Raw genomic sequence first — 64,102 nt, 5'->3', positions numbered from 1 at the left:
TCACTGGTGTTTCACTTCTCTTGACCCTAATTTCCTCCATTTGAGCCTGTTTTGAAGATGAAACGAAATACAATGGCTATTTGTTGAGTGAAGGATGCGTGTGGAATTGTGGAATGAACGTGGACCGAGTGTTGTGTGCAATTAGGCCAGATGAAATTGCAAAGCACTGAAAGAGGCTTTTTCTTCCCACTCCACTTAGCAGCAATTCTTTCTTGCCCCATCTGGCTCTAGGCTGCCAAACTGACAAAAGTCTTCAGATATGGTTGAAGCCGCCTAGCCCATTTCTGTTTGCCTGGTCCAGACATTACCTAGGTTAATTGAACAAGATAAAATGTAATCAACTTCTGGCATTGATGTGCTCAAGATCCCTAAATGCGTTTATGTCTCCAGACTCCTCCCCTGAGCTATCTCAACACCTCTTTCTCGGAGGTCCAGCAGGCATCTCAAAGTCAACGTGTCTGCAGCTGAGCCAACCCCACTTCCACACACACAACCCTCCTCCCTCTCATCCTTGCCTCCATCAGCTGTGGACAATTCCATCCTTCCATTCCCCAGGCCAGAACTTGGAGTCATCTGTGAATGCCCCCCCCCTGCCCCCTACTCAATAAGGCAGCCAGGAGATCCTGTTGGCTCTAAATGTAAACTAGTTCTAGACATTGACATCTGCCACTCCACCTCCACTGCTACCACCCTGGTCCAGCATCTGCACAGGGTTATTGAAAAGTTCTGCTAACCCATCTCCCTTGTTCCAACCTTGCCCTCTGATCCACCCTATCAATTTACAGGTGAGGGAGATTCTTTTAAAATCAGCCAGGCACAGTGGCTCATCCCTGTAATCCCAGCACTTCGTGACGTTGGATGGATCATTTTAGGCCAGGAGTTCAAAACCAGTCTGGCCACATGGTGAAACCTCATCTCTGCTAAAAATGCAAAAATTAGCTGGGCGTGGTGGTACATGCCTATAGTACCAGCTACTCAGGAGACTGAGGCATGAGAGTCGCTTGAACCCAGGAAGTGGAGGTTGCAGTGAGCCAAGATCATGCCACTGCATTCCAGCCTGCGTGACAAAATGACACTCTGTCTCAAAAAATAAAATATATCAAAACATGGCACTTTTTTGCTCAAAACCCTCCATTGGCTCACCATTTCCCTCTAAGTAAAGGCCTATGTCCTTACAAGTCCTTACAAAGGCTTGATCTAACATTCTACTTGCTCAGGTATTCCTGACCTCATTCACCTTTTACCCTTTCCCTCCACACTGAACCCTTGCTGTTCCTAGGACAAGCTGAGCACACTCAGCCCCAGAGCCCCCTGCATTAGCTGTTCCCTCTGCTTGGATCGCTGTTTCCCCAGATATCTGAATGGTCCCTCCCTCACCTTCTTCAAGGGTTCGCTCAAAGGTTTGCCACCTGGCCAGGCGCAATGGCTCATGCCTATAATCCCAGCATTTTGGGAGGCAGGGAGAATCAGGAGGTCAGGAGTTCAAGACCAGCCTGGCCAATATGGTGAAACCCCATCTCTACTAAAAATACAAAAAATTAGCTGGGCATAGTGGTGGGCGCGTGTAATCCCAGCTACTCCGAGGCTAAGGCAGGAGAATTGCTTGAACCTGGGAGGCAGAGGTTGCAGTGAGCCAAGATGGTGCCACTGCCCTCCATATTGGGCAACAGAGTGAGACTCCATCTCAAAAAACACACAAATGTCCTCCACTCAGTAAGGCCTGCTCTGAGCACCCTAGTAAATTACCAAACCCTTCACACGCACTCCATATTTCCCCTTTACCATGCCCTACTTTCCCTGTCACTTAGTTTCTATATTATATACTTTGACTATTTCCCTGTTTGTCTTCTTCTAGTAGAACATAAAATTTGGGCTTTTCTGTTTTGTTTTGTTTTTGAGACAGAGTCTCACTCTGTCACACAGGCTGGAGTGCAGGGGCACTATCTCAGCTCACTGCAACCCCATCTCTCAGGCTCAAGTGATCCTCACACCTCAGCCTCCTGATTACCTGAGATTATAGGTATGTGCCACCATACGCAGCTGGTCTGTGTATTTTTTTGTAGAGATGGGGTTTCCCTATGCTGCCCAGGCTGGTCTCGAACTCCCAGGCTCAAAGCGATCACCTGTCTCGATGGCTCAAAGTGCTGAGATTACGGGTGTGCGCCACCGCGCCTGGCCAATAAATTCTGAGGACAAAGATTTCCATCCTTTTGGGGTTTGTTGTTGTTTCAGACAGGGTCTCACTCTGTTGCCCAGGCTAGAATGCAGTGGTGCAATTTTGGCTTACTGCAGCCTCAACCTCCCAGGTTCAAGCAATTCTCCAGCCTGTGCCTCCCAAATATCCTTTTTGTTTTGGTGTAGTCCCAGTGCTTAGTACAGGGTCTGGCATAGAGAACAGGCCCCCAAAAAGTAGGTACAACATGACCAGAGATTCCGTGATAGCAAAATCCTACAGAACAATTCCTCCCCAGCCCCAGGTAGGACATGCCTCCGGCTGTCTTAACAAGAGCAAGCCTTGTCAATTGCACTGTAATTACTTGTTTATGACTTCCCAGCTCTCCCTCCCTAACACTAACCCCTTCAGGACAAATCCTTGTCCCAATTACCCACCATATCTGCATTGTATAGTACAGAACACTTACAGACCAGAGGCAATCTGACTTACACTTCCCCTCCAGGGTTTTCAATTCAGGGCCCTGGTTGGTTTCTGCTTCTTAAGGGCACTCCTGGGTCTCTACTTACAGAGGCCTCAGGCAGATGGTGGGTATTTTTAGGCTTGGTTGCCAGAAAGGGGCTCAAAGACAGAACGTCACCTGGTCTGAGTGACATGGCAGGTCAGCAGGTGGTATTGGGGGCCCTAGTTGGTGCTCCCGGTGGGAGGGAAAAAGGCTTCTCAAGACCTTTACTCAGGCTTTCCAAAATGAAGATAAACACCTATCTTGCTATCTTCCTTCCCACCCTTCCTCCATGCAACTACCTATCCTTTCTCGTTTTTTAGAGATGAAGTCTCACTCTGTCGCCCAGGCTGGAGTGCAGTGGCACAATCTCGGCTCACTGCAACCTCTGCCTCCAAGGTTCAAGCAATTCTCCTGCCTCAGCCTCCCAAGTAACTGAGGCTACAGGCACACCCCGCCATGCCTGCTCCCGGCTCTTTCTTTTCTTTAAGAGACAGGGTTTAGCCGGGCGCGGTGGCTCATGCCTGTAATCCCAGCACTTAGGGAGGCCGAGATGGGTAGATCACGAGGTCAAGAGATCGAGACCATCCTGGTCAACATGGTGAAACCCCCCGTCTCTACTAAAAATACAAAAATTAGCTGCGCATGGTGGCACACCCCTGTAGTCCCAGCTACTCAGAAGGCTGAGGCAGGAGAATTGCTTGAACCCAGGAGGCGGAGGTTACGGTGAGCCGAGATCGTGCCATTGCACTCCAGCCTGGGTAAGAAGAGCGAAACTCTGTCTCAAAAAAAAAAAAAAAAAAAAAAAAAAAGAGAGAGAGAGAGAGACAGGGTTTAGTTGGGCGCGGTGGCTCACGCCTGTAATCCCAGCACTTTGGGAGGCCGAGGCGGGTGGATCACGAGGTCGAGAGATCGAGACCATCCTGGTCAACATGGTGAAACCCCGTCTCTACTAAAAATACAAAAAATCAGCTGGGCATGGTGGCTCGTGCCTGTAATCCCAGCTACTCAGGAGGCTGAGGCAGGAGAATTGCCTGAACCCAGGAGGCGGAGGTTGCGGTGAGCCGAGATCGCGCCATTGCACTCCAGCCTGGGTAACAAGAGCGAAACTCTGTCTCAAAAAAAAAAAAAAAAAAGAAAGAAAGAAAAGAAAAAAGAAACCCCGTCTCTACAAAAAATACAAATATATATACACATATATATTTGCTAAGTGTGGTGGCGCATACCTGTAACCCCAGCTACTCAGGAGGCTGAGGCAGGAGAATCCGGGAGGTGGAGGTTGCAGTGAGCCAAGATTGTGCCACTGCGCTCCAGCCTGGGCAACAGAGTGAGACTTCATTTAAAAAAAAAAAAAAAGAAAGAAAAGAAAGAAAAGGGGAATTTATGGGCTCACTTAGGAAGTTCAAAGCAGAGCTGGATTTGAGGCCTCACACATTGTCACTGGGACGCTATTTCTCTCCATCTCTTGCCCTGTGTGTGTGTGTGTTGGCCCCATTCCCAGGTGGCCTTTTCACCCCAGTGGCAGAGAGAGAACCTCTTTCCCAAAAATTCCAAGATATGTCCCACAGTCACCTCTGATTGTCCCAGCTTGGGTCAGGGTCCCAGCCTGGGTCAGGGTCGCATCTCTGAGCCAATCATTGTAGCCAGGAACTGCAGGGTAGCACTGGCTAGGCCTGGATCACACAACCTCACCTTGGAACCAGTGGGTGGAGTCAGCCCCCTCACAACCAAATGTACTGAAAAGGAGGGGTGAGTCCCTAAAGAAAAACGGGGTTCCATGACTAGAAAAACTGGGACAGAGTGCTGGGGGGAGAAAACAAACCTCAGATGTTCTGCATCCCCAAGAGTTTAAGTGACTCTCCAAGGGTCATCCAGAAGAAAAATCAAGGATAGGGCTGAGTTGTGACCTCACCCAGAGCAGAGATGGCGGGATCTAGGACAGAGCCATCAGCATAAGGTGGCTCTTTGGAGGCCTTTAGCCTGTGCAGTGGTCAACTGCCTGGTCAAACCCCAGTTCTACCACTGACAGGCTGTGAGATTCTGGGCAAGTCTTGTAAGCCTTGATAAGCCCCAGTTTCTTCATCTGTAAAATGGGGATTTGAACAGGACCATCCTGCCAGAGCTGATGTGGGCATCAAACAAAATAATACAAGGCAGGCTGGTAGTACAGGGCCTGGCACGTCCTAAACACTCAGTCAGTTTCCTCTCATAGCTAAATAATCAGCAGACTAAGAAGGTCCTTTTTGAAATGGCTGTTTGTTTTGTATTTACCTATTTATTTAATTGTTTTGAGATGGAGTCTTGCTCTGTTGCCCAGGCTGGAGTGCAATGGTCACTACAACCTTCACGTCCTGTGTTCCAGTGATTCTCCTGCCTCAGCCTCCTGAGTAGCTGGGATTACAGGCACCCACCACCATGCCCAGCTAATTTTTGTATTTTTCCTTTTTTTTTTTTTTTTTTTTTTTTTGAGACTGAGTCTTGCCCTGTCGTCCAGGCTAGAATGCAGTGGCATGATCTCAGCTCACTGTAACCTCTGTCTCCCAGATTCAAGCTACTCTGCCTCAGCCTCCTGAGTAGCTGGGATTACAGGCACGTACCACCATGCCCAGCTAATTTTTTTTTTTTTTTTTTAGACAGAGTCTCGCTCTGTCACCTAGGCTGGAGTGCAGTGGCATGATCTCAGATCACTGCAACCTCTGCCTCCTGGGTTCAAGAGATTCTCCTGCCTCGGCCTCCCAAGTAGCTGGAACTACAGGCAGCCGCCACCACACCTGGCTAATTTTTGTATTTTTAGAAGAGATCGGGTTTCACCATATTGGCCAGGCTGGTCTTGAACTCCTAACCTTGTGATTCACCCACCTTGGCCTCCCAAAGTGTTGGTATTACAGGCATGAGCCACTGCACCCAGCCTAATTTCTGTATTTTTAGTAGATGGGGTTTCAGCATGTTGGCCAGGCTGGTCTCAAACTCTTGACCTCATAATCTGCCCAAACCTCAGCCTCCCAAAATGCTGGGATTACAGGTTTGAGCCACCTCGCCCAGCTGAAATTGCTGTTTAGAAGTGAAAATGTAAACAGTCTCTATAAGCCAGTTTTGTTGTTGTTGTTGTTGATTTTGGGGGGTTTTTATTTTTTTTTTTGAAACGGGGTCTCTCCTCTCTCCCCTCTCCCCTCTCCCCTCCTCTCTCTCTCTCTCCCTCTCTCTCTCTCTCTCTCTCTCTCTCTCTCCCTCTCTCTCGCCCAGGCTGGAGTTCAGTGGCATCATGGCTCACTAAAACCTTGAATGAACTCTTGGACTCAAATAATCCTCCTGCCTTGACCTCCTGAGTAGCTGAGACTGCAAGTACACACCACCAGGCCCAACTAATTTTTTTATTTTCTTTTGTAGAAACAGGCTCTTGCTCTGTTGACTAGGCTGGTTTCAAACTCCTGGCCTCAAGTGATCCTCCTGCTTTGGCCTCTCAAAGTGCTAAGATAAGAGGCATGTGCCACACTGTACCTGGCCTGGCCAGTGGGGCCTTTTTTTTTTTTCTTTAAACGGAGTCTTCGTTGCCAGGCTGGAGTGCAGTAGAGCGATCTCGGCTCACTGCAACCTCTGCCTCCCGGGGTCAAGCAATTCTCCTGCCTCAACCACCTGAGTAGCTGGGATTACAGGCACCTGCAACCATGCTCAGCTAATTTTTCTATTTTTAGTAGAGACGGGGTTTCATCATGTTGGCCATGCTGGTCTGGATCTTTTGACCTCATGATCTGTCCGCCTTGGCCTCCCAAAGTGCTGAGATTACAGGCGTGAGCCACCACACCTAGCCAGTGGGCCAGTTTTCAAGCAAATCTGCCCCTCACACTGTCGCCAATGATTCTATTTCCAGCAGCCAGGTTGTGTCTAGTATCACAGCTTGGATACTACTGTCCTCATCACCTAAAACACACACTTTCTCACGGCCGTCTCTATCCCATTCATTTTCCTAGTTAGTTCCTACCCCTCCTTCAGGTCCCTGATAAAATTTTAATTACCCCTGCCATTAAGTGGGAAAAAAATATGACACACAGAATAATACATATTGGATACCTCATTAATGCAATTTTTTTAAAAGATGGAGTCTCACTGTGTTGCCCAGGCTGGAGTGCACTGGTGTAATCTCAGCTCACTGTAACCTCTGCCTCTCGGGTTCAAGCGATTCTCACACTTCAGAGGCTCCCAGGTAGCTGGGATTACAGGTGCCCACCACCATGCCTTGTTAATTTGTTGTTGTTGTTGTTGTTTTAGTAAAGACAGTTTTGCCATGTTGGCCAAGCTGGTCTCGAACTCCTGACTTCAAGTGATCTGCCTGCCCCAGCCTCCCAAAGTGTTGGGATTACAGGTGTGAGCCACTGTGCCTGGCCAGGTCCTGCGTTTTCTCAGGAAAGTTGCAACCAGAGGGAGGAAGAGGGAAGAGGAGGAAGCAAGAGGCCTGGTGTTCCAGCGTCAGAGCTGCAGTGGCGGAGCTGACTCATCAGGTCTGAGGCCTGCCCTTGGTAAACTGGGATGGGATGACTTCAAAATTAATTATACTATGTGCTTTCAAGATGCCGGGATGAAAGGCCTTGGGAGGCATAATTACTTGAGAAGTCATTCTTCAGGGGCCCTGGAGGAGCCTAGGTGACTATCTGTAGGCATCCTTTGCCCTAGGAGGACCTTCTTTCTTTTTTTCTTTTTCTTTTTTTTTTTTTTTTGAGAGAGTCGCTCTGTCGCCCATGCTGGAATGCAGTGGTGCAGTCTCAGCTCACTGCAACCTCTGCCTCAAAGTGATTGAACCTTCCCCGTTCAAGTGATTCTTGAACCTCCGCCATTCAAGTGATCCTCCTATCTCAGCCTTCCAAGTAGCTGGGATTACAGACGCATGCCACCAAGCTAATTTTTATATTTTTAGTAGAGATGGGAGTTTCACCATGTTGGCCAGGCTGGTCTCAAACTCCTGACCTTAGGTGATCTGCCTGCCTTCCAAAGTGCTAGGATCATAGGTGTGAGCCACCGCACCCGGCCAGGAGGGCCTTCTTTTATTTTTTATGAGATGGAGTCTCCTTCTGTCACTAGGCTGGAGTGCAGTGGCGCAATCTTGGCTCACCACAACCTCTGCCCCCTGGGTTCAAGTGATTCTCCTGCCTCAGCCTCCTGAGTAGCTGGGACTACAAGTGTGCACCACCATGCCCAGCTAATTTTCTGTATTTTTAGTAGAGACGGGGTTTCACCATGTTGACCAGGATGGTCTCGATCTCTTGACCTCGTGATCCACCCGCCTCGGCCTCCCAAAGTGCTGGGATTACAGGCGTGAGCCACTGCACCTGGCAGGAGGGCCTTCTTAAAGGGGCAGTGCTCCTGCCACAACCTCAGGGCTGAGTCCTCTGCTCATCCCATCAGCCTCTCCTGCGTGGGCAGCCTTGGTGAAGTCAAGCTCTCGATTTGCACCTTGCTGAATCTCGACAGGCTACGGAACACAGTTTCACACAGGCCACTTGAAAGGATAGAGAGCCGCTGTTGGTGCCCGAGGATAGGGTGAAAGAAGAGGAGGCCAGAGGGAGAAGGAGAAAAAGGTGGCTTCATGGCAACGTTCATCCTGTACTGGGTGTTCCTCCCTGACCCACATGCAGGCGGGAAAGGGGCAGAAGGCTGCTCTGAGCACAAGTTGTGGCTGTTCAGTAATTGGGCAGAGTGAGGTCAGAGCTTGGAACGTGTGGATTTCTCCAATGACCGGTTGTGTCCCTGTGGGCGCCTGTGCTGTCGGCTCTGGGAAAGAGGCCATGAGGGACTGACCATTCTTAGCTATAACTATTTCCACAACTGTTTCCGAAATAAAGCAGAGATGAGAGGAGGGAGGAGAGGAAGGGAGAGAGAGAATATTCCACTTTGCTATAAGACTTTGCACTGCTCGCTGAGCACAGTGGCTCATGCCTGTAATTCAAACACTTTGGGAGGCTGAGGCTGAGGCTGGAGGATTGCTTGAGCCCAGGAGTTTGAGACCAGCCTGGGCAACTTAGAGAGACCCCTGTCTTTACCGGAAAAAAAAAAAAAATTATCCAGGCATGGTGGTGCGTGCCTGTGGTCCTAGCTACTTGGGAGGCTGAGGTAGGAGGATTACTGGAGCCTGGGAGGTGGAGGCTATAGTGAGCCGTAATCATGTCACTGCACTCCAGCCTGGGCAGCAGAGCAAGACCCTGTCTCAAATAAAAAATAAAATAAAAATGCCGGGCATGGTGGTTCATATCCCAGCACGTTGGGATGCCAAGGCAGGCGAATCACCTGAGGTCGGGAGTTTGAGACGATCCTGACCAACACAGAGAAACCCCATCTCTACTAAAAATACAAAAAATTAGCCAGGTGTGGTGGCGCATGCCTATAATTCCAGCTACTTAGGAGGCTGAGGCAGGAGAATCGCTTGAACCTGGGAAGCAGAGGTTGCAGTGAGCTGAGATTGCACCATTGCTCTCCAGCCTGGGCAACAAAAGCAAAACTCCGTCTCAAAAATAAAAATAAATAGGCCGGGCGCGGTGGCTCATGCCTGTAATCCCAGCACTTCGGGAGGCCGAGGCGGGTGGATCACAAGGTCAAGAGATCGAGACCATCCTGGTCAACAAGGTGAAACCCCGTCTCTACTCAAAATACAAAAAATTAGCTGGGCATGGTGGCGCGTGCCTGTAATCCCAGCTACTCAGGAGGCTGAGGCAGGAGAATTACCTGAACCCGGGAGGCGGAGGTTGCGGTGAGCCGAGATCGCGCCATTGCACTCCAGCCTGGGTAACAAGAGTGAAACTCCGTCTCAAAAATAAAATAAAATAAAAAATAATAAATAAATAAATAAATAAATAAATAAACAAATAAATAAATAGAACACTGCACTAAAGGGGCTCCCACTGGAGCTGCTTCAGGGGCCTGCCTGATTCATTCTCCCTTAGGAAACCCTGGGTGGGAGCACCAAGGGCAGGAAGTGGGCAGGCAGTGAATGGGGAGGGAGCAGGCCAGTGACTTGAGGAGCTTGTATTTTTGAAGGGGATAAGAAACAAGAGCAGAAGTGACCAGACCACGTGCAGAGGAGGCCCAGCCCCTTCTTTTGTCCCAGGTCAGTCTCCCTGGTCCCTCCCTCTTTCCTCTTCAGGATCTTTGGCTGTCTAGTCTTGGACACTCCCTGCTCAAGGGTTCTGTGGCCTCCAAAACACTTGCAGGCCTCGCTGACCTCACAACAATCTCCTCCCACCAACCAAGCCCATCAGAGTGTCCCAGCCCGGGCCTTCCTCTTCCTGTCTCTTGAGCCTCAAGCTCCCTTCTCACGCCCCACATAACCTGTGATGGAAGTTACAGGAGTGGATGCCTGTGTGTGTATTGGGGAGTGCGTGTGGAAGGGAAGGTGCATGAGGGGACATGCTGGCATATTGACAGACACCTACATCCAGGCAGTGACAACATCTGGAGTAGAAAACACCGGGAGTAGACAGACAGACACTCAAGGCCAGGTGCGGTGGCTCACACCTGTAACCCCAGTACTTTGAGAGGCTGAGGCAGGCAGATCATGAGGTCAGGAGTTTGAGACCAGCCTGGCCAACACAGTCAAACCCTAAAAATACAAAAATACAAAAATTAGCCGGGCATAGTGGCGCACGCCTGTAGTCCCAGCTACTGGGAGGCTGAGGCAGGAGAATCAGAGGCTGCAGTGAGCTGAGACTGCTGACAGAGCAAGAGAGCTGAGGCAGAGTGAGACTCCATCTCAAATAAAAAAAAAAGGGAAAAAGAAAAAGGTATGCTCAAGATATGTGCATTTTTTCTGCACATAAATTACAATTCAACTTTTTTTTTTGAGACAGAGTCTTACTCTTGTTGCCCAGGCTGGAGTGCAATGGATCTTGGCTCACAGCAAACTCCACCTCCCGGGTTCAAGTGATTACCCTGCCTCAGCCTCCCGAGTAGCTGGGATCACAGGCACCCACCACCATACCTAGCTAATTTAGCTGGGTGTAGTGTGGCATGCCTGTAATCCCAGCTACTTGGGAGGCTGAGGCAGAATTGCTCGAACCCAGGAGGCGGAGGTTGTAGTGAGCCAAGATCGCACCTTGGCACTCCAGCCTGGGTGATAGGGCGAGGCTCCGTCTCAAAACATTTTTTAAAAAAGTAACTATAGGCCGGGCGCAGTAGCTCGTGCCTGTAATCCCAGCACTCTGGGAGGCCGAGGCGGGTGGATCACGAGGTCAAGAGATCGAGACCATCCTGGTCAACATGGTGAAACCCCCTCTCTACTAAAAATACAAAAAAATTAGCTGGGCATGGTGGTGCGTGCCTGTAATCCCAGCTACTCAGGAGGCTGAGGCAGAATTGCCTGAACCCAGGAGGCAGAGGTTGCAGTGAGCCGAGATCGCGCCATTGCACTCCAGCCTGGGTAACAAGAGTGAAACTCCGTCTCAAAAAAAAAAAAAAAAAAGCAACTATACATTTCACTGTAAAAGACATATAAAGATCAACTCCTTATTACTTTCTCTCAGGGCCCCTAGTTGGTAACTTCCACTTGGTGTCTGATGTCAGGCTGTCTAGCCCAGAAGGTCCTAAGGTCCAGGAAGAGGGGGACTCTCTTCATTCAACCAAGTAGGGGTGAACAAAATGGCTCTTCGCAGGCTGACCAACTGTCCAGAGTCCTCCCGGCTACCGCCCAGGCATTCCTGGACCCACTGGCATTTCCTGGCTTTGGGTAACACACCTGATACCTGAGGCCTGTAAAGGGGACCCAGCTTTACTTGGACCTCACACAGCAGGAAACCCATCACCAGGCCGTGAGCCTGCGCGTCATTGGGTCTTGACGGCCAGGACTGGAAGGGGCCTTGATCTACATCCAGGATTTCAAAACGCCCAAGGGGAACCTCCCAGGGCCCTCTACTGGCTTCCCAGGCTGCTGCTTCTTCCCTTTCACTTATCAGCCAGAGTTTCGCTCTTGCTTATGGGTTGAAACTATGGCAATAATGGCTCTTAGGTTAACAAAAAGAAGTAAACGGTGTTGGATAAATGTAGACTGACAGATTTTGTTGTTGTTGTTGAGACAGAGTCTCACTCTGTCACCCAGGCTGGAGTGCAATGGCACGATTTCGGCTCACTGCAACCTCCACCTCCTGGGTTAAAGCAATTCTCCTGCTTTGGCCTCACGAGTAGCTGGGACTACAGGCATGTGCCACCACGGTCGGCTAATTTGTTGTATTTTTAGTAGAGATGGGGTTTCATCATGTTGGCCAGGATGGTCTCTATTTCCTGACCTCATGATCAGCCCACCTCAGCCTCCGAAAGTGCTGGGATTACAGGCAGGAGCCACCGCACCTGGCCAACAGATTCTTTACCAAGCTGGTAAGACCAAGGCAGGCAAGGCTGAGTGCTGCCCTTTTATCAAGGCTTGACTGAAAGCCCTCACCCAGGGTCATTATCGCAGCTCACCCTAGCACCCTCCCTCATGGAGCCCTGCAGTCAGCGGTGGAGAGGGCCAGAGCACCCCCCAGCCCCCACAGCAAGATGGCCTGGGCTCAAGTCCTGCCTCTGCCCCCAGAGCTGTGACTGTGGGCAAGCTATTTTACCCCAGGACCAGTTTCTTGTCCGAAGGCAGGGCAATTAACAAGACCCTAACTCAGAATTCTTGTGTGGATAAAATCATGTGTTAAGAGTCTTTAGGACCTTGCTTCTCAAGGTCGGGGTGGGGGTCCCAGGCCATCCACACATCTGGAGTGTGCGGGGAGATGCTGAGGCCTATCCCAGCCCTCTTTATAAAACCCCCACGTGGCTCCTGTATGCACTCGTTTTCGAAGCCCCCTGGACATCCCACCACTGCCCAAATGTGAGATGCAAGTGGCCCTGGCCACAGTGGCCTCCAGGGCAAGGGCTTTTCCTCACTGACTCCCACTGATCCCAGCAAGGCCACTTCCAGGTATGCTGGGAGAAAGCTCAAGGGCACAGAGGTGGACCAGGGGCTGCCTGTGTCACTTTATCTTTTCTACTTTATTACTTCAAATTAACAACCACAATAAAGCTCAAAAAAGTCCAATATTTACACAGGAAAAAAGTACAAAATTCCCCCCAAAGTTCTTCAGTATTTTTTTTTTCAGTTTTTTAAATTACAAAGTAATAAAAAGCTTTGCTCTTTAATTAAAAAAAAAAAAAAAGGAAAAAGGGGAAACAGAGGTAAATAAATTAGGAAAACACACGGAGAAAACAAACAAAAATAAAATAACAAAAAGAGGTGTTAACTAGGAAGGATGGTTAATCCGAAACCCAGCCCTGACCCCAGGTTCCTGCTCAGAACAGTGGAATCCAGGGAGAGGGGGGACCCCAGGTGACTGTCAGGATCAGGGAAGTCATTTGTTAACTCAGAGCCAGATGCCTTCTTGAAGTAGTCTCCACGGATTCTGCCCTAAAACCAGGAATGGAAGATGGAGCTGCCACCAGCTGATGATGGGCTGGGGGGCATCAGCAGCAGCAAGGACCCTCCGAGCTCTGAGGGATGTGGGTCACCACCCACCCCCATGTCCTTGTTAGTAGACACGGGAGAACAGGAATTCAGCCTGGCAGATGGGGTGGGCCGGGGCACCTGCTGTCCTGGGAAACACAGGTCAATACATCCACACACGCGTACAAGGGACGCCGGCCCCCACCACCTCCCCACCCACTCCAAGGAGAGGCAGAGGAGGAGCCTGGAGGCCAGAGAGACACTGGAAAAGCTCAGCACGGGAAGTTGGCTACTGTCATCTCAGAGTGGGTGTCGCTGTGCATATCTCCTGGATTCTGAGGCTAGGGAAACTTGATGGGTTTCGACTGACCACATCACTCCGATGATGCTCAAGGGCCAGCTTCGGCTCTGGGACCTGCCACTTCCGGGACATGGACCGTTCCTCTCCCGGCAGGTGGTGGGTGGGGGCAGAAATGGCAGGCCGGTCGGGGCTGTGGCGTCTGACTCCTACAGCCTGGAGCTGTCGGGGGAGCATCTGGCAGCCTGAAGATTGGGGGCAGCAGGCACCACAAGGGGTCAAGAATCCTCAGTGCTGAGGGCATCCCATCTTCTTGCCATTGGCAAAGAAATCAGAGAAACAGAATCCATTGTCGGTTTTGTGCTGGGTTTTTTTGTTGTTGTTCTTTTGAGTGGTTTATTTTTTCCATCTTTTTTTGTTTATTAAAAGAAAATACAGTGAAGACACTAGAATGGGGAAGGGAGAAGACAGGTGAGGTGCGCGGCTGCCACTGGCGTTGTTCGTTTTTTGTGTTTTTTTTTTAAGACGGAGTCTCTCTCTGTCGCCAGGCTGGAGTGCAGTGGCACGATCTCAGCTCACTACAACCTCTGCCTCCGGGTTCAAGCGATTCTCCTGCCTCAGCCTCCCAAGTAGCTGGGATTACAGGCGCTTACCACCACGCCTGGCTAATTTTTGTATTTTTAGCAGACACGGGGTTTCACCATGTTGGCCAGGCTGGTGATCCGACCAACTCGGCCTCCCAAAGTGCTGGGATTACAGGCGCAGGTCACTGCACCCAGCTCCCCAAGGCTCCTGTTTTCTTGGCCCTCGGTCTATCTCCCTCTGGGCCCCAGAGCCTGGCTCAAGGCCCAGCATGCTAAGAGATCCATCTTTATGTGACAGAAAGGAATTATCTCCCTCCTCTGCCCTCCTGGTGAGCATCTCCCACCCCACTCTCAGATATCTGCCCATGGATGGCCTAGTTCCTGGGCCTGAGATCTGAGGAAGGCCAGCCCTGTTCATGCCTCCACTCCCTCTGTGGATGAATTTCTACAACACAGACCACACTCAGATGGTCCCAGTGGGAAGCCGAGTCCCCTGATGAGTCGGGCTACTGCCTACACACCTTCCCCAAAGAGCTCAGATTATACCCTCAACAAGCCCAAAGAACCCCTACCACCTCCCCTTCCCAAGCAGAGTGGAGAGTTTCCATACCCTGCCTCAAGGCCTCATGCAGTCAGGGAAGGACCAGGAGGCCCGCACTGGCCAGAGGGCCTCTCCCAGGCCCGCAGGGGCCTCTAACGGCCTCCTACGCTTCCTCCACAGTCCTGCTGTGAGTCTTGTGCAGGAATTAACCTGTGTAACAGCCCAGAGGCTGAGACTGGGCTAAAGCCCTGGGAGAGGTCAGCGTGTGTGCCCATGGCCCCCCGTCTGCTGGGAACCAACCTTCCAGAATACTTTACAGCAAAAGGAGACAGAGGGCTGGCCCAGAGGCAGAAAAAGAGTTTTTCCAGCAGAAATGAATCCATGTGGGGTCAGGCCTAAGCAGAGAGACCCTTGGTCCCAAGTCAGGCAGGCTCTGAGGTTTTAAACTCCTTGAGGTCCCCTAGTTCTGAGGCGCCTGGTACCATCTGCCACTGCCACCCACCCCCTCCACAACACACTGGTCTTTCCGGGGCCCTGAGAGCTTCTAGGGCCGGCTGGGCGGGTTCCATCTACAGCATCAAGGACTTACCTAAGCAAACACTGGTCCACTGGGGGCTCTCCTCACTTCCCGAGATGGTCAAATGGCACACTTGTCTTTTGAGGGCGGGGGAGGGAGGGAGAAGAACAAGCTTCAAGTCAAGTCCCTCCGCTGTTGACAATGGACACCTGGCAAATCTCTCCCCACTATGGAGCTCTACCCGCACCCCCACACAGCCCCTCAAGCCAAGGGAAGCGATGTGTGATTCCAATGACTCTAAGATGCCCCAATGACTCTAGGAACATTGTCCAGGGAGCTAAGTCTGCCACCTAAATAGAAGGCCAAGGAGGGTTCTCTCGCAGAACTCCCTCCTTGCTCACAGGCAGAGGTTTCTGAGATGTCCACCCGGCCTCCCTCTCCTGCTGTGCCATGCAGGGCTGCTGGGCCCAGAGCACCCCCTCCACAGGCAGGAGGACAAGGGCAGGGTTCCCACCCGCCCCTGCCAGGTCACCTTCCCTGGGCAGTAAGCAGATTCTCCCTTTCCCAAGTGTTCCCATCCAAACACGGCCACAAAGTGGATGGGACCCCACTGCTCTCATATCCCATGCTCTGGCCAGTGCTCACAGAGGCTCCTGCGGTGGGGGGGTCCCTGATGCCAGGGAGCAGGAGTACCTCATCTCTGAGCCCCTGCTGCCCACCCAGGCTGGGCCCCTGACAGCGAGGGCCTGAGCCCAGCTGTGCCACTGCCAGGGAATGTTACTGTTCTGAGCCTTGAATGACTGTGTTCAAGAGGGCTCATTAGACCTCAGAGGATTAAATGAGGTCAAGTCCCAGCTCAACAGACAGGTTCACTCCAAGGCAAGCAGCGTCAGTGGAGAGGGCAGAACACAACCGAGGCCTGACCTCACCCTGGGGGGGGGGTGCTTTCTAGCTCAGCGTGAGGCCCAGGGGGACTGGCAGGGGGCAGCTCACCTGTGAGGCTGGGATCCGGGAGACCTCTTGCCGCCCAGTGAGGTCTGAGGAGGAGACGTTGGCGGGCGCGCCCCTGTGCAGCCTCATACTCACCTTCCTCTCCCGGTCCACCCGCGAGATCGCTCTGGGAGAAGTATTGCCTAAAGGGAGAGGCGTGGGAAGCCACGCTCAGAGTGGGCACACCCAGCACCCCCTGCCCACCCTAAGACCAGCCCGCTGCCTGAGGGCCCTGCTCACCAGCTGGCTGGATGCGGGAGGCTGGTGTGGAAGCCACAGGCTCGGCAGCACTGCGGAGCCGGTTGGCAGTGGCCCCCGTGGGTGGGCCAGGGGGCAGGGCCCGGGTCGCGGACCCCCGTAGCTGCCCCATCCTCTCCTCGCGCTCGTGCTCTCGCCGCTCCCGGTCCACGTCCTCGGGGTTCCGGGCTGCACCCTGCAGGGAAGCAAAAACGGACACTGGTCAGCCCCAGTGGCCAGGGTGCTCTGGGCCCAGCAGCCCTGCAGGGCACAGCAGGGGAGGGAGGCCGCATGGGCATCTCAGAAACCCTCTGCTCCAGCCTCGCCCCCAAGCGCAGGAAGCCATGATCACATAGCAGGGACAAGAAGCCACACAACCACCTGGAGGAAGGAGGCAGTAGTCTGGGGGCAGAGGGAGGTCAGTCTGCCCTGCTCTCCTGGGATGGAGCCAGAGCCAGGACAACCAATGCCCCTAGGATGATCAAGAGCACCCCTTGGCCCTCCCCGCCTGGGCTGGGCCTGCCCTATCCCCCTCTGTGTACTGAGAGCTCTGAACTATTCAGTGTTTACCACACCGAGCAGGGAAGCTGGTGAGAGGCCTCTAGCAGACTGGCTAGCGGTGTCCAGAGGGGAAAAAGAACAGGTCCAGAGTTACAAGACTAGTGGAAGGCTGGGCCAGGACTCAAATCAGCCCTCCCAGTGCCCAGCCAGGGGCTCTTTTCATCAGGGAGCCGTCTTTCCCCTGCCAGGACCTGGCAATGGCTTCTGGTAGGTACAGTGGAGGCCGCAGCCAGAAGACCCAGGGGACCCACCGAATCACTGCCTGCTTTGGGACGGGGGCTCAAGAGGAGCTGGAGAAGAAAATGGAGTCACATGCCCCACGGAGAAAGAAGAGGCCCAGCAGGCAAGGCTGGAGCAGAAGAGGTACCCCGAGCCCTCAGGGGCCCTGCTCTCCAGCTACTGCTGCCCCCTGCGCAGGAGGAAGTGAGAAAGGCCCAGAGAGGAGCAGGTGTGGGAGCAGCGCCCATCTGCATTACCTAGTTCATCCCGGGGCCGTCCGCAGGGAAGGGCAGGGGGCTGGCAGGAGGGGGGCCGCATCTGTGGAGGAGAGAGCTGTGGGCTGAGTTGGGGGCCTGCTCATGGGCCACAGGGTGTGGTTCCTGCCACCCACATCTCTCCCAGGAGACTGGCCAAGAAGTGGGGGTGGGGGTGGGCCCTGTCTTTAAGGAATTCCAGGAAGTGGTGGCTAGGACTAGAATGATCCCTGAACCTTAGTGAGGTACCACGGCCCAGAAACCCCTCATGACCTGCCTGGAGTCACACAGCTCAGCGAAGAGCTAGGATCTGAACCCAGGCCTCTGCCACCTAGTCCCACTCTGCTCTCAGCACCCCAAGAAGTCACCGTTCAGAGCCTTGCCTCAGAACACTCTAGAGACACATCTTCTCATCCTCCCACCTAGAAGCCTCTCAAGACAGGCCGGGGACCACCAGGGCTCCAACTCCTGACCTCTGGTCCTCACCCTGGGCTGCCACTCAGTTGCAGGCTGGCCAACAGTGACTCAGCCAGAGCCACAGCAAAGCCTGGGGAGGAACATGAGCCACGGTACCTCTGTGTTGAACCTCCTGCGGGCAGGGTCACACCAACCCCGCGAGGCCGGTCAATCTCATTCCCTAGTTTGGGACACAGAGGCTGAGTGACTCGCTCCAAGGCGTGCAGCCCTGCAGCCACCAGCCAAGCGGAGGGCTAGAGGTCCTGCCCTTCGTGAGCCCAGTAGACTCAGGCCATTGCCAGCCCAGAGGCAGGAAGCGGGTGACTCTCCAAGGTCCCATCCAACCCACAGGATACAAGAAATGCACAGCAGGGAGCTCTCTTGGCCTTTATTGCCCATAGAAAACACAAAAGGTCAGCAAGCATCCACCTGTCATCACATGGACCTCTGTCTTTGGCTGTAATTCCTTCCTGGACGGCTGGTTGGCCCTCGGAACACTGTGGCTGTATGTGCTGAGTGGCTTCAAGGCTCCAGGGACCCAAAGATCCCAGCACCCCAATGCTGAACACAGGGGTCCTGTCTACTGTCGGGGGTGTGGGAGGGGCCTGGCCTCAGGGTGAACGTTCCGACTGCATGTTTTCCAGGTGCTTCTGCCAGGGGGCTGCTGGAAGTGCTTCAGCTCACCACAGTGGCCGTGGCAATGAGTCAGATAGGCAAAGGATAAGGCCAGGGGCACCTCTGCCCAGCTTCTAACTCCAGAGCCTGCCTCAAGAGGGACTCCAGGAAGGCAGTGAGAGCAGCAGCATTGGGTGGAGAGGTGCTCCTGGCCTGGCTAGAGAAGAGATCTTGCTGGCTGGACAGTCTTGCGAGAATCCATAAGGGAGACACCCAGAGCAGTGATGGGAGCGGAACATTCTGGATGAAGAAAATGGTCCAGTCTGCCTTGCGGGATGTGGTGGCCACTACATCTGGCTCCTGAGAACTTCAAATGTGTCGGAGGTGATTGAGGAACGACATTTTCAGTCTTTTTTTTTTTTTTTTTTTTTTTTTTGGTAACAGAGTCTTGCTGTGTTGCCCAGGCTGGAGTACAGTGGCACAATCTCAGCTCACTGCGACCTCTCATCCTGGGTTCAAGTGATTCTCCTGCCTCAGCCTCCTGTGTAGCTGGAATTACAGGTGCACACCACCACACCCGGCTGATTTTTATATTTTTAGTAGAAATGGGTTTCACCACATTGGCCAGGCTGGTCTAAACTCCTGACCTCCAGTGATCCACCGTCCTCTTCCTCCCAGAGTGCTGGGATTACAGCATGAGCCACCATTCCTGGCTGACATTTCCAGTCTTGATTAATTTTAGTTCATTAAAAATGTGTCGCATGTAGCCAGTGGCTACCACGTTGGACAGTGTCAGTCTAAGAGAATACAAATCCATTCTTGGAGTCGTGCTGAGCTGGAGGGCCAAGCCCATCGTAAAACCAGACTTGGGAGTGACTATCTCGATGAGAAGGTGCCCAATGCCCAATGCCCTGTGGTGGAAAGCAATGGTCCCAGGTGCCCCAGGGCCCTGAGCCTCATTTGAAGCCAGAAGGTCTAGGGTAAAATCAGAGAAGGCACCACCTGGCCCTATCCCATTCCCACCCATTGAAAAAGGTAACAGAGGCCTCTCTCCCTGAGGTCCCTGGCCTGCAAGACCCCCATTCTCTGCCTGACCTCTCACTTCCCAGTGAACGAGACATCACTGTCTTGAAACCAGAGAGAAGAGAAGCCCAGACCAGTGTGCCGAACTTGGCTTCCAGGAGAACAAGGCCTTGGTCCTAACCATGTGGCAAGGTGGCCGAGGGCCCTGCCATGAAATAGGCTCACCAGGATGGAGCAAGAGGTGGTGTTTAATGAGTTCAGGTTCAATACAGAGGCTGCCGGCGGGGTCTGGCTGTGAGTCTGTCCTGGGACCCATTCCCATCACGCCCCTCTTGGGCAGTGGCTGCCATCTTTCCTTGAGGCTGTCCTGGCCCTCGGGCGGCTGGCTCCTTCCCAAGGATCCCATGGCAGGGCCTTCTCCACCATCCCCTCTACCCAAGAAACACTTCCTCAGGCCTGGCCCCGATGGGCTCAGGCACACCTGACGACATCAGAAATGGGGCCCTGGAGTCCAGACCACAGGCCAGTAGTTTTGGGGGAGCAGCTCGTCCACCTCCTCCATGGGCCTATCTGGGGGGCTCTGGGTGCCCAGGGGCGCCGGGCACCTGGAAGGGACAAAGAGAGCACAGCTGAGGCTCAGCCTCTTGCGCTCCCTGGTCAAGTGGTAAATCTTGGAAAAGCCAGGCCTCAGAGGATCCTTACCAGTACGTGGGTGGGTATGTGGGCCCGGCACAGGGACAGGGGTGGGGACAGAATGTTCCCTTCGCTGTCACGGGGCTGTCACAGGGCTGAGCCTGGCTCAAGGAAGCCCCCTTTTCCAGAAGAGATGTGAAACAAGATACACAATTTCACGGATTCCAGAGCTCTGGGCACAGCCAGCCAATGCTGCTCCCCAGCCCACCCCCAGGACTCTTAAAGGAGGGAAACAGAACAACTGCCGAGCCAGACCCAGGGTCCCATGACCAAGAAAAAAGAAAGCAGCATGACTGGGTCCAGGCTGGCCGGAGGGGCCTCAGTGCAGGTAGCCGCCTGGGACGTGCAGAACAGGAGCAGCAGGATAGTGTAGACAGCGATCAGGGCGGCAGGGGACACCGCCAGCAGCACCCATATCTCACCTCGGGCACCCAGGAGGGACCCAAGGCCATGCCAGGTCCTCCTTGTTCCGACGGGAGGCAGCGCCCTGCCTGGGCCCTGCTGCCTATGGCGGCACGAGCCATCAGCACGGATGAGGCAGGAGGGCTCCGGGACCCCAGTGACATCAACCACACTGTCCAGCTCATACCTCCTGTCTGTCGGGAGCCCCGCCCGCCACCAGCTCACTCTGGCCCTATGAGTCAAGGCCTTCCCCGTCCAGTCCCCCAAGCCCGCCTTGGTCTCCAGGTGACTCACGAATTTCAGCATGTTCCAGTCGAAGACGTAGTCATAGGAGAAGCCCTGCCGGTGGAAGAGGTTGCGGAAGAGCTGACGTAGGTAAGAGTAGTCGGGCTTGTCGTCAAACCGCAGGGAGCGGCAGAAGTTGAGGTATGTTGAAAATTCGGCTGGTGGGGGTTGCAGGGGACAGAGAGGGCCACCATGAGGGCCACACTCCCAGAGCACCTGCAGCCAGCATTGTCCTAGCCACCCACTGTTACTACAGATACTTTCAATCTGACAGGGGGAACAAAAAGGAGGCAACAGAACCCCAGCCTTCCCTACCACGATGAAAGCCTGGCCTGCCTGGGACAGAGCCTCTGCCACTTTCCGAGCAAGGGAAGACCTGCCAACAGCGGCCAGGAGCCTCTGCCATGCAGCCGGCTCCAGGAGCCATGCCCACAGCTCTTTGGCTGCCCTCACCAAGCACCCTGGGACCTGAAGATCAATTGTTGCCATGAACTTTAGAGGACTGCAGGAGCCTGATGGGACCTTCCCACATGACCTAAGCAAGAGGAGGAAAACTTCCATCTCCTTCTCAAAAAAAACTGGGGAGAGGGCCGCTGGGAGATGAGGCAGGAACATGGCCTGGGGAGCAACAGGTGTAACACCCAGGCCAGGGAAACCAGGCCTTCCAGCTGTGCCAAGGAGTGGCAGAGAGCCAGGGGTTACTGCTTGGGTGCCAAGGGCTGGGGCAACCTAGTACCGGTTTTGTTTTTTTTTTTTTTTTAAGATGGAGTCTTGCTCTGTTGCTCAGCTCACTGCAACCTCCGCCTTACAGGTTCAAGCGATTCGCCTGCCTCAGCCTCCCCAGTAGCTGGGACTACGGGTACCTGCTACCATGCCCAGCTAATTCTTGTATTTTTAGTAGAAACGAGGATTCACCATACTGGTAAGGCTGTTTCAAACTACTGACCTCAGGCGATCCATACGCCTCGGCCTCCCAAAGTGCCGGGATTACAGGCTTGAGCCAGGATGCCAGGCCCCAGTGTGAGCTTTGTATGGCCTCACCTTCCCTTAGACAGCGCCCCAGTGGCCCCCAGGCGTGTCCCCTCCCATTGGGCTACTCACAAGGATAGCCTTTGCAGAGGACCTCGATGGGTGTCGACATCTTCTTCTCGCTGATCCGCTCGTACTTCTGGCGCTTGGTGGCTGCTTTGAGTCCCTGCCAGGGCAGGGAGCCCAAGTTGAAGTACATGAGCACGTAGCCCAGGCTCTCTAGATCATCTCGACGGCTTTGCTCTGTACAGGGAATCAAAGACCAGGTGAGGGACAGGGGTCCACTCAGGCCCCTAGCTCATCCTCTGGGTCGTGCTCCTCACCATGCACCAAGCACCCTCCCATGTTGCTCACTGCACTCATTTAAGACAGGCACTGCTATTATTCCCCTCCTACAGAGAAGCAGCCTAAGGCAGGACCTTCTCAACTTAATTTGGCCCTAGTTTTTCCAGCTCAGGCACTTACTCATTCAATGCCTGTGAGTGGGCACCTACTGGCCCCTTGCCTGGTCCACCCCGTGGAGAGGTCACAAGCTTCAGCATCAGCCAGGGCTGGAGTCAAACCCAGCTTTGGCATCCGCTAAGCTGCACGACCTTAAGCAACTCGTGTTTAAACCTCTGAGCCTGTGCTTCCCAGCCTGCACCAATAGGAAGTGTCCTCACCCACTCAACAGGGCAGAGAAGGAAGCGGGGCCAGGGTGTGCACCCATCGCACACGGCTTGGCTTACCAAGGGAAGGCCCGACTGCAAGGACAGGGAATAAGCCCAAGCCGGGGGGCAGATGGGGTGTGGACTTTCTCACTAGAAAAGAGCCCGGGGGTCTCCACTAAGGTAGCGGGTGGGAGGGCTCCAGAGAGCTGGGCCCTGGCCAGCGGCTCCAGGTGCACACTGCTCCAGGCCTGGCTCCCTCACCAATGCCCAGGTGCGTGTTGATGGAGGCGTAGCGGGCCGTGCCGGTCAGGTTCTTGTTTTCCCGGTAGGGAATGTGCTGGTGCGTGCGGGCATCCCGGTACTTCTTGGCCAGGCCGAAGTCGATGATGTAGACCAGGTTGCCCTTCTTCCCCAGCCCCATGAGGAAGTTGTCGGGCTTGACATCCCGGTGGATGAAGTTCTTGGAGTGAATGTACTCGATGCGGCTGATCTGGGGAGTAGGGGGCTATTCAGCAGGTGTTCGACAGAGGGGCCCTCACCCAGCGCTCTGGGCCAGGCGAGGGCTGGGGCCACAGAGATGGAAAACATACACCTGGTCCCTACCCTGGAGAGGAAGAAAGGTCTGCCTTCCACTATGAAGGATGATTTCAAGGGGCAGGCCAGAGAAGGCCTCCTGGAAAAAGTGCCATCGGGATGAACTCTGAAGGAGTTCACCAAACTGGTTGTGAGAGAGAGAGAGAGCAATGCAGGGAGGCTAATGGTAAGATCCAGAAATGAAGAGCTCATTAGAAAGGCAGCTGGGTCCCCGTGGAAGGCCTGCCTGCCCTGTTCCACACTCACAGGGCTTAGGGAACCAGAGACAACAGATGCAGGGAAAGGGCAGGCAGGGAACACGAGGGAAGCCTAAGCCAGGCACGGGAGACAGAGACGGAGGACCAAAGACAGGGCCTCTGAAGGATGCCAAACTCAGGCATACACACGGCCCTGTTGCCTTTGATTTTTGATTTTTGATTTTTATTTTTTGAGATGGAGTCTCAGTCTGTTGCCCGGATTAGAGTGCAGTGGCACAATCTTGGCTGACTGCCAACCTCCACCTCCTGGGTTCTGGTGATTCTCCTGCCTCAGCCTCCCAGGTAGCTAGGACTATAGGTGCATGCCACCACGCCTAACCAGTTTTTTGTATTTTTAGCAGAGGGTTTCACCATGATGGTCACACTGGTCTCACAGTGAGACCCCATCTCTAGTTTTTTTTGTTGTTGTTGTTGTTTTTTAATGGCGTCATTCTCTGTTGCCCAGGCTGGAGTGCAGTGGCATGATCTTGGCCCACTGCAACCTCTGCCTCCTGGATTCAATCAATTCTCCTGTCTCAACCTCACAAGTAGCTAGGACTACCTACAGGCGCCTGCCACCATGCCCAACTAATTTCTCTCTTTTCAGTAAAAACGAGGTTTTCCCCATTTTGGCCAGGCTGGTCTCAAACACCTGACCTTGTGATCCGCCTGCCTCAGCCTCGCAAAGTACTGAGATTACAGGTGTGAGCCACCTCGCCTGGCCCAGGCCTGTCCTCTGGCATCCTCTGGAGACAGGAGGCCAGGCTGGTATCTTGGGCCCACAGGTACCTGGCTGGGGGTAGAGGGGACAGGGACTCACCATCTGGTCGGCCAGGAGCAGCACCGTCTTGAGGCTGAACTTGCGGGAACAGAAATTGAACAGGTCCTCGAGGCTGGGCCCCAGCAGCTCCATGACCATTACGTTGTAGTCACCCTCAGCTCCGCACCACTTGATAGACGGGATCCCCACTGGGGGCCAAGCAGAGAAGTTCTGTCAGGGGTCAGAGGCAGCCAGCCATGCCTGCCCCACCACCCGCCTCCCACCTACACCTGCCGCCACCCATCCGGCGCCTGCCGCCTCCCGCCCTGCGCTCACCGCCACCCTGCATCATCTTGTAGAACTTGCTCTCAATGTGCAGCTGGGGGTGCTTTGTCTTTACACACTCCAGCTTGATGGCGACTTCCTCACCAGAGGCGATGTTGGCACCTGCCCAGGGCGGGGAAACAAGGGACCAGGGTCACCCTCAAAAGGCCAAGCAGTCCCAGGAGCCCCACTAAGCATTTCTGAGATCTGGTGTGTGCTGGGCCCTGGGCCATCTCAACTTGAGTTGAGAAACTCTTAGTGGAGGCCGGGAAGGGGGCAAAGGAGGCTCAGCAGAGGCTTCCTGCAGGGAAAGATGAGCAGCCCTGCGAGGGACAGAGGTGACACACAAGGGCTACCCAGAGCCACAGGCTGGGGCAACAAGGAGGCCCAATGTAAATGGGGCAAGGGGCAGGGATGCAAAAGGCTCACAGACCATCTAAGGGAGGGGGCCGAGGCCTGGCGAAAGGCTGGGCAGCGGGGTCTGTCGGGTTGAGGTGGTGACACGTGCACAGGAGGGGCCCAATGGGGCTGAGCTGCCAAATACACCGCACAACCCAGGACCACCCTGGCCTGCAGGATGACAGGACGGCCACACAACCCCTCAGTCAATGCCGGTGCCTTCAGAGGGAGCCCCGAACATTCTATTGCAGCGTCTCATTTGATTCTCACCCCCATTCTAGAGATGAGAAAACTGAGGCCCGCTCAAGGTCACATGACCAGTAAATGGTGGCCTGGAACGTCGACCCGGCTCTCCTGGCCTCCAGCCTAGGTCAGAGGTCCTGCCTGCACCTCCATCTCTCCCCCAACCCACTCCTGGCTTCTCAAACATCCTTGGCCGGGTGTGGTAACTCACGTCTATGATCTCAGCACTTTGGGAGGCTGAGGCCGGCAAATCATGAGGTCAAGAGTTCAAGACCAGCCTGGCCAACATGGTGAAACCCCATCTTTACTAAAAATACAAAAAATTAGCCAGGCGTAGTGGCAAGCACCTGTAATCCCAGCTATTGGGGAGACTGAGGCAGGAGAACTGCTTAAACTCAGGAGGTGAACGAGGGAGCCAAGATTCCACCACTGCATTCCGGCGACAGAGCGAGACTCCGTTTCAAAAAAAAAAAAAAAAAAAACTACCCTCACACACACCAAAGCCCTGCTCTCTGCCTCGGCCCAGTCCCCTGAATCAAGAAGTCACCAGAAAGACCTAACCCAAAGTGCACCTTGCCTCAGTTTCCGTAGCTATACAAGTGGAAGACAAGAAGGGGCTGGGGCGAGGCTGGAAGACAGGGTGTCTCCTTGGGGCCAGCGGCCAGCCCACCAGGAGTAGGCCAGTGCTGCATCAGCACAGAAAACAGGCCAGCACATCCCCCGGGGACACAGCCCTAGGAGGAGTCCACGACAGGAGAAAGGCAAGACCTCAAATCCGAAGAAAAGATGAGACTCGTCAGGAATAATGTCCCTGGAACAACCGGCTGGCCAGCTGAGAAAGGACACCGTGGCTCACACAACCAGGAGAAATCTCAAGGGGAGGAAAAGTTGGTAACGAAGAAATAAAGGTGGGGGTGTGAGTGGGCACAGCCCGTGCACCTACTGAGTAAAGCTGAACATAAATGCTCGCCCAAACCACCCACTCCTGAGTGTACGTCCTTCAGCAACACATATGCCCCAGTGGAACAGGACAAGGACTTATACAGGCACAAACAGCCCAGGTGCCCGGCAGCAAAAGAAAAGGAACGGTGGTGCAGTCACCCAGGAATCCCAGACAGCGTACTCCTCACAGCAGCCGGAGGGGGAAGCCACCAACTGTCACAGATGAAGAGACGAATAGAATGCGTTGTCTCCACACAGCAGAATGTTATTCAGCAATAAAGAGGAATAAAGGCCGGGCACGGTGGCTCACACCTGTAATTTCAGCACTATGGGAGGCCAATGGTGGTTGTTCATGAGGTCAGAAGTTCAAGACCAGCCTGGCTAAGATGGTGAAACCCCATCTCTTAATAAAAATCCAAAAAAAATTAACCGGGCGTGGCAGCGTGCACCTATAATCCCAGCTACTCGGGAAGCTGAGGCAGAGAAGTGCTTGAACCTAGGAGGTGGAGGTTGCAGTGAGCCAAGATCACATCACTGCACTCCAGACTAGGTGACAGAGGAGACTCTGTCCCAGTAAATAAATAAATAAATAAATAAGGAATAAAGTACTGATACATGCTACAACAGGAATGCACCTTGAAAACATTCTACTTAGAAAAAACCAGACACAAAGGGACACACGTTGTGTGATCCTATTCACATGAAATATCCAGAATTGGCCAATCCATTGAGACATAAAGTCGAATGGCGGTGGCTGGGGGCCAGGGGCACGGGCAGTGGGGAGTGCCTGCTGATGGGCATGAGAATTTCTGTCATGGTGATGCCTGGCCAACATGGCGAAACCCTATTTCTACTAAAATTACAAAAGTTAGCTGGGCATGGTGGCAGGCACCTGTAATCTCAGCTACTTGGGAGGCTGAGATAGGAGAATTGCTTGAACCCAGGAGGCGGCGGTTGCAGTGAGCTGACATTGCACTACTGCACTCCAGCCTGGGTGGCAGAGATTCTGGCTCAAAAGAAAAGAAGAGTGCTTGCACAGCTCTGCTTGTTTCCATATCAAAGCAGCGACAAGACTGGACAATACAGACTTAAATACAAAAGGAAAAAGATTAAATGTCAGCGGGTGGTGCTAGGGAGGGATGTCTTATGCCACCAGGTGTTCTATATGTATTCTTTGCATCCACTCAACATTTAATATTAGAAGGGAGAATTGCCTTATAGCCTTGGGGTTAAGCAAGGCTTTTATTTTTATCCCTGATTTAAAATCCTGAAGCCTGAAATTTAAATTAAAAACAAAACAAAACAAAACAAAACAAAAACCACAACTCCTTCCTCTCCAAAAAAAGGAATCCCTTCTGCATGGCAAAAACACCAGAAACAATTCATAAGAAAGTACTCACTTGCAATTGTGATCAAAGGCCAAGAGTTAATATGTAACAAGCGCCTACAAATCAGTCAGAAAAAGACTCAACAGAAAACAGGGCAAAGGATTTGAACACACACTTCACAGAGAAAGAGCTCATTAACAGAAAAGCCTTACTCACAGGAAAAGATGCCCAACCTCCTTGTAAGAAACATGCAAATTAATATGATCCTGAAAGACCATTTTTCACCTAGGATTGTCAAAAGTCTCACAAGATAAAGCAGGTCTGTCGGCAAGACTGTGGGGTGGCTAAGCGCTGCTCCCAGGTGGTCGAAGTGTGAACTGTTGAGTGGCCACTGGAGGGGGATTTGACATCACTCAGCCCTGACCTGAACAACCCCACTCCTGGGAGTTTACCCGACATCCTAGCATGGTGCAAAACAAGGCAGGGACCAGGCTGTTAGCTGCAGGCTGTTTGCAACAGCAGAAGCTTGGAAACAAGGCGTAAGTCCCTCTTGGGGGCGGGGAGAGGGGGGCTGATTAAAGAACAGCCTATCCATAAAACAGAATACAACGGAAAAAGAATGAGGAAGCTCTCCCTGCACAGAAGTGGCAAGATCTCCAAGATACAGGAAGTGAAAAAGCAAAACACAGAACAATGTATATTTCATACTCATTTCAGTTTTCTTTTAAAAAGGTGGGGAACTAAGTATCTGTGTTTGGCTCTAACTACATAAAGAAACATTGAACACATTGGTGCAGGGCTAAGTGGGTCAGAGAGGAAGCCGGGGAGGCTTCACTGGATACTGTGTTATAAGTTGTTACTTATTTCAACACCTTTATTGAGATGTAATTCACATAACTCTCCAATTGACTAACTCAAAGTGGAGGACTCACTGTTTTTAGTATATTCCCAAGGTTGTGCAGTGATTACCACAATTTTAGAACAGTCAGCCCTTTGTACCAGCATCTGCTGTGGGTTCCGCATCTGCCGATTCAACTATGGATCAAAAATATGTAGGGGAAAAAAAAATAACAATACAACAATAAGAAGTAGGTTGGGCTCAGTGATACACATGTACAGTCCTAGCACTTTGGGAGGCTGAGGGATCACTTGAGTCCAGTGGTTCGAGGCCTGCCTAAGCAACATAGTGAGATCTTGTGTCTACAAAAAAAACAAAATTAGCCAGGTGTAGTACTTGCCTGTGGTCCCAGCTACCTAGGAAGCTGAGGCGGGAGGACTGCTTGAGCCTAGGTCAAGGCTGAGGTAAGCCATGATCATGCCACCACACTGCAGCCTGGGTGACAGAGCAAGACCATGTCTCAAAAGTAAGTAAATAAATAAATAATATAAAAATTAAAAATACAGCCAGGCGCGGTGGCTCAAGCCTGTAATCCCAGCACTTTGGGAGGCCGAGGCGGGTGGATCACGAGGTCAAGAGATGGAGACCATCCTGGTCAACATGGTGAAACCCCGTCTCTACTAAAAATACAAAAAATTAGCTGGGCATGGTGGCGTGTGCCTGTAATCCCAGCTACTCAGGAGGCTGAGGCAGGAGAATTGCCTGAACCCAGGAGGCGGAGGTTGCGGTGAGCCGAGATCGCGCCATTGCACTCCAGCCTGGGCAACAAGAGCGAAACTCCATCTCAAAAAAAAAAAAAAAAAAAGGCCGGGCACGGTGGCTCAAGCCTGTAATCCCAGCACTTTGGGAGGCCGAGGCGGGTGGATCACGAGGTCGAGAGTTCGAGACCATCCTGGTCGACATGGTGAAACCCCGTCTCTACTAAAAATACAAAAAATCAGCTGGGCATGGTGGCGTGTGCCTGTAATCCCAGCTGCTTGGGAGGCTGAGGCAGGAGAATTGCCTGAACCCAGGAGGCGGAGGTTGCGGTGAGCCAAGATGGTGCCATTGCACTCCAGCCTGGGTAACAAGAGCGAAACTCCGTCTCAAAAAAAAAAAAAAAAAAAATTAAAAATACAGCATAACTATTTTTATAGCATTTACATTGTATCAGGTATTACAGGCAACCTAGAGATGATTTAAATTATATGGAGAATGTGTGTAGGTTATATACAAATCCCATACCTTTTGATATCAGGAACTCGAGAACTGGAGAATTTTGGTATCTGAGGGGGATCTGGAACATATTCCCCACAGGTGCTGAGGTTAGGGGGTGCTGCATTTTCTTTTTCTTTTCGAGACATGGTCTCAATCTGTCACCCAGGCTGGACTGCAGTGGCACTAACACAGCTCACTGCAGCCTCAACCTCCAGGGCGCAGGTGAACCTCCCACTTCAGCCTCCCAAGTAGCTGGGACTACAGGCACAAGCCACCACACCCGGATAATTTTTTTTTCTTTTTTTTTTATTTTTCTAGACATTATCTCAGAAAAGAAAGAGAGAAAGAGGGAGAGAGCAGGAGAGAGCAGGAGAGAGAGGGAGAGAGAGGAGGAGAGAGAGGGAGAGAGAGAGGGTGATAGAGGGAGAGAGGGAGGGAGAGAGGGAGAGAGAGGGGGAGAGAGAGGGGGAGAGAGAGAGGGAGAGAGAGAGGGAAAGAGAGGGAGAGGGAGGGAGAGGGAGGGAGAGGGAGGGAGAGAGAGGGAGAGAGAGGGCTAATTTTTATATTTTTTGTAGAGACAGGGTTTGTCATGTTGCCTAGGCTGGTCTTGAACTCCTGGGCTCAAGTGATTCACCTGCCTCAGCCTCCCAATGTGCAGGGATTACAGGTATGAGCCACCATGCCTGGCCCAGGAAGGCTGTATTTTCATCACCCTGCAGCCTTTAGTCGGGTAAGGCCTGAGATGGGGGAGGATCTCTTAACTCCATCCCCTACCCCCTGACTAATCTACTTTCTGTCTCTATGGATTTGTCTTTTCTGGACATTTCACAGAAACAGAATCCTATGACACGTGATTTTTGTGACTGGCTTCTTTGACTTAACACATTTTTTGTGTTTTGATTTCTAGTTTTGTGTTATTTGGATTTTTCATAAAAAGAAAAGAAAAATAGAATGAATAACTCAATATAGCCAGCAACAGGAAAGAAAGTACTTTGCAAACTGCAGAGAGCTTTTGACATATCAATGCTTGTCACTGGGACGAGCCACACAGGTTTCCATAGGGGAGCAAGGATGTGGCACAGGAGGGAGGCTGGGCTCCTTAAGAGTCCCCTGGCCATGCTCCATCTCCCCAGGAGCAGAGAGGCAGGAGAGTGCAGCAATTAAAGTGTGAGTTTCAGAGCCAAGCTGCTAGAGCCCAAATCCTGACTTGGACGCCTGGCCAGGGGTCCTCAGACAAGGCACTTCACCTCTCTGAGCCCCAGGCACCTTGTCTATAAACTGATGACACTAGCTGGCTCATTAGGATTTTTTTTTTTTTCTTTTTGACACGGAGTCTTGCTCTGTTTCCCAGGCTGGAGGGCAATGGTGCAATCTCGGCTCACCGCAACCTCTGCCTCCTGGGTTCAAGCAATTCTCCTACCTCAGCCTCCCAGGTAGCTGGGATTACAGGCATGTACCACCCACACTGGCTAATTTTTGTATTTTTAGCAGAAACAGGGTTTTACCACGTTGGTCAGGCTGGTCTTGACTTCTGACCTCATGATCCACCCACTTTGGCATCCTAAAGTGCTGGGATTACAGGGTGAGCCACTGCACCCGGCCCATGAGGATGCTGAAGAGCAAACATGCTTAGAGTGCGCCTGGCACACAGTCAGTGCTCCATGATGCGGCCCCTAGGCTAGAGACGAGCTGGTGTCCAGCCAGTGGGAGGCGAGGAAGAGGGAGTAAGCCATGCTACGGAGGAAAGGAGAGCCTCCTCGGGGGGCAGACTACAAGGGCTCCTGACTGCCAAGTAGGACTGTACTGGATAGACAAGAGAGGGCCTGGCACAGGCAAAGGCCCAACAGGAGCAGGTGCATCGGGACCCCTGAGGTAGCAGAAAAAGACAATGGAAGAGGTGGGCAAGGGAGAGATCTGAAGAGTCTTGAATAGCCAGCTAAGATCCTGGCCTTCAGCCCGAGGAACCAAAGGCCACGTTCAGGTGTATGATCCAGGATCTCTCGACCTTGACACTACTGATCCTGGAACCAGAGAATTCCTGGTTATGGGGTTGCCCTGGGCACTGCAGGGTGTCTAAAAGCACCCGATTTCTACCCACTAGATGCCAGGGCACCCCCTTTGCCCTAAATTTTAACAAGCAAAAGTTCTCCAGATCTTGACATACATCTCCTGGGGGGCAAATATTGCCCTGCTGAGACTACCTAGTGGATAAGAAAGGGCTGGAGGAGGCCGGGCGCAGTGGCTCAAGCCTGTAATCCCAGCACTTTGGGAGGCCGAGGCGGGTGGATCATGAGGTCAAGAGATCGAGACCATCCTGGTCAACAGGGTGAAACCCTGTCTCTACTAAAAATACAAAAAATAGCTGGGCATGGTGGCGCACGCCTGTAGTCCCAGCTACTAGGGAGGCTGAGGCAGGAGAATTGCTTGAACCCAGGAGGCGGAGGTTGCGGTGAGCCGAGATCGTGCCATTGCACTCCAGCCTGGGTAACAAGAGCGAAACCCCATGTCCAAAAAAAAAAAAAAAAAGAAAAAGAAAAAAAAGAAAGGGCTGGAGGAGGCTAGAGGGGCAGAGGAAGGCCTGGGAGTGCTACTACAGAGTCCAGGCAAGAGCTGATAGTGGCCCTGCCCAGGCAGGGTGCAGAGACTGAGCGACACTTTGGAGGCAGGACCTGCAGCACCTGGTGATTCAGCAGATGTGTTTGGGGAGGAGAGGTGCTGGGGAGGTAGTGGGTAGACCTAGCCGCCCTCCTACCCTCGAGCCCTTCTACCGCCCTTCGAGTACTACTGTCTGCATTTCTTTTTTCTTCTTTTTGAGACACAGTTTCACTTTGTCACCCAGACTGGAGTACAGTGGCACGATCTTGGCTCACTGCAATTTCTGCCTCCTGGGTTCAAGCGATGCTCCTGCCTCAGCCTCCCGAGTAGCTGAGATTACAGGCAGACGCCACCACGCCCAGCTAATTTTTGTATTATTCGTAGAGACTGGGTTTCACCATGTTGTCCAGGCTGGTCTCAAACTCCTAACCTCAAATGATCCGCCTGCCTCGGCCTCCCAAAGTGCTGAGATTATAGACGTGAGCCACTGCACCCAGTCTACTGTTTGCATTTCTGTTTGACATGTGGAAACAGACACCAAAGGTCAAATGATCACATGCCACACACTTCCCGGGAACAGGGACCCAAGCTGCTAGACAAAGCCTCTGACCCCCTCCAGTGCTGGAAACCTGCCAGAGCTGCCTCCCCCTGCAGCAGGTCCTGCCACTAATGAGTTCCTTGGCGGCCTCTAAATTCTATCCGGAAGCTCAGGCTTTTCTCTGAGCTCTCTTAATTCTTACAGCCACTGAGCTGAGGTTCAGAGAGGTTAGGGAACTGGCCTGAGGGCTGACAGAACTGGTTGGGGCGCAGCCAGGATTTGCAGCTTAGTCCCCAAGCCCAGCACAATGGCTCACGCCTATAATCCCAGCACTTTGGGAGGCTGAGGCAGGCAAATCACCTGAGGTCGAGTTCAAGACCAGCCTGGACAATATGGTGAAACCCTGTCTCTACTAAAAATACAAACATTAGCCCCGCATGGTGGCAGGAGCCTGTAATCCCAGTTACTCAGGAGGCTGAAGCAGGAGAAACGCTTGAACTCAGGAGGTGGAGGTTGCAGTGAGCGGAGATCGTGCCATCACACTCCAGCCTAGGCGACAAGAACGAAACTCCCATCTCAACAAGAAAAAAAAGAAGTTAGTCCCCAAATCCCCTGTGTTTTTTCTCCACTCCAACTCCAGGTGAGGCTTCCCGGCAGAGGCTGTGTCTTTGAGCCAGCCGAGCATAAACACAGGAGTCCCCTGCATGTGAAGGCCTAGAAGCTGGAAGAACTGCCTGATTTCAGGAACAGAAGATGGCCCATGAGTTAGATACAGTGCGGGCACTGCCAGTTCCCAAAACAAACTTGGACACAGAAAAGGGCTTGAACCTGGCGGGCCCCAGAGGGGCTGGGAACTTGGCAAGTTCCAGGTGGCCACAGTGGTGGCCAGCCTCACATGGGGGCCTACTCCAGACACATGGACAGAGTCAGGAACCTGGGTGGACTGAGGACAGGGGAGGAAGCCCACCTGTTCCAGCAGCAGCAGTGGCGGCAACCTCAGTTCCCACCCATCAGAGGCCCGGAGTGTTCCCCGAACTAACTCTCACCCCTGGAACCACCTGTCAGCAGCGAACACGGTTCACCACCCTTTTCAGAGCTGAGAACCAGAGGCTCTTAAGAGGTCTAAAAGTTCCCAGGATCCAAGTCTAGTGAATGGGCCCAGACAGCCACCTCTAGACCCTGGACCGGCAACAGCAGGCCCCACTCTCTTGTCTGACCCTGTATGATGCAGAGGGAGGGGGGGCAGAAGCCCCATCCACAGTGTGCCGGCCCTCAGGTGATCCTGGAAAGCAATGCTTGGAAGACGCATCCAGCCCCACCTGCAGAGGCCATCTGGAGTCAGGCCCTGGCACAGCACTAGGGATGAGAACGTGGCCAAAGCTTTGAATAAATGTAGCCAGTGAGGCTGGCCAGGGAGGCCCTACCATCATCACTGTCCCCAAACCCACAAGACAGGGCCCAGGAGGGTGCTGGCAGGAATGGGGAGTCGGGGCAGGGTCCCCCAAGCGCCTTGCACCAGTGAAGACGGGAGAGTCAGGAGTCTGACTCACCTCCCTAGACTCACACCCAGAGGACCCAGATCCTTCGAAAGCAACTCCCAACTAGAAACTGAGACCAATGGTGGGGTCACAGCGCACAGCACTACTTCTGGGCCCAGCACACGTGGGTATTTTACATGCCATGATCTCATTACTTCTCACACTCCCATTTTGCAGATGGGGAAGCCAAGGATGGAAAGGTCATCACTTGCTCATGCGCATACAGCTCGTAAAAGGAAGCACCAGCGCCCAAACTTTGGCTGCATTTACTCTAGAGCCAGTACAAAGAGGAGTAAATCTGGACTTGGTCTTTAAAATGAATGAGATGACTATGCAGATAAACAGGAAGTCCTGTCCCCAGGGAGGTCCCACCACATGAGATTCTGGCTTCTCTGAGTGATCTTGGGCTGTCCCCCCTCCAGCCATGAGCCTCAGTCTCCTGTCTGCAAAAAGAGGGTCGGGACCTGGAATGGGTGCCGTGTTAGGCACAAGAATGTGACAAGAGCTGTCTCCATGCCCTTTGACCTCCAGCCAGTGGCTCTGGGCTTCAGTGCTGAGCCCAACAGCTTCAGTGATATGAGGGTCTTTACACCCACTCCAATTTCACAAACAGTAAGGAGCTGGATACACTCATTTCAGATAAAAAGACTGAGGCTCAGAGAGATACGGTGACTTACTCCAGGTCACACAGAGCAAATGAGGAACAGACTGGGGATCTGAACATGGACTGGACCCCAAATCTTTTTTGTGATTTTCTTTTTCTTTTCTCCACTCCAACTCCAGGTGAGGCTTCCTGGCAGAGGCTGTGTCTGGGAGCCAGCCAAGCATAGACGCAGGGGTCCCCTGCGTCTTTTTCTTTCCTTCTTTTTTTTTTTTTTTTTTTGAGACAGAGTCTCGGCCGGGCATGGTGGCTCATGCCTGTAATCCCAGCACTTTGGGAGGCCAAGGTGGATGGATCACCTGAGGTTGGGAGTTCGAGACCAGCCTGACTAACAGGGAGGGAGAAACCCCATCTCTATAAAAAAAAAAAAAAAAAAGAAAAAAAGAAAAAAGAAAAAGAAAAGAGAGAGAGTCTTGCGTTGTCACCCAGACTGCAGTGCAATGACACAATCTCGGCTCACTGCAACCTCAGCCTCCCAGGTTCAAGACATTCTCCTGCCTCAGCCTCCTGAGTAACTGGAATTACAGGCATATGCCACCATGCCCAGCTACTTCTTTGTATTTTTCTTATAGAGATGGGGTCTCACCATGTTGCCCAGGTTGGTCTTGAGCTCCCAGACTCAAGCAATCCACCTGCCTTGGCTTCCCAAAGTGCTGATATTACAGGAGTAGGCCACCATGCCCAGTCACCCCAGCCTTTTTCAATCCTGCTGTAAGGTTGCTGCACATGTCTGTGCATGTCACAGTCCCTGTTTTCTCACTGGTTTACTTGACTAGCCTTCAGTGAACATCCACTGCGGGCAAGCCACGTGTGCTGGGTACTGGCAGATACTATCTAATGCCTGCACCCCGGGAGTAGCTTGGGGTTGCAGACAAAACCTTTAAACCAGCAGCACTGCACACGGTCCCTCCCTCCGAGCTCCAGGGTGTCCACAGGGAAGGGTCATCTACTAAACACTCAGCAATGAACCGCACATCTGGCTGGCATCTTAGCGTTTACAAAACACGTTCCCATCTGTCATGTCATCTGAGCCAGGCAGTATTATCACAAACTTTACAGATGGGGACACTAAGGCACAGAGGAGTCGCATAACCTTCCCACAGCCACACAAAGCCAGGTCTAGAATGCAGAGCTAGACGTGTAACACGTCACCCTCAGATGCTCTCACTCATGTAGAGAAGTACATAGGCTGCTTCTGCTAGTTTTCTAGAGCGGTCTTGGGAGGCCAACTTGACCATCGGTGCCTCAGTTTCCTGATGCGTGGAACAAATAATCCGGAACTACCTCTAGGGGGCTGCAGAAAGTACCCGCAAGGAAGTGCCCAGAGAACTCCCTGTCTCCTTCCCTGTCCCCATTGAGGGTTCCTTAGCAGCAGATCTCACACTCCAAGGGCCCCTAACCATGCGCTAACAGAAACCCCAAAGTTCAGAACTGATGGACACAATATACAGACTTGGTGTCCTCTGTACTGGACAGGGCTGATTTTCATTTTCCAAGGAAGGTAACCAAGGCACAGAGGTGCGTCTAGCCTGCTTCTGAGGGTGCAGGGACAGGAATGAGGACAGATCCGAGAGGGGCTGGCCACCTCACTTCAGCAACTCCAAGCCTCCACTCCCTAATCCACAATCGCCAACACAAAATACCTTCCCTTCAGACCAACAATCACAAAGGAAGGGCCAGGACTCACGACCGTGCCCCTCCAAAGTGGCACTGAAGAGCACAAGCCTCGTTTCTCCCAGGCCAAGGAGAGGACTGGGAGTTCAGTGATTTGTTTAAAATGCAACATCACAGCAAACTCGTACTTTCAACAGGAAGCACATCCGGAGGGAAAGAGAGAGAGAGAGAGAGCTCTCTAATGAGGAGATCCCCTCTACCCTGCCCCCGAGGTTACAGGGAAGCCTGCGTCATCGCAAAGCCTGACTGGGCTGGGTTCCAGGAGGCCAGGCCACAGGGAGGGGGGCTGGCTGGGGGTCCAGCAGCAACCCAGGCCTCTTTTATCTACCAATATCCTTCTCCCTGGAGGCAAGGGAGAGGATGCGAACCCCACCGGGGTTTCCCCAGACCCGGCTGGGGACCCAGCTGACTGGGGACACTGAGGCACAGAGGAACTGCACGACTCCTACAGAAATTGGAGGTAACAATACCCTCCTGTGCCCGGCCTGGCCTGTGAGAGGAGGAGCCCCAGGCCTGCCTCTCAGCAACCTGCTGCTTCCTTCCCCATCTGGAATGGCCCTGGGCCAATCATGCCACTGGAGCCACATTCTGACTTCAGATCCCAAAATCCTAGAGTCTTTCCTCCTCTTGGTCCCCTGGGCCGGCCCCAGGGGCTGCAGCTGGTGCAAGGGACACTTACCCAGGTAGATATCTCCGAAGGACCCGCTGCCGATCTTCCGTCCCAGGCGGTACTTATTCCCCACACGTAGCTCCATGGCTTACTCTTGCTGCGGAGGAAGCAAGAACACGAGGGTCAGAGATGTGGGGAGCCAGGCAAGGGGTCCAGCCCACCACAGCCAGGCAGAGCCACCAGGAACTCGGAAGACCCCCATTCTCCCTATTGTCCAGGGATAGATTTGGCTTCGCTTTGCCTGAGGACACCCAGGTGTCAGGTGGGCCACAGCCCGTACCCCACACACCCAGGGAACAGCCAAGGCAGACTGAGAACAGGTTTCGGGGTGGCCAGAGACAAGCAGGCATGTCTTCGAGGGATGCTGATTCAGGGGTCCTTCAATGGAAGCTTCTCAAAGACTCACAATGGGCATTGGCCCTTTTATACATCTGAAATGACAGGGCCACTCCACTCCTAACCCCAAGCTCCCACAGCCTGGCCTGGTCTTCCCAAGTACTGCCCCTGCCCAAAGGCCAGACCTCGCCAGTGCCCAGCATGCCACTGAAGGGAAGGCAGGAAAGAAACGTCCTAGACCGTCCACCTTCCAGCTACCTCTCCATCTCCACGTCATGACACCAAGAACCTCACAGGGAGACCCATAGCTTCTTGGATAGACTGTTTGGAGCTGGTGTCCTTCAACACTAGGAGGACGATCTCCTAAGAGGGCCCTATAGAACAACAGAGGAGACTGAGCCAGGGTTTTAGTCCCAGCCCCCAAGGGGTAGGAGGGGATCTGACGTGAGTAGCTTCTCTCCTTCCTCAAGGCCAGGGCCACCCTAGGAGGGACGCCTCTGCTCTGGCCTGGGCCAAAAGTCTGGACACCCTGTTCCTGGCCAGCAAAGGAAGAAACTCGAAGGCCTGGAGGCAGTGCTGGCACGGGACAGGAACCAGGGACTCTGCAAGAAGCAGAGGAGCGGTGTTTACAAGAGGACCGGCATCAAGGACTAGCAAGAGGGAACTCCTTTCACAGACAGGGAACTCAGGCCTACAGAGGCCACACCACGTGCCCCACAGCACCCTGTAGACGGTAGCAGTCTCGCCTAGGATAGGGCTCCGGCTGTCCCACCTGGCGGTCTCCCACACTCACAAACGGGGGCAAAACAGGAAGACAGCAGAGCAGCTGTGCTGGCACAGAGGATCAGTCCCTTCCCTGTGCCAAGTACTGCCCCCAACAACCAGGGCAGCCTGGGAGGGAGATGGATTCCCTGGACAGTGAGCAGAGCCCAGGAGAGACAGGCCAACCCCAGCACCTGGCGCCCAGGGAGCTCACCAGCCCTCCACCAATAACCATGAGGCAGGGGCCTCCACCCGAGCTGGCCAAACTCTGGGCTCTCCATCAAGGGCCGCTGCCCTCATGCTTGGCCTGTCTCAGCTGAGGTGCCATGCTGCCAAAAGAACGCAGTCCACGTTTGCAGGAAACCCACACGCCACACACCCCACGTACACACACGTCCAGCTTCCCGATTGTGTACACTCCAAGGGAAGAAGAAAAGCAGACACACAGAGTGAGCCCCACTGGTGGGGGAGAGGTGCGCACACAAACACCCCCCCCCCATCCATTTTCCGTCAACACCAATTCAGAGACCACACATGGCAGCCAGGAAAGCCGCAGGTTAGGAAAGGAACATAAATATACTCGCATCCTATATTACATAAATACCCACGCCGGGTTATATAAATACTCATGCCCTCTGTCTGGGTGTCTTACATAAATATACTGCACATGACCCCCCAGTCTCTCCCCACTCACTGGCCGTCTGCAGAGAAGTGAGGGGAGCAAGCCCTTCAGCACCCCCTGACTGCTCTGTGCCAGCCAGCCAAACCCCCAGTCCCTCCTCAACACCGCAGGGGCCCAAGGTCCCTGGGGGAGCCCCCACTGTCCCAGCACCAACCCCCAAAAAGCCTCCCAGAGGAGAGCAGAAAGGCTTCATTCAGGAATGGGAGCGGCTTTCCAGTTCTTTGCTGCTTTTCCCATGGGGGAGGGGAGACATAAACAAAGTGGGGGGAAAAAGTGGATACGAAGGTTCAGGAGTTTCAGCCGGTTAAAAAAATCAGACAACTACCAACCAGCAAGGCACACGGGCAGGGCTTCCTACTCCCCGACCACTGCTGCTTGCCCCTGGGCGATTAAAATAAAAATCGAAGGGACATCGGAGAAACGAAGGCAAAGGAGACCCAGACACAGGCATTGCGTGAAGCAACTTGAGACACTGTGTCCCCTTCGCCTCTCCCCAAATCCTTCTCTAGGAAGGAGGCGATCCCAAGAAGAAGATATGCAAGAAAACTAAGGGAAAAGCTGGTGAGGGGGCTTACCCCACTTCGAGTTTGGGTATGAAGGAGAGCTTCGGAATCTTCTAACGATCCCCAGCCAGTTTTATGTTCCTTAGAGACTCGCAAAACATGAATCTCTCACAGACAAAAACGGGAGAATCGGATCCGATACATAACCCCCACCCCTTTCTTTCTCTCCACAAAGGAAAACAAAATCGGTGGCCGGGTGACCACACACTTCTTCACCTTAGGACCCCCCAAACGCCCGCCACCCAACGTGCGGCTGCAGCCTTGCTGACCCCCAGGTCCGGGCGCCGGGGCCGGGCGAGCACGGGGCGCCGCTGATTGTCCGAGGAAGCCTACGCGAGCCCGAATCAACAGTATCTGGCGCCCAGCACCCCGGGCCCCCTCCTTCCGCGTCCCCAAATCACAGCCGGGGTGGCCGCCTGGCCGGCCGGGGCCTCGGAGGGTTCAGCGTGAGGGAGGCGGGGGCGGGCCGGCCGGGGGGGGGGGGCTCCCCCGCGAGCCCGCAAGATAACAGGCCCCCTCCTCCCCGTCCCCAGCCGCGCCTTTGTCCTCGCCAGGCCGAGCGAGCGGGCGGCGCCCGGGCTGCCCCCCCACCACCCCAGCGCGAACGCGCGTGTCCCCTCCCTCCCCTCTCTCCCTCTCTAGCAAAAACAAAGAGGCTGAGGGAGCCCCGATTCCCCCCAGGTTTGCGCCCTTCCGCGTGCCCGCGGCCCCCCAATATTTACCCCGCCGGGAAGGCGCCGCTGCCGGGCCGCTGCTCGGGGGGCTGCCGCGGGCGGGGGCGGCCCGCCGGGGCGGATGCCGGAGGATTCGCGGAGCCGCCCGGCGCGCCAGCCTCTCCCGGCCCAGCCGCCGCCGCCGCTGCCGCCGCGCTCCGCTCGGCCCCAGCCGGGCTCTGGCTCTGGGCTCTCGCCGCCGCCGCCGCCGCCTCCCTCCTCCCGGCCTGCTGTCCGTCCGCCCGCCCCCGCCGCCGGCTTGCGCGCTCACGCCCCGCGCGCGCCCGCCGGCTCCCATTGAGCCCCGGGCCCGCCCGCTGATGTCATCCCCGGCCCGCCGCCGCCGCCCCGGAGGATTTAAAGGGCCCGCGCCCAGCGCGCTGGGGGTTGCTAGGGGTCGCAGCCGCGAAACGCAGTCCCCCAGGCCCTGTGCAGGCGCCCGGGCTTTCGCGTGGTAGTGGGGGCGCGCACGGGCAGTGACACCCTGATGCAGTCCAGGGCACAGGTGGAAAAGACTGGGTAGGGGGACAGAGAGGAAGAGGAGGGTGCACAAAAAGCGGGGAGGAGGGGAGGGGCGGGGGAGGCTCTAGACCCAAAGCCTCCCCTCCCGGCCTGCCGGGTTCTCTCCTCTCCGGGCAGAGCAGTGGGCAGACAGGCGGATATTCACGACACTGCACAAGTTGTTAGACAGCTGGGGGCTCAGTCCGCCTCCAGGTTCCGAGTGCCGCAGAGAACACAGGCCAGGTTGATTCAAGGCGAGAGACCTGAGGAGCAGCAAGGGAGGTCCACACAAGGCCCAGTCATTCGCCCATGGAAAACACCACGGGCAAAAAGACCTTTTCTCCTCCTCCTCCTCCTTGCAGCCCAAACTGGGATTGGCACAGAGGGGACCCTCAGACCCTAACCTCATTCTCCCCTGTTGAAGGAGGGGTGCCACACTACCACAGCACCGGCACTTGAGTCAGGGTTCCGAGTGGTGCACGGCCGGCCAAGTCACCTCCCAGCTCTGAGGTTGGGTTTCCTAAAACAGCAAAAGGGAGGAAGGACCCTGTCCTCCCCAGGTCACAGGGAGAATTAATGAAAGCTTCTACCGGCTTCCAGAGCAGCCGATGAAAGGCTGCAAGTCATTAAAGCGATGATATTTACACTGTGCCATGCAAAGCTTTCAATTATGACACACCGATATTCACACGGTTGTTACTGTGGACAGGCAAAACGCCTGAGCCCCTGCGTCCAATCCCGGAAGCACAGTTCCTGGGAGGAGTCACTTCCATAATAACCATATCTTCCCTCGAGCCTGAGGGACTGAGTCACACGCTTGCCCAAACGGGCAGGAGCCTCACAGACTAAGTCCTTTCACCCGCCAGGAAGCTGGCCCAGAGAGGGGAAGGGGTTTGCCCAGGACCACACAGCCCAACAGGACCGCTCTGTTCCCCCAGTACTGCCTTAGCCTACTGAGTAGCTGGGACTATAGGCATTCACCACCATATCAGGCTAATTTTGTTGGTTGTTTTGTAGAGACAGGGTTTCTATGTTGCCCTGATGGGGTCACTATGTTGTCTGGGCTGGTCTCAAACTCCTGACCTCAAGCAATCCTCCCTGCTAAGCCTCCCAAAGTGCTAAGATTGAAGGGTGAGCCACCACAGTTGGCCCCCCTCCACTGTTTTCAGCTGGAACGACTGAGGCCCAACAAGGGAATGAGCCTTGTTCAAGGTCACAGGAAGCATGTGACAGCAGCCCCCATGGCTAAAACGCTAGCTTCAAATAGTATTCTGTGGCCAGGCACAGTGGCTCACGCCTATAATCCCAGCACTTTGTGAGGCCAAGGTGGGCAGACTGACTGAGCTCAGGAGTTTGAGACCAGCCTGGCCAACATGGTGAAACCCTGTCTCTACTCAAAATACAAAAAAAAAATTAGCCTGGCATGGTGTCAAGTGCCTGTCCTGGCTACTCTGGAGGCTGAGGCAGGAGAATTTCTCGAATCCAGGAGGCGGAGGTTGCAGTGAGCTGAGATTGCACCACTGCACTCCAGCCTGGGTGACAGTGAGACTCTGTCTCAAAAAAAAAAAGCTAAAACCACAAATAGTGTTCTGCTACTTTTTAACAAGTGTCACAGTAGGCCTTGCCTAAAACTCTGAGTCTTATTTGTAAAGTGAGGATAATATAAATCACAAAAACAATGTAGCCCAGCCGGGCGCCGTGGCTCAAGCCTGTAATCCCAGCACTTTGGGAGGCCGAGGCGGGTGGATCACGAGGTCAAGAGATGGAGACCATCCTGGTCAACATGGTGAAACCCCGTCTCTACTCAAAATACAAAAAATTAGCTGGGCATGGTGGCGCGTGCCTGTAATCCCAGCTACTCAGGAGGCTGAGGCAGGAGAATTGCCTGAACCCACGAGGCAGAGGTTGCCGTGAGCGGAGATCGCACCACTGCACTCCAGCCTGGGTAACAAGAGCGAAACTCCATCTCAAAAAAAACAAAAACAAAAACAAAAACAAAACAAAACAAAACAAAACAAAACAAAAAAACAATGTAGCCCAGAAGCAGCCCTGAGTAAGAGGAAGATGCTTATACTACAATGTTACCGTTCCCAGGAGGAGCAGAGTTCAATGCAGGGCTCCTGATTTGGGCTCCTCCGAGCTCCTGAGCATGGCTGGCTATATCCCCCACCTCTCCTTTCCTTTCTTTAGGCTTCCTCTGGAGAGGCCACCGCCAGCCCCTTCTAAGGTGGGAGCGAGTGGTAGATATGCAAACCTAGTTGGACCCCGGGGAAGCCGCTAGACTTGCCCATCTTGGTCTTAGCCCTCGAAGGCCCTGATGGGAAGCTTCTCAGGGTCCTCCCCTTTCAGGCCCTGCTCATGGAGGGTCCACGGCCCACAGGCTTCAGAGGTCCCCTGGTCCCCAGCCCTGCCAGCGTGAAGATGCTGTCCTGGGGCATTCTCCTCCTCACCCAGCCAGGCGTCGGCTCTTTGTCCCCACACCCTTTCATGATGTTCTGCCCACCCCCGACTGCTCCCAGGGCACAGCTTTGGCCCCGGGCTCTCTTTTCAGGCTTGACTTTTCCCGGGGAACCTCAACACTGGGGCATCCCTGGTCAGGTCACTTCTGGCAGGGCTTCCTCCCTCCTCTTCCATCTTCAGCGGAGAGGCAGCAGGGTGGGGTATCTAGGTCTGGGTTGGGTCCCTGGTCAATCTGAGTTTTAGTATGACCTTGGGGAAGGAATCCACAGCCCTTCTCTGGGTGGTGGGGCATGGGGCACTGGATAAAGAGGTTCTAAAGCTCTCAGTGTCCCCCGCTGAAGCTAAGGGCAAGACTGGAGGGGCGTGGCCTCTACACACCACATCCAGGGCACTAAGCTGACAAAGACCCTGAGGTGACAAATCTGGGCTCCGTGGGAAACAGCTCCCTCTCAACCCCTCACCCCAGAGTCAACACCTGAGCAGCTCACGTGAGCTCCGCCTCCCAGCTGGATTCTGAACCCAGCCACTCCCACCACATGTGCCTTCCACTCAGACCCTGCAGTGGCCTGTTAACCACTGAGATGTGACCTCGGCCACTGAAAATACACCACCGGTGGTTGGCCAGGCGCAGTGGCTCACGCCTGTAATTCCAGCACTTTGAGAGGCCGAGGCAGCGATCACAAGGTTAGTAGTTGGAGACCAGCCCAGCCATCATGGTGAAATCCTGTCTCTAAGACTAAAAATACAAAAATTAGCTGGGTGTGGTGGCGCGCCTGTAATCCCAGCTACTTGGGAGGCTGAGGCAGGAGAATCACTTGGACCTGGGAGGCGGAGGTTGCAGTGCCATTGCACTCCAGCCTAGGTGACAAAGAGAGACTCCGTCTCAAAAAAAAAGAAGAAAATACACCAGTGGCTCCTTCTTCCCTTAGCATGAAATCCACATTCTTTCCCAGGGCCTGCTATGATCTAGCCCCTGCCTACACCAGACCCCATATCAAACTTCGCTCTGCCTCCCTGTCTGCCTGGCATCTCACCATGCCTCAGGGCCTCTGCCTGTTGTTCTTCTGCCTAGAATGATCTCCTCTAATCCTCCGTGACTGCCTCTTGCTCCAGGCTCAGATCACAACTCAAAAGCCTCTGCACAGAAGCCCTCCTGGATCAGCCCCTCCTCGATCAGCCTTCAGTGGGCTCCCTTCCTGTACTGAGGATGCCCTGCTTTCTCTTCTTCATGGTATTTAGGACTGGTTGAAACAACGTTACCTTGGTTTTTTGTTTTTGTTTTTGAGATGGAGTCTTGCTCTATCACCAGCTGGAGTGGAGTGGCGTGATCTCAGCTCGCTGCAACCTCTGCCTCCCAGATTCAAGCAATTCTTCTGCCTCAGCCTCCCGAGTAGCTGGGACTACAGGCGTGTGCCACCACGCCCAGCTAAGTTTTATATTCTTAGTAAGACAGGGTTTCATCATGTTGGCCAGGATCGTCTTATCACTTGACCTTGTGATCCACCCACCTCAGCCTCCCAAAGAGCTGGGATGACAGGCGTGAGCCACCGTGCCTGGCCACAGCTTGTTCATTTTTAATGATCTGAGGGTCTCTCTAAGACAAAGAAATCTCCCACAGGTGCTCCTGTGGTACCCAACAGGTCATGGGTGCCCCGTAAATACTTGTGCAATGGTGATATTGTGTGTGGTCTCGGGGGTGGAGGCAGGGCCTGACACTTTCCATCCTGAGCCACACGGTCCCTAAAAGCCCTGCTCAGGGCCACCTTGCCCCACTTACCCCTTCTCATGGCAGCTGCCTGTCCTCCTGCTCTGCTGAGGCCATCTGTCCTCCTGCTCCACTCAGCATTCCCTGGGCTACTGACTCCTTTGGGGAATCAACTCCCAAAGGAGCCAGGAGTGCTTGTCACACGTCCCCAAGAGCAGGGAACACTACACAACTCCTTGGCACCCCGAAAGGACCACCCATGCCCTACCTCCAGCTCACCCCTGCTTGCTTCCTTCCTTCCTTCAGCTTGGCCTGTCACCCCCGACCCTGTGGGCTCATCTGACCCCTCCGCTCAGCACAACATCCCTTGTTTCTGCTGCAGTCAACCAGCGCCCAAACCTGCTCTTTCCACCCTCTGAGAAGCCAGAGCTTCCTGTTCCCAGGTCATACAACCACACATTAGCTGGGCTCCAGGAATGAGGATGATTGCTGCGACTCATCATCCCGAAGCCCGCAGCAGCTCTCCTCGCTCGGCAGAGTTGGTGCGACTCATCATCCTGCCACGTCACACATTCACCCACAAGCATTTCCCGATGCCAACTCCTTGGAGGGCCTCAGAGGTCTACACTGGCCCCAGCTGGCCAGGAGCTGACCATCTGATGGGAGAGGCTGAATAGACACAAGAAAAAAGAGGAACTGACCGGGTGCAATGGCTCATACCTGTAATCCCAGCACTTTGGGAGGCCAAGGCGGGTGGATCACCTGAAGTGAGGAGTTCGAGACCAGCCTGACAACGTGGAGAAACCCCATTTCTACTAAAAATATGAAATTACATGGGCACAGTGGCACATGCTTATAATCCTAACTACTCAGGAGACTGCAGGAGAATCGCTTGAACCTGGGAGGTGGAGGTTTTGGTGAGCCAAGATCGCACCATTACACTCCAGCCTCTGCAACAAGAGCAAAACTTTGTCTCAGGAAAAAAATAAATAAATAAGAAGAAGAAGAAAAAAAAAGGAAAACAAGAAAAGAAAAAAGAGGAAGTAACAGTATTGAGAGAGGAAGGTCAGTGTCTGGGGCCAATGGTGGTACCAACGGCTGGCGGGCAGCCCTCTCCCCTTCACCCTGGGAATTTTGTGATGTGAGCAGTTGCTATTCTTGTAACTTTCTGTGAAGTGCTACACAAATACAGAATCAAGACAAGTCCCAAGCCGTCCTTCCCCTGCCATCAGACTGTCCCCCTAAGCCCTGTCTATAGAGAAATTCCGGAGTGGACACTGGGGTGGATGAGAGGAGGCAGGACTTGAAAGCAGGTGGGATGCTGGGGGCAGTGGCTCACACCTGTAATCCCAGCACTTTGGGAGGGCAGGCAGATTGCTAGAGGCCAGGAGTTCAAGACCAGCCTGGCCAACATGGTGAAACCCCACCTCTACTGAAAATACAAAAAAATTAGCCAGGTGTGGTGGTGCACGCCTGTAATCTCAGCTACTCAGAAGGCTGAGGCACGAGAATCACTTGAATCTGGGAGGCAGAGATTGCAGTGAGCTGTGAAAAAAAAAAAAAAAGGAAGTAGGTGGAAATTGGATGGTGGGTGGTTGGGGGAAGGAACAGCCCCAAGCAATAGCTAAATGGTAGGAACCTCAGCTATTTGGGGGTGGGAGGGGCCCACTGTGTGGGATACCTGTCAAATGGCACCCAGCTCTCCCTCAGGGCAGAAGGCTGAAGAGGAAGGAGAGGTAAGAGGATCTCCAACCCTAGGCAGCTGACTAGGAGATTTATCCAATGGCTTTGCCCGTGGACAGGAAGAGAGTTTTGCCCGTGGACAGGAAGAGAGAAAAAACTCAGATTTATTGGATAGACAGCGTGCAGGCCCCCCACTGGGCACTCAGCACTCACTCTGGTTTCCTGCTATGGCAATCCTGTGAGCTGGAGATCACCCCGCCTATTTTGCAGGTAGAAACTTGAGGTTCACCAGGAGTTCAAGATCAGTTCAGGCAACACGGGAGACCCTGTCTCTATTCAAAAAATTAGCTAGGCATGGTAGTGCGTGCCTATGGCCTCAGCTACTTGGGAGGCTGAGGTGGGAGGATCGCTTGGGCCCAGGAGGTCAAGGCTGCAGTGAGCCATGATTGCCCCACTGCACTCCTTCCCCGGAGAACAAGTGAGACCCTGTCTCAAAAAAAAAAAAAAAAAAAAAAAAAAAAAAAAAAGCTGCTTCAAGAGGCTGGATTCAAATCCTTAATTGGCTACTTCAAACTCCAGGCTATGTGGCTGGATAAGAACCTTATAGAACCTTCCTAAGCCTCAGTTTCCTCATCTCAGAAATGGAAGTGGCAAGACCATCCACCTCAGGGGGATTAAAATCTGCTGTGACCTGGCTGGCACTGTGGCTCACACCTGTAGTTCCAGTACTTTGGGAGGCCAAGGTGGGAGGATCACCTGAGGTCAGGATTTCAAGACCAACCTGGCTAATGTGGTGAAACCCTGTCTCCACAAAAATACAAAAATTAGTCAGGCATGATACCAGGTACCTGTAATCATAGCTACTAGGGAGGCTGAGGCAGAAAAATCACTTGAGCCGGGCGCGGTGGCTCAAGCCTGTAAGCCGGGCGCGGTGGCTCAAGCCTGTAATCCCAGCACTTTGGGAGGCCGAGGCGGGTAGATCACGAGGTTGAGAGATCGAGACCATCCTGGTCAACGTGGTGAAACCCCGTCTCTACTAAAAATACAAAAAATCAGCTGGGCATGGTGGCGCGTGCCTGTAATCCCAGCTACTCAGGAGGCTGAGGCAGGAGAATTGCCTGAACCCAGGAGGCGGAGGTTGCGGTGAGCCGAGATCGTGCCATTGTACTCCAGCCTGGGTAACAAGAGCGACACTCTGTCTCAAAAAAAAAAAAAAAAAAAAAAGAAAAAAGAAAAATCACTTGAACCCAGGAGGTGGAGGTTGCAGTGAGCCAAGATTGAGCCACTGCACTACAGCCTGGGAAACAGTGCAACACTCTATCTCAAAAAAAACAAACAAAAAAACAAAAACAAAAAAAAAAAAAGAAAGAAACAGAGTAAGCCCCCCAGGGTCTAGAAATGGATGGGTCCGAGAAATGGGGATTTCCCATTCCACTGAGGTGTGGCCACAGATTCCCAGTACCCAGACCCCCTCTGAAGATGGCCAGGGAGTGAAGAAGATGAGGGGTCGGTGTGGAGATGTACAAAGATTAAGCAGGTCTCTCAAAGTGGGAGGAGGGCCTGGTAAGTAGGTAGCTGGGGAGTTATTCCCATTTCACCGTTAAGGAAGCAGAGGCCCAAAGCACAGAGACTTCTGTTTTCTCTAAGCGAAGATTAGCCTGATACAAGTACAGCTGATGGCCCAGCCCTGACATCCTCCTCTCCCCGCTTCCCCCATCCAGGCATTTGGTACAGAGATCCCTAGGGGAGTTAGGAGCCCTGGGGCCCAAAGAGGCTTGGTTACTGCTTCCCATGTAGATCTTGAACAAATCACCTGTCTTCTGAGCCTCAGTTTGCTCATCTGTACAAGGGGTTGGTTACTATGCCCCACCTCCACCCCCCCCACCGAAGCTCTCTTAGAAGCTCATCCCAAGCAGGGTGAACCCATCTGGAGGCCATTGGCCCTGCCTCAGGGATCTTGTCTGTGCCCACACAAAGCAGATAAGGACCGACAGAGTGGTTCATGTCCGCCCGGCTCAGACTCAGAGATGTCCCCATCCCGGAGGTTTTCCCAAGAGAGCTCATGCCCGTCCTTCTCTCCCCAGCACTTCCCATTCTCTGGTCCCTCAGCATCTTCAGCAGGCCCAAGTTTTCCCTTCAAACATACAAACATGTAAAACCTTTTTCCACCAGATCCATGGTGGTGGTGTTTGTGGGGACCGGGCCTACAAAATTTAGCTCATTTAGGCTGGGCGCGGTGGCTCACACCTGTAATCCCAGCACTTTGGGAGGCGGAGGTGGGCGGATCATGAGGTCAGGAGATTGAGACCATCCTGGCCAACATGGTGAAACCCAGCCTCTATTAAAAATACAAACAATTAGCTGGGTGTGGTGGCAGGCACCTGTAATCCCAGCTACTCGGGAGGCTGAGGCAGGAGAATTGCTGGAATCCAGGAGTGGGAGGTTGCAGTGAGCCCAGATAGAAACACTGCACTCCAGCTTGACAACAGAGTGAGACTCCATCTTAAAAAAACAAAAACAAACAAACAAAAAAAAAACCTCATTTAATCTTCACAACACCCTGGAGAAGTAACTCTATGTACCCACTTTCCAGATGTGGAAACTGATGGTTACAGAGAGCAAAGGTCTTTCTCCAGATCCCAGTGTTGGCCTGTTCGTTCTGTTACATCTCCCTGTCTCCCTTCATAATTTTCCACGGAGTGTTCAGAATGGTACCCAATCACGGCCTGTCCCTCACATGTTACATTGTACAGCCATTAGAACACTGATGACACACACAAGTGACTCACAACGAGAAAATGCTTATGACACAGTATTCAGGGGAAAAGCAAGACATAAAAGTTGCAGATATGATATGATAAAATGATATTAAAATGGTCTTGCATGGAAAAAAGACTGACAGGAAACGTACCAAAATATCCAGAGTGGTTGTTTATGTCCTAGTACTATGGATGATTTTTTTCTTTTTCTTTTTTTTTTTTTTTTTTTTTTTTTTTGAGATGGAGTTGTGCTCTGTCACCAGGCTGGAGTCCAGCAGTACCATCTCAGCTCACTGCAACCTCCGCCTCCTGGATTCAAGCGATTCTCCTACTTCAGCCTCTCGAGTAGCTGGGACTACAGGTGCCTGCCGCCACGCCCAGCTAATTTTTGTATTTTTTTTTTTTTTTCTGAGACGGAGTTTCGCCCTTGTTACCCAGGCTGGAGTGCAATGGCGCAATCTCGGCTCACCGCAACCTCCGTCTCCTGGGTTCAGGCAATTCTCCTGTCTCAGCCTCCTGAGTAGCTGGGATTACAGGCACGCGCCACCATGCCCAGCTAATTTTATGCACTTTTAGTAGAGACGGGGTTTCACCATGTTGACCAGGATGGTCTCCATCTCTCGACCTCGTGATCTACCCGCCTCGGCCTCCCAAAGTGCTGGGATTACAGGCTTGAGCCACCGCGCCCGGCAATTTTTGTATTTTTAATAGAGACGGAGTTTCACCCTGTTAGCCAGGATAGTCTCCATCTCTTGACCTTGTGATCCTCCTGCCTCAGCCTCCCAAAGTGCTGGGATTACAGGTGTGGGCCACTGTGCTCAGCCTTCTTATGAATGATTTCTTTCCTACTTTTCTACATTTGCCAAATAATAAGCATACAGTTTTACAACAAATAAAAGGCACCAATAATAAGAATGATAATAAGAATAGGGCCGAGCACGGTGGCTTATGCCTGTAATCCCAGCACATTGGGAGGTCGAGGCAGGCAGATCAACTGAGGTCAGGGTTTTGAGACCAGCCTGGCCAACATTGTGAAACCCTGTTTCTACTAAAAATATACAAAAATTAGCCGGGCGTGGTGGTACATTTCTGTAATCCCAGCTACTCTGGAGGCTGAGGCAGGAGAATTGCTTGAACCCAAGAGGCGGAGGTTGCAGGGAGCCGAGATCGCACCAGTGACAGACAGAATATGTCTCAAAGAAACAAAACAAACAAACAAAAAGAAGAAGAATGATAATAATACGTTTGTGGCTGAAATATTTGGAAACCTGCTGCTCCCTCTTCAACTTCCTCTCCTTCAGTTCCCTCCAAAGCCTACCTTTTCAGGACAACGTGACTATAACCAAGAGACCAGGGAAGATCTGGAGAAGCAGGCAGTATCTCCACTGACCCATGCCCACCTCCTCCTCCTCTCTCACCCGGCTCTGCTCTCCGTCAGGACCCCGACCCCAGGCCCTCCTCCCGGCCCCTACCCCCAGCTCCTGCTGGCGCTTACCCGAAGCTTGCTGGCCGGCCTCGGAGATGTGAGGTGCGCACACCTGTGCCTGCAGGTGAAGACTCCGCGGCAGAGCGCGCCGGGAGCAGAGAGCCGGCCGGGGGCGGGGCCGCGACGTCACCTGGCCAGCCCAGCCCCGCGCCCCTGCCCGCCCCGCCCCGGCCGCCCCGCCCCTGGGGTGTCGTGGTTCTAGTGCTTGCGGGGTGAGGTGCTGGGACACTTCTTCCGGTACGCACGGCCGACGTGGCCTGGGCCCCCGGGCAGCAGCCGCGCCGGCCTGGGAGGGAGCCTCCAAGTGCGACCCTGGGGAGTAGGCGGACTGAAACGGGAGGTCCCACTCTCCCGGATGAGATCTTTCCGGTCTCCCAGATCAGAAATAGCTGGGATCCCCCACCCCACCTCCGTCCCTGGTTTACTTAGAACTCTCGGGGCCAGGCCAGGCACCGTAGCTCACGCCTGTAATCCCAGCACTTTGGGAGGCCGAAGTAGTCCGATCACCTGAAGTCAGAGGTTCGAGACTCCTGGCCAATATGGCAAAACCCCATCTCTACTTAAAAAAAGAAAAAAAAAGAGGCCGGGCGCGGTGGCTCAAGCCTGTAATCCCAGCACTTTGGGAGGCCGAGGCGGGTGGATCACAAGGTGAAGAGATCGAGACCATCCTGGTCAACGTGGTGAAACCCCGTCTCTACTAAAAATACAAAAAATTATCTGGGCGTGGTGGCGCGTGCCTGTAATCCCAGCTACTCAGGAGGCTGAGGCAGGAGAATTGCCTGAACCCAGGAGGCAGAGGTTGCGGTGAGCCGAGATGGTGCCACTGCACTCCAGCCCAGGCGACGAGAGCAAGACTCTGTCTTAAATGAAAGAAAGAAAGAGAGAGAGAGAGAGAGAGAGAGAGAGAGAGAGAGAGAGAGAGAGAAAGAAAGAAAGAGAAAGGAAGAAAAGAGAAAGAAGGAAAGAAAGAAAAAGAAAAGGGAGGGAGGGAAGGGAAAGGAAAGGAAAGAAAAAGAGAGAGAGGAGAAAAGAAGATAAACTCTTGGAGCCTCCGAAAGCCCTGTTTCCTTCTCCTCTCGGCACACTCTCCGCTTCTCTCAGGCTGCTCCAAGCCCTAAGGGAGAGATGGGGACATGGAGCTTGGGGTGTGTGGGTCAAGTTATCTTTGGATCTGACACCTGTGCACTGGAAATTGTATCCATCTTCTTTGTATTATCTGAGACTGTTCGTATTTGGCAATTTTTTTCTGTTGAAAATATCAGCCTGATGGTGGTGGCAGAGATAGGGGCTCTGCTCTGATGGACCAGTTCCAGCTACCTAAGAGTCTTAACTTAGTGTTTACCTTAGAGGAGCAATTCCATTTCTGGAAATCTCTCCCAAGGAAGTCATGCTGAATACCTGTTCATTGTGGAGATCTTTTTATTTTCTTTTTTCCTTTTTTTTTTTTTTTTTTTTTGAGACAGGGTGTCACTCTGTTGCCCAGGCTGTAGTGCAGTGGTGTGATCACAGCTCACTGCAGCCTTGAACTCCTGGCCACCTCAGTCTCCTGAGTAGCTGGGACTACAGGTGAGGCCCACACCTAACTAATTTTTCTCCTTTGTAGAGATGGGGGTCTCTGGCCAGGCATGATGGCTCACGCCTGTAATTCCAGCACTGTGGGAGGCAGAAGTGGGTAGATCACTTGAGGTCAGGAGTTCAAGACCAGCCTGGCAAACATGGTGAAACCTCGTCTATACTAAAAACACAAAAATTAGCTGGGTGCGGTAGCACATGCCTGTAGTCCCAGCTACTCGGGAGGCTGAGGCAGGAGGTTAGCTTAAACCTGGGAGGCGGAGGTTGCAGTTAGCAGAGATTGCACCACAGCACTCCAGCCTGGGAAACAGAGTGAGATCCTGTCTCAAAAAGAGAGAGAGAGAGAGAGAGAGAGAGAGAGAGAGAGAGAGAGAAAGTGAGAGAAAGATGAGGTTTCACCATGTTTCCCAGGCTGGTCTTGAATTCCTGGGCTCAAGTGATGCACCTAACTCAGCTTCCCAAAGTGCTAGGGTTACAGGTGTGAGCCACTGCGCCCAGCCCATTGAGGAGTTCTTTATAATGGGGAGGGTTGTGGCTAGTCTAAATGCCCAAAGGGGTGGATTAACAGAGCAAACACACATGGAACATCATGCAAGCATTAGGTTATGTTTACAAACAGCTTATAATAACATGGAGAAATACGTTACAATATTAAGAGAATAAAAGCAGGATGTCAATGTGTGGTGACAGCAGGGTCACAGCTATACTTAAAAGTAAGACAATTTATGCACAAGGAAGAGTCTGGAAGGAAAATGTTCACTGGGACTATTTCCGGGTGGCACGATGAAGCTTTATTTATTTATTTATTTTTTAAGTGAATAAGATGGGCTTTCACTGTGTTGGCCAGGATGGTCATGATCTCCTGACCTCGTGATCCACCTGCCTCAGCCTCCCAAAGTGCTGGATTACAGACGTGAGCCACAGTGCCCTGCCGAGGCTTCTCTCTTATCCTTCTGTTTTCCTGCTTTTTAACAGCTGATGGGCTTGTATCACTTTGATAAAGTTTCTTCATTTCTTTTTTTCTTTTTTCTTTTTTTTTTTTTTTGAGACAGAGTTTCGCTCTCGTTACCCAGGCTGGAGTGAGTGCAATGGCGCGATCTTGGCTCACCGCAACCTCCGCCTCCTGGTTTCAGGCAATTCTCCTGCCTCAGCCTCCTGAGTAGCTGGGATTACAGGCACACACCACCATGCCCAGCTAATTTTTTTGTATTTTGAGTAGAGACGGGGTTTCACCATGTTGACCAGGATGGTCTCGATCTCTTGACCTCGTGATCCACCCGCCTCGGCCTCCCAAAGTGCTGGGATTACAGGCTTGAGCCACCGCGCCCGGCCAAGTTACTTCATTTCTTAAAAAGTTCCCATTTACAGGGCGTGGTGGCTCACAGCTGTAATCCTAGCACTTTGGGAGGCCAAGGCAGGCGAGTATCTTGAAACCAGCCTGGCCAGCATGGTGAAACCCCATCTCTACTAAAACTACAAAAATTAGCTGGGCATGGTGGTAAGTACCTGTAATCCCAGCTACCCGGGAGACTGAGACAGGAAAATCGCTTGAACCGGAAGACGGAGGTTGCAGTGAGCCGAGATTGTACCACTGCACTCCAGCCTGGGCGATAGAGCCAGTTTTTGCCTCAAAAGCAAACAAACAAGCAAACAGCAACAAACGTTCACATTTGCTACAAACCACAATGCTTCCATAATTCATGTTAGAAAAAAAAAGTTCCCATTTGCAGTGCACGGTGGCTCACATCTGTAATCCCCACACTTTGGGAGGCCAAGGTGGTAGATCACTTGAGGTCAGGACTTCAAGACCAGTCTGGCCAACATGGTGAAACCCCATCTCTATTAAAAATACAAAAATTAGTTGGGCACGGTGGCATGTGCCTGAAATCCCACCTGCTCAGGAGGCTGAGGCAAGAGACTCGCTTAAACCCGGGAGTCAGAGTTTGCAGTGAGCTGCGATCATGCCATTGCCCTCCAGCCTGGGCAACAAGAGCAAAATTCCATCTCAAAAAATAATAATAATAAAAAAGTAAAAATAAAAATATAAAAATTAGCCAGGCATGGTGGTAGATGCCTATAATCCCAGATACTCAGGAAATTGAGCCAGGAGAATGGCTTGAACCCAGGAGGTGGAGGCTGCACTTCAGCCTGGGTGACACAGTAAGATTCGAGACTCCTCTCAAAAAAAAAAGTTCCCATTAGTTGAGCATCTACTATAACCTAGAATAAGCCCCTTTCATGTAATCCTTGCCATAGCCCCAGGGTAGGATTTTTTTTTTTAATTTGATGCCATGACTCAGATTAATGAAAGGTTATTATTTTATTTAGTTAGTTAGTTAGTTTGAGACGGATTCTTGGTCTCTGCTCTGTCGCCTAGGCTAGAGTGCAATGGCACTATCTCGGCTCACTGGAACCTCCTCCTCCCGGATTCAGGCCATTCTCCTGCCTCAGGCTCCCAAGTAGCTGGGATTACAGGCATCTGCCAACATGCCTGACTAATTTTTGTATTTTTGTAATTTTTGTATTTTTTGTTTCACCGTGTTGGTCAGGCTGGTCTCGAACTCCTGACCTCGTGATCCACCCGGCTTGGCCTCCCAAAGTGCTGGGATTACAGGCCTGAGCTACTGTGCCTGGCAGGAATTATTTGCTTCATGTTACAGATGAGGAAATGAAGGTCTGAGAGGTTGATTCCCAAGGTCACATGCCCAGAAAGGGCCAGAGGCCTGTCTGCTCTAAGCCCAGCAGGGCATCTTAAGTGGACTCCTGTTTAGACACCAGGCTAAAAGGCCACCAGCCTCCACTGGGCTAAAAGGAGACAGGGAGCAGAGTGTGTCTATCCTTGGGCAACAGCTTCAAAAGGAGGCAGTGTGGAAGGAAACCACAGAATGTGAGGGGAAGGAAGGAGTCCCAGCCTGCCTTCTTCCTGAGCGGGAGCCCCTTCCTCCCACCCAGGGGGCTTTGAGGCTGGCAGTGCCCACCCAGGAAGGACCCAGGGAGGACAGAGCTTCCCAGAGGTCAAGCCACGAGACTGAGCGGTCAGCTATCAGCCCCCTCCACCAATATTATAGCAGATAGATGGATAGATTTTTTTGTCTGAGACGGAGTCTCGCTCTGTTGCCCAGGCTGGAGTTGCCCAGGCTGGAGTGGAGTGGTGTGATCTCAGCTCACTGCAACCTCTACCTCGTGGGTTCAAGTGATTCTCCAGCCTCAGCCTCTTGAATAGCTGAGACTACAGGCACATGCCACTGTGTCTGGGTAATTTTTGTATTATTCGTTTATTTATTTATTTAGTGTTTGAGATAGAGTCTCACTCTGTCGCCCAGGCTGGAGTGCAGTGGTGCCATCTTGGCTCACTGCGACCTCCGCCTCCTGGGTTGAAATGATTGTCCTGCCTCACCCTCCCGAGTAGCTGGGATTACAGGCATTCACCACCATACTCAGCTAATTTTTGTAGTTTTAGGAGAGACAGGGTTTTACCATGTTGGTCAGGCTGGTCTCAAACTCCTAACCTTAAGTGATCCACCTGCCTCAGCCTCTTAGTGTGCTGGGATTAGAGGCGTGAGCCACCATGCCCGGCCCTTGTGGGTGTTTTGTTTTGTTTTTAATGTGCTCTACTACCCACGTACTTCCCTTAAGCTGATAATCAGGTGTAGACCCTCGAGGCTGGTCGCTTGATTTCATTTGGATTCAATGATTTTATCAATAATATTCTGGCCAGGTGTGGCGGCTCACGCCTATAATCCCATCACTTTGGGAGGCCAAAGTGTGCCGATCCCCTGAGTCAGGAGTTCCAGATCAGCCTGGCCAACAAGGTGAAACCTGTCTCTACTGAAAATACAAAAATTATCGGGGCATGGTGGTGGGTGCCTGTTATCCTAGATGCTCAGGGAGGCTGAGGCAGGAGAATCACTTGAACCCAGGAGGCGGAGGTTGCAGTGAGCCAAGGTGGTGTCACTGCACTCCAGCCTGGGTGACAGAGTGAGACTCCATCTCAAACGAAAAAGAAAAAACAGAGGCCAAGAAGAAGAGAAGGGATTTGCTCAAGATCCCAAGACTAGTCATAATCAGTAGCAACCGCACACTGGGCGCTCGCTCCGTGCCTGGCACTGTGCTAAGGGCTTTCCATGAGCTGACTCATTTAATCCTCTCAAAAAACCCCTGCGGGTGGCCTTGTATGATGATCCTCCTTTTCAAATAAGGTCACTGAGGAGGCCCCAGAACAGTAGAGGTGCCACCTTTGTTTTGTGGTGGTGGTGTTTGAGACGGAGTCTCACTCTGTCATCCAGGCTGGAGTGCCATGGTGCAATCTCGGCTCACTGCAACCTCCGCCTCCTGGGTTGAAGCGACTCTCCTGCCTCAGCCTCCCGAGTAGCTGAGATGACAGGTGTGCGCCACCACGCCCAGCTAATTTTTTTTTTTTTTTTTGTATTTTTAGTTGAGATGGGGTTTCACCATGTTGGCCAGGCTGGTCTCAAATTCCTGACCTTGTGATCCTCCCGCCTCGGCCTCCCAAAGCGCTGGGATTACAGGCGTGAGCCGCCGTGCCCGGCCTAGAGGTGCCACCTTTGATGTATCATTTGCTAATTCATGTCAGGAGTTTCTGGAGGACAGAGAAACCAGAAAACACAGTTCTTGCTTTGATAAATGTAGACATGGTCAAGGTGATCAGAGCCATAAGAGAGAAGGGATGGGAGTCACGGAAGTCTTCCCAGAGTACCACTGTAGCTGGGCCCTCAAGTATGTGCTGGAGTTTGCCATGGCGGTAAAGGCAGGGGCCCACCATCTGAGTCAGGCCTGAGGTGTGACTCGGGCTGGGGCAAAGATTCCATTCCTCATCACAGACTACCTCCATGAATGTCTGCCCTTGGCAGGACGAAGAGGGAGAGGGTGTGGCTTGGCCCACTGCATACCTGGAGTCTGCAGATGTTGCTACAGAGTGAGGAGGCTGAGAGCACTGGACTAGGAGTCTGAAGATGAACCTTCTGTGGGCTGCGGAAGAAAGCTGGGTGCTGTACTCAGGTGCGATCCCTGCCCTCCAAGGCCTAAGATAAACGGATGGAGATCAAACCGGGGGTCAGTTATCCCCAGCCCAGAAGGGGGAGAGGTCACCCAGCCCTGGTCCTAGCTCCAGCTTCAAGATTCAGACCAGAGAGATTCACCTGTTACCTGGACCATTGACTTGAAAAGAACCCCAGCAAACTCGAATCCAAAGATGCCTCTTGTAATATATGTGTATTTGCTTCTATGTACTTACAGTATCTCTGGATAGAACCAGAAGAAAAATATTTCCAAGTCATGCTTTCTTTCACATATAAAAAGCAGCTACAAATCAATAAGAAAAATACCAACAATATAATATAAAAATAAAAATAGTAAGAGACTGCTCCTGGGAAAGAAAATACAAAGGTTGGGGACAGGGAGGAAGGGAAACTGAGAGGAAAGGAGGCTGTACTGCACCCTCTTTGGTAACTTTTTTGTTGAGACAGGGTCTTGCTCTGTTGCCCAGGCTGGAGTGCAGTGGTGCGATCTTGGCTCACTGCAACCTCTGCCTCCTGGGTTCAAGCAGTTTTGCCTCAGCTTCCCAAGTAGCCAGGATTATAGGCTTTCACCACCACACCCAGTTAATTTTTGTATTTTTAGTAGAGACAGGGTTTTGCCATGTTGGCCAGGCTAGTTCTTTGGTAACTTTTTAAAAATTTTTTGGAGATGGAGTCTTGCTCTGTTGCCCAGGCTGGGAGTGCAGTGGTGCAATTTCAGCTCACTGTAACCTCCGCCTCCTGGGTTTAAGCAATTCTTGTGCCTCTGCCTCCCAAGTAGCTGGGATTACAGGTGTATACTACCACCCCTAGCTAATTTTTTTGTATTTTTAGTATACACAGGGTTCCACCATGTTGGCCAGGCTAGTCTCGAACTCCTGACCTCAGGAGATCCACCTGCCTCGGCATCCTAAAGTGCTGGGATTACAGACGTGAGCTAGCTACCACACCTGGCTAACTTTTGAATTTTGATCTATGTGAAAATATTTTCCATTCCATAAATTGAATTAAATTAAATGACAGATTTCCCCATTTTACAGAGAAGGAAACTGCGGGTCAACAGTGTCCACAGGTGTCTCTTCCACAAGGCCCAGGGTGACGGCAGAATGGTGAGGAAAGGGGACCCACGACCAGGCATCCCCAGGAGAGCACGCCCCTTGGTTTCCTGATTTCAGACTCACAGCAGCCTCTCAGTTTGCAGATGTGGAAACTGAGGCACACAGTAGGAGAAGGACACCCAGGCTCACTGGCTGGAGTGCAGTGGGGAGCCAACGCCCTCCCTGAGCCCCGTCATCACACAATGCCACCTCCAGCTAGGTGTGACAAATTTCTCATTTAACTGGCGACGGGTCTTACATAGCGTGAACTTTCTGGTCTTTTGACCAAAGTGGACCATTGTTTCCCCAAATTACACTTTATTAAAAAAAAAAGGGGGGGGCTAAGCCGATGGAATGAGAGGTCGCAGGACTGGACGACTTCAAGACAGAGCTATTGGGGGCTTGACTCAGCTGGCTGTGCCATTCATTAGATTACTTGGGGAGTTGACTTTAAATTGAGTGGGCATTGAATTCACTGGCTTTCTGAATAGGCCTGGATTTGGAAAGAAATTCAATTAACTGGTTCTTTGACTAAATTAACAGGGTTCTTTTTCTGACTGATGTAGGGCAGTTTCTTGCAAGACTTCACTCGCCTCTTCCCTGAAGCCGCTGTGGACCTTACCAGGAGTCCTGGGGGCCACGGAGGAGTCCCACAGCTTCAGCGGCTGATTCAGAAAGCCGCTTTTTTCTCTTCTCCTGGGAGCCCCTTCTTCCTGGTCCACACTGGGTGTTAGCAAGGTGTTTCTTTTTCTTTTTCTTTTTGAGATGGAGTCTCACTCTGTTGCCCAGGCTGGAGTGCAGTGGCACGATCTCGGCTCACTGCAACCCTCTCTTCCCAGGTTCAAGTGATTCTTCTGCCTCAGCCTCCTGAGTAGCTGGGACTACAGGTGTGTGCCACCACGCCTGGCTAATTTTTGTATTTTTGGTAGAGACAGGGTTTCACCATATTGGCCAGGCTGGTTCTGAACTCTTGACCTCTTAATCCGTCTGCCTCGGCCTTCCAAAGTGCTGGGATTACAGGTGTGAGCCACTGCACCGGCCTGTGCAGTGTTTCTAGGACTGTTTCCCCATTAGGTTCTCGGCTCTTTGGGGACAGGGACTGTGGGTTCACCTAGGTGCCTGGCAGAGGTCCTAGCTCAGAGCAGGGGCTGGGCCAGAGTAGGAATGAACTCCGTGGAACTGTCCCAGGCCCTCTGATTCCAAGGCTGAGGGATTCACACTTCCGTCCCACTGGGACATCGAGCTTAGTTCTTCTCTCAGAAAAGGGAGATGCTTCCCAGCTGACTCCAGCCATCCACCACCCCACCCCATTCTGGCTGGCATGGAGCACCCACAAGGACAGATCTCCAAAGCACACCACGCTTTACAGTTTACAAAGAGCTCCCACCTTCTCTCTGTGATCCTCAGAGCAGCCCATGAGGGCAAGAGGAGGGGGAATCTCTTCCCTCTTTCACAGCCCAGGGCTCCCAGAGGGGCGGGGCCTTGCCTAAAGTCACATGGCCAGTGGGCAGGGAATGTCAGGACTCCAGGCTGGGCCCAGAGGTGGGCAGAGATCATAGCGGGGGGCCTCATCCGGTGCCTGAAGCAGGTAGGGATGAGGGCTGGAAGATCTCAGCTCATGGAGCACGGGGCTCAACTGAGCTGGGGTCAGCAGAAGGTCAGAGAAGATGCCCGGCACTCCTAGGAGGTGAGAGGTGCCCACAGGAGTGGGAGGGGGAAATGGTTGGGGACTTGCTCACTCAAGCATCAGCAGATCTGAGGGCCTTCCATGGGCATGAGCAGGCCTGGCCAGACACCCCAGACTGCTGCCCTCAAGAGATGCAGGGCAGGGCTGGGCACCGTGGCTCATGCCTGTAATCCCAACGCTTTGGGAGGCCGAGGCAGGCAGATCATGAGGTTAGGAGTTCGAGACCATCCTGGCTAACACAGTGAAACCCCGTCTCTACTAAAAATACAAAAAATTAGGCAGACGTGGTGGTGCATGCCTGTAGTCCCAGCTACTCGGGAGGCTGAGGTAGGAGAATCACTTGAATCTGGGAGACGGAGGTTGCAGTGAACTGACACCATGCCACTGCACTCCAGATTGGGTGACAGAGTGAGACTCCATCTCAAAAAATATATAAATAAATAAAAGACGTGGGGCCAGGAGTGAGAGGGAGGCAGGGAGGCCACTCACTCTTGCCTTGCAGGATGAGAAAAGCTACAGAGGAGGGAGAGGGCAGCTCTGCCTGTGATGATGTCTGGGAAGGCTGTGTGGGAGGAGGTGGTGTTTGCCCGGTGGGGAAATGATCCTTCTCCTGGCCAACCCGTACCCCTCTCTGTCCTAAATGATTTTTACACTCTGCCTCTGGGAGACTGGTACTATTAATATCCCCACTTAACGGTGGCTGGAGAATGCCAGTGGCAGAGGTCAGTGACTTGCTCAAGGTCACATGGCTAGACTTGAACCCTCGCAGGGGGGCTCCAGGGCCTGGCTCTTGACCCCAGCTGCCTCAGAGCACAGAGGATCCCCAGGCAGGGGACAGCAAGAGCAAATCCATGGGGCTGTGAAGGGGCAGCTCTCAGAGGACAGGATTTTTGTTCATTTTTGCTTTTTGCCTAGAAGCAGAAGGAAGAGCAAGCTGGAGGCGAGCAGAACAGCTTAAGCCCCACCCTGTGAGCTCCCAACAGTGCAACTCCACCTCTCCAAGCCTCAGTCTTCCGGTCTGTAAGATGGGGCTGATTCCTGCCTTGAAGTTTATGGAGACAAAACCCAACACCTGATGTACCCCAGGTGCTCAGGAAAGTGGGTCCCTGTCCTCCTTCACATGCCTGGGGAGCTCAGGGCCACCGTGTATACAGAGAGCAGGGTTGTCACTGACCAGAGGCACCCTCCAGAGAAGGAAATTCTTTGAACCTTCAGATGCTGATGGCATGGGGGTGACGGCAGGGATGAGGAGGATGGGGATGACAAAGAGGGTGATGCTGGTGACTAAGTTGTGGCCCCTCCCTGACATTGAGACCAGGACAGGCTCGGCTAAGCACTGAGCATAGCTCTAGGGGCGGGAGGCGGTGAGTGAGTGTGAGCACCCAGGTAACTCTGCTATGGGGACGATGCATCTGTCACTCTGTCACCTGACTGTGCCCCACCCTTGGGTCGTGGCCTTGATAATTCCCTCTGTCCCTGCCTTTGCTACTCTGATGGAGCACATCCTGTGGGATTGGCTATCCAGGAGGCCACATTTCCAAGAAGGGTACCCCAAGCCCACAGAGGGGAGACACCTCCCTGAGGTCACACAGCCAAGCTGGAGCAGGACGGGAACCCAGGGCTCCCGACTCTGTTGGGTTGTCCCTACTAGTCCCACCTTCTCCATGGGGTTCAGAGGTTAGACAGGAAGCTGCAATGAACCAACCCCTCAGCTGATTGCAGCTCAACCCCTACTCCATGCTGGCACCAGGAAGGGCCTGGACTTTGTCAAGACAGAGCCTTCAGAGGATGCCCCTGCGAGCCATCCAGGAGACAGAGGAGGGAGCAGGGTCAGCCTGCCAGGCTGGGGAAGAGCATTCTAGAGGAAGGCAGGACGAAGGCCAAGGGTAGCAGGGATGGGCAAGGCATGGAGGTCTAGATGGAAGCAGAGGCTGCTGCAAGGCTGCTCCATGTCTGCTCCTTGAGCTGGGCACAGGTGCCACAGGGCTAGTGCAGAGCCTGAGCAAGGAGTGACGGGAGAGGTCAGCAGGCCTAGTGCCAGGAGCCTTAAGTGCCAGATCAGAGCCTCTGGATTGTATCTTGTAAACCACAGGGGTCCTAGGAGGTTTTTAGCAGAGTACAGAGCTAAGGACCTTCCCAGGTGGCAGGGGTATGCATGACAGCTGCGGTAGGGGACGGGGACTGTAAGACTCTAAGGCTCCCTGAGTCACAGTGACCAAGGGGCCTTGTGAGCGAGCAGCATCTTGTCCGCCATGACTGCGTGGGGAAGGCTGGGAGATGCCGGGATGATGGGCCCCTGGGCAGAAAGACCTCATCTCTCTTTTGTTGTTTTTGAGACAGGGTCTCGCTGTCACCCAGCCTGTGCAGTGGTGTGATCACAGCTCACTGCAGCCTCATCCTCCCAGGCTCATGCAATCCTCTCACCTCAGGCTCCCAAGTAGCTGGGACCACAGGCACACACCACAACACCCAGCTAATATTTTTATTTTCTGGAGATACTGGGTCTTACTCTCTTGTCCAGCCTGGTGTCACACTCCTGGGCTCAAGCAATTCACCCGCCTCAGTCTCCCAAAGGGCTCAGGTTAAAGGTATGAGCCACTGCACCTGACCTCTTTTTAATTTTTCTTTTTTTAGATGGAGTCTCGCTTTGTCACCAGGCTGGAGTGCAGTGGCTCGATTTCAGCTCACTGCAACCTCCACCTCCTGGGTTCAAGTGATTCTCGTGCCTCAGCCTCCCAAGTAGCTGGGATTACAGGCATATGGCACCACACCCAGCTAATGTTTGTATTTTTAGTAGAGATGGGGTTTCACCATGTTGGCCAGGATGGTCTTGATCTCCTGACCTCATGATCCGCCTGCCTCGGCCTCCCAAAGTGCTGGGATTACAGGCATGAGCCACTGCACCCGGGCAGCCTGGCTAATTTTTTAAAGTTTTTGTTGAGATGAGGTCTCACTATGTTCCCCAGGCTGGTCTCAAACTCCTAGCCTCAGGGAATCCTCCCGCCTTGGCCTCCTAAGTGCTGAAATTACAAACAAGAGCCACTGTGCCTGGCCAGAAAGTAATTAATTTTTTGAATTGCAGTAAAATACCTATCATACAAGATTTGTCATTTTAGATGATTTTAAGTGTAGATTTTGTGGCACTACTGTTTTTTTGAGATGGAGTTTCGCTCTTGTTGTTCAGGTTGGAATACAATGGTGTGATCTTGGCTCACTGCAACCTCTGCCTCCCAGGTTCAAGCAATTACTCCTGGGTAGCTGAGATTACAGGTGCCTGCCACCATGGCTGGCTAATTTTGTATTTTTAGTCGAGAAGGAGTTTTACTATGTTGGCCAGGCTGGTCTCAAACTCCTGACTTCAGGTGATCCACCCTCCTCGGCCTCCTAAAGTGCTGGGATTACAGGCGTGAGCCCCTGCGCCTGGCCAGCACTAAGGATTAATACAATCACACTGCTGTGCTTCGTCCCCCACTGCCCGCCCATCCCCAGAACTTACACAACCAGTCCTTCCTGAAAGCTCGGAGGACAAGCTGCCTCCTCCAAGGAGCTGTTCTGACTTCCCAGGCAGAGAATTCCTGCAGTAAGCTTTACGCCTCACCTATCCCCAGATCCCTGCCCAGAACCCAAACATGGGCGGAGCCTTCACAGGGTTTCCCACCCAGCCTCCTGCTTCCATAGAACAGGCTTCACTCTGGCCAGAGGAGGAAATTCCTTGAACTTCTTTGAAGTCCATGATGGTGATGATGGTGATGATGGTGATAATGATGATGGTGATGATCATGGTGCGATGATGATGGTGGTGATGATGACGGTGATGGTGATGGTGATGATGGAAAGAAGGAGGAATCTCTGGCTCTCCTGCTGATGTCTTTCTCTGACCAGGGCAGTCTCTGGAAGCCAGGATCGTCTTTTCCCACCCTCGGCCAAAGCTGGGACCAGCCTAAGTTGGAATGCGGGGTGGCAGGAGCATACCACAGCTCCGTCACTATGATG

At 52.9% G+C, this 64,102-nt stretch overlaps 1 protein-coding gene across 7 annotated transcripts; it reads right to left on the bottom strand.

The window, feature by feature from the left end:
• Positions 1 to 12,649: 12,649 nt before the first annotated feature.
• CSNK1E (casein kinase 1 epsilon) lies at positions 12,650 to 50,788 on the bottom strand. Of its 7 annotated transcripts, none has more exons than XM_074391269.1 (12): positions 50,727 to 50,788; positions 37,077 to 37,164; positions 24,397 to 24,507; positions 24,121 to 24,269; positions 22,732 to 22,960; positions 21,893 to 22,063; positions 20,801 to 20,949; positions 17,321 to 17,381; positions 16,287 to 16,479; positions 16,050 to 16,189; positions 15,129 to 15,193; positions 12,650 to 13,860 (listed from the first exon to the last, which is right to left on the bottom strand). In XM_074391269.1, exons 2-11 carry the CDS (start codon positions 37,150 to 37,152, stop codon positions 15,177 to 15,179), a joined length of 1,296 nt encoding a protein of 431 aa, XP_074247370.1. In that variant the 5' UTR covers positions 37,153 to 37,164; positions 50,727 to 50,788; the 3' UTR covers positions 12,650 to 13,860; positions 15,129 to 15,176. The 7 variants fall into 7 exon arrangements, with proteins under 7 accessions (XP_074247370.1, XP_039319019.1, XP_074247369.1 ...); XM_039463085.2 differs by lacking the exon at positions 50,727 to 50,788 and adding an exon at positions 40,133 to 40,393; XM_074391268.1 differs by lacking the exon at positions 50,727 to 50,788 and adding an exon at positions 39,627 to 39,849.
• Between the last annotated feature and the right edge of the window lie 13,314 nt (positions 50,789 to 64,102).

Source organism: Saimiri boliviensis, chromosome 21 (assembly GCF_048565385.1).
Source record: "Saimiri boliviensis isolate mSaiBol1 chromosome 21, mSaiBol1.pri, whole genome shotgun sequence".
Classification (NCBI taxonomy): Eukaryota; Metazoa; Chordata; class Mammalia; order Primates; family Cebidae; genus Saimiri; species Saimiri boliviensis.
Note: the sequence above shows the minus strand (reverse complement) of the source record. Positions and strands in the feature narration are given on the sequence as shown.

Excerpts from the sequence above, each read along its gene's own strand:
- CSNK1E (XM_074391269.1), bottom strand. The coding sequence starts at position 37,152 with ATGGAGCTACGTGTGGGGAATAAGTACCGCCTGGGACGGAAGATCGGC. Across the intron at positions 22,064-22,731 it reads CAACACGCACCTGGGCATTG|AGCAAAGCCGTCGAGATGAT; the intron begins GTGAGGGAGCCA and ends TTCCCTGTACAG. Across the intron at positions 17,382-20,800 it reads ACTGGAACATGCTGAAATTC|ATGCGGCCCCCCTCCTGCCA; the intron begins GTGAGTCACCTG and ends TCTCCTCCACAG.